Source organism: Opisthocomus hoazin, chromosome 29 (assembly GCF_030867145.1).
Source record: "Opisthocomus hoazin isolate bOpiHoa1 chromosome 29, bOpiHoa1.hap1, whole genome shotgun sequence".
Lineage (NCBI taxonomy): Eukaryota > Metazoa > Chordata > Aves > Opisthocomiformes > Opisthocomidae > Opisthocomus > Opisthocomus hoazin.
Window position 1 is genome coordinate 1158878 of NC_134442.1, and position 56675 is coordinate 1215552.

A 56675-nucleotide genomic window follows, 5' to 3' on the forward strand; every position below is an offset into this window, starting at 1 on the left:
GGGCAGCCCTTGTGGGCTTCACTGGCGGGTGCTCGCTTTTCCCCCTGGCCACACCAAAGCTTCCCAAACGCCATGTGGGAGCCTCAGTTCCTTGCCAGCAGCCAGGCCGCTGGCACAACTCGCCTACGGGGCTCAAGCACAAACAGGGGTAGATGGACGCATGCCCCACAGGGTTCCGCGGTCCTGCTGTCCATGCAGCGCCTGGTGGGGGGGAAGGGGGCTGACCTGCAGCCTCAACAGCAGCAAGCCACCGAGCAGGACATTCATCAGTTTCTGCTTACAGAGGGACCTGCGGGCACCGGCCCATGGATTCTTACTACGGCATGTCACGCGTCGTGGGTGGCACCGATGCCCAGCTAGGGGCCTGGCCCTGGATCGTCAGCATCCAGAAGCCCATCATAGGAGGCATAGCGCATGTCTGCGGAGGGTCGCTCATCAGCCCACAGTGGGTGCTGACAGCAGCCCACTGCTCCATCACGCCCGGGTAAGGAGGACCAGGGAACAGCCCCACAGCACTAGCACGTGCCCGCTCCACAGCAGCACGTGCTAGCGCCATCTCGCTTCCTTGCAGCACGCCCAGTGCCTGGGCACTGCCAAGCCCAGCTGAGAGACTGCTCGCGAGAGGGCTGGGCTCACGCCACGGCTTCCTAGCAGCCTCCCGCCCGACACTCCTTGTGCCCAAGGCGTGCTAGGGCAGTCGCACCCTCCGTAGCGCTGCCTTCCTCTCTGCCCTGTGCAGCAGAAGGCAGGCAACTGCTGGGCTGCTTGCAGCACGTGGCTGCGCTCCCTCTGACCCCTCTCTCCACCTGCCTTGCAGGCACATCATCATGTGGCACGTGGTGATCGGGGCCAGCCACTTGACTCAGCTGGGCCCTGAGACCCAAGTGCGCACTATTAAGCGGCTACTGGTTCACGAGCACTACAACAACATCACGCAGAGGAACGACATTGCCTTGCTGGAATTGGACCAGCCTGTCCTGTGCGGCTACTACGTGCAGCTTGCCTGTGTGCCCGACGCCTGGCTGAGAGTGTCGCAGCTGAGAAGCTGCTACGTCAGTGGCTGGGGTTCCACGACTGCAAGAGGTGAGTTCCCAAAAGGGAGTGGTGTCCTGAGCGCAGGCTGGGCACACTGGGGAGGCGGGGTGGGCTTCCTGACAGCAGAGGCGAAAGCCAGAGTCGGGCTGCGGGGTGCATGCCGATGGAGAGGTGGGCCTGGCCCATTACCCCAAGCAAGACAGAAGGGAGACAGCAGCGGCACAGTGCCTCTGGAGACGCAAAGCCCAGCCCTAGGGCAGGGCTTCAGCCAGACACCGGGGGGGTGGGGGGGAGGAGAGGAGAACTGGCAGCGAGCTGCTGGCTGTTAACTCCTTTCTGTGCTGACAGCTGGGGGACCAAGTTATGTCCTGCAGGAGGCCAAGGTCCGCCTCATCGATATCAAGCTCTGCAACAGCAGCCGCTGGTACGGAGGGGCCATCCACAGCCACAACTTGTGTGCTGGCTATCCGCAGGGCGGCATCGACACCTGCCAGGTAGGAGCGTGCTACAAGTCCACCCCCAACAGCACAGGCAGCCCTGTGGCAACGGCCCAAACCTGCCCCAGCGCGTGCTTTGCCTGGCAAGTCAGCCTGCCACTGCTGGGTCCCCTCCACTCTTGGGGTTCACCTCCCCTTGCCCAGATGCAGGTCCTTGCCCAGGGCCGCCCTTGTCCCAGAGGCCTGGCTCTCTGCCCACAAAGCCCATCTAGTGCTCTGGGCAGCCCACAGCTCCAGAGCCCAGTCCTGCAACATCCCCCTTCCGCACATCCAGGATCACTGTGCAAAGAGGACAGAGAGAGAGCCCTGCCTGACCGGCCCACCACCCCCTGCCAGACAAGCTTCTGTAGGCTCCAGCACCTGAGCAGAGCCTTTGTGTGCAGTCAGGACAGCTCTGGCAGCTGCTGCGGGAGAGAAGCAGCCATCCAGAGTGCTGACCGGGGCCACCCCACACCACCTTAACCCTCTCTCCTCCGCTGCAGGGTGACAGCGGTGGTCCTCTGGTCTGCAAAGATAACACCAACGACTACTTCTGGCTTGTTGGAGTGACCAGCTGGGGGAGAGGCTGTGCCAGACCAAACCAGCCTGGAGTCTACATCTCCACGCAGCACTTCTACGACTGGATCCTGCTACAGATGGGACTGCGCTCAGCAAGAAGAGATAGTCCAACAGCACAGCCATGGAGTCATTTTCTCTCCACCTCAAGCCCCTCTCAGAGGCCAAGGCCAACACCAGCACCAACACAGTCGGGCAGCATTAGCTCCTGTCCATTTCCACGCCAGAAGCTGGTGGAATTCTTTACTCTTCTGAAGGAGCTCCTGCAGTTCCTCAGGGGAAAAAAGGCTTGAGGAGCAGGATCAACAGGAACCAGCGCAGGCTGCACTGGACCATGATCATTTCCTTCTGGGGCAATGCCTGCTGCTCCAAAGGCAGCCTCAGCATCAAAGGCCTGCTCTGTGCTGCCCGCTCTCCTCCCTGTGGAGGATGAAGCATTAAAGGACTGGGGACATGTGAGCAATCCAGCATTTCTCTAGAAGGCCATGAAGCCTTAGCCTAAGGCCGCAGAGCCTTAGCATAAGGCCGCAAGAGCATCCAGAGGACAAACTGCGGTTGGAATGAGGAAGTAAGAATGCAGAGACAAACAACTCCCAGATGCCGAAGAGGAACTTGCCGCCTGCAAGAAGGCCACGAGCACTGCGCGTGAGCTAGTGACGCACACCAATCATAATCGAGTTACTATGTGAGTTAAATTGATTATCACCAATGGGGAATCGCCGTGTATGTAGTGGGGAATATAAAAGTGAGCTATCTGAGGCTAATAAACGGCTTGTACGTGATCACATTGATCATCGTGTCGAGTCCGGTTCTTCCTCCGCAACACTTCCCAGTGCACACAAATGCTGAAGCGGACTTAGTTCTTGGAATAAAGTTGCCAGGTTTCACAGTTAACCGTGCCTGAGTCCAATTCACTCTCGTGCGCAAGGCAAGGATTTCCACGCCCGGCAAAATGGGGCTGCAGGCAGTCAAGGAGGGCACAAAGGGCAAGAGTCGCTCAGCAGGGCTGACACCAAGGCTGGTCAGACAGGAGCGTGCTCAGAGCCACCATGGCATGAAGAAGACTGGCACATTGAGGCTAGCAAGAGGATGCAAAATAATGATGCGACATGCAGACAACTCTGGGGATGATGATTAGGACCTGGTTGAAGCCTTTGCTAAATGGAAAGATGAAAGAAAGCTGGCAGGAGTTACAGTGCCATGAGGAAGAGCCAGATGTCACCAGAAGTTAAGGGGGAATGGTGTGAGAGGTGGCCAGACTTCAGCAATATCTGAAGGAAGAGCCGGGGTCATTCTGGGGAGAGGACTCTGGCAGGGACAGCTGTAGCCAGGAAACCACTGCAGTAATGCCACGCAAGGCCAAGATGACCTAGCTAACAGCCCCTGAAAGACCCAATCTGTTCCCAGATGTGACAGACCTGGGAGCAAGGGGGACTAGTAGGCGGGGCTAGGTCCCTTGATTGGGAGGAGACAAGGGCAGAGAAAGTGAGGAGCCAAGGAAGTCGAGGGGGATGAATAAGTGTGGAAAATGGAGAGAAGGGGGGCTCAAGAAGCTCGTCCTTGAGCATAAGCAAAGTGCCGGTTGCTTAGCTTGTTTGGCTGAACCCTGTCCCTACTCCCCACAGCCTGTCCGACCTTCTTCTTGAGAGCCATTCCACATCCTTTTCTGTGTGGCCCCGCTCTGTACCTGCTAGAGGGGTGGGTCTAGCGGCCTGGCTGCTGGCGATGGCAGAAGGGAACACAGGTCATAGGGATCCCGCAGTTGGAAAGACCGAGTGTCTCGCGCCAGCTCCTGGTGGGAGCGCTGTGTGCGTGCGCAGTGCACTAGCGAACCTGAAGCTGGCCTAGCTCTCGAGCAAGAGGACAGAGACCTTTTCAGTCCCGTGGGTGGCATGTGGCTGCAGCCTACCTGACTGATCAGCCCCAGCATTCACAGACCTTACAAGAGGACCAGGCCTGCCAACCACCGGCCACATCTCCACCTGCTGGAGTCAGGAAGGACTTGGAGGTGCTTGACCACGCATACCCCGAGCTGCTTCCTACCTAGGCACGTCCCTTCTGCACTACCTGTTTGGGGGCTGTGGTGATTAGGGACAGGGCTCAGCCAAACAAGCAAAGCTGTCTCTGCCAGAGTGCTCTCCCCAGAATGACCCCAGCTCTTCCTTCACATATTGCTGAAGTGTGCCCACCTCTCACACCATTCCCTCTTAACCACCTGCAAAAATCTGCTGCTGGCATCACAGAGTATCCACAGAAGACAAGTGACGTTCTCCAAGGCCACCTTCTGCCTGCTCTAAGCAGATATCGAGCACCACCTTCAGGTCAATTTTTGAAAACCAAAGCAGCGTGGAGTGCGGTTTGTTTGGGGACGTCTTCTAGTGCCTATGAAGCCATGCTGCTTCCAATTGCACGTCTGTGGCCACGCATAGCAGGCAGTGCGACTGCCCGCACCAGTGTTGGCCCAGAAGAGCAATGTAGCTGGTAGACCCTCAGTCTCAACCTGCCATCTGGTTCACCTCCGTTTCTGTCTTGTCTCCTGTCTCTCAGTGCTCTTCCCTCTGCCAGGCACTCTTCCCAGTCACTCCATCACCTGCCAGTGCCTTTCGCTGTTCTTGTGTTTCGATGGCAGGTGGTACCTTGAAAGCACTGTCCCAGCCATGGGACCTGCACCTATTTCTCTCCTTTCGCCTCTTTGTGCTCTGGCTGCGTGACACTTTCTTTGACCTCAGAGGCCCTTTGTGCCTGGCTCTCTCCTGCTGCTAAAGCCTGTTCCTGCAAGAGAAGAGGCAATTAGTTGGTGTCTCCTCCCTGCTATCTCACCTGCATCTCCCTGGCCTGGGCAGCTGGTGGGAACTGTCACCATCAGCCCCAGCTGTCCTAGAAGTCCTCTCCTGGCTCTGGGTGTGCTTGGCATCGAACGTGGTTCCTGAAGGAGAAGAGCAAAACTCCATGTAACTCCTGGGCACCAACCTGCTGGGAGAGCTCATTTGAAGGCAGGTTGGCAGCAAGCCCCAAGGCTGCTCCAGGGGTGCTCCCTGTCCCGAGCTCAGCCACAGGTCCCACACCCGGCTCTCTTGTTACCAAGAGGGATTTGCTTGCATTTTCCTTTTCTTGTAATTCGTGCGTGGGTGCTGGGAAAAGAGGCAGCAGAAGGACGCACTGGCTAAAACCCCCTCTTACTGCCAGCCATAAAGGTGCCTCTCGCCTGGGAGCACGAGAAGGACCCCATGTTACCACTCTCCATTCCTTACAGGCAGTCTGAAGACTATTCACATATTCATTTTCATACACCACCAAAGTTTTAGCCTCATGTCCCAGCAGTTTGTTTAGAAAAACGTACAATTTAAAAACGTTTTAGAATATCAAGACACCATCTGAAGTCTCCAGCGATGTCTGAAATGTTTTGAGTTGGCTTTGTCCTGTTTCCTTAGATGCTGAAATATAAGTTATAACAGCACCACACTCGATCACTTCTCTTTTTTTCACATGTCACACAGTGGAATAGAGATGAGAGATCTCCCAGGGAAGTGACAAAAAAGCGGGCCCTGAGCTGGAAGCCACGTGTAGCTGTGTCAGCATGGCACTGTGCTCAGAGCTAAAATCAGTACAATACATAGGCAACCAAGCAGCTCTTTCTGCAAGGTACAATTCCATGTCATACTGACAGAAGTAGATCGTGAGAGTGCCTTGCAATTCTTAAAATGCACAATATTGCATGGCATAGACATGTCTGTTGTCTTTGCCTGCAGCAGAAGGCTGGAGTGGAAGGAAGACACAGAGGAGACTCCTCACAGAGTCAACATGGAATGAGTAAGAAGAGGGGAAAAAAAGTCCCAGAAGCAAAGGTCAAACACATCACCAAGGCATTAAGCTTATTAGCTTGCGGTGCGGTACAGACTGCTTGTTTTCTTTAATAACACTTGATTTTGATTGTGATAAACCACAATACAAACCAAAACACCATACAGCAGTCAATGCAATAAAAAATACAGTACGTACAATAAACGCAACGCCAGGCCCTGCAATACATACCATGCAACTCAACACATACGATACGTACAATACAACACATGCATTGCAATAATGCCGTAGCATGACATACAACACAATATAGGATACAACACCAGCACCACAACACAACACGCACAGCACATACAATAGAAAATACAACACACGCATCACATACAACACATGCTACAGCATACACTGTGTACTGCATACAGTCAAATGCATACAGTACTAAAGACAATACAAACCAAAATACAATGCCTACAACACAAACACAGGATATAGACAAGGCAATCTACGCCACACCATACAACACCGTATCATCCAATACCATACAACACACAGTAGGCACCACATGATAAACAATACAATACCGACACAGCATGCAGTACATACAATGCCTGCATACAGTACAGTGCATACCCTAACCTTCATCAAATAGAATACAATAGATACAGTGCAGAACATAAAATACAATACACCATATACCATACGTGACAGACAATGCAATGCATACTAGACAATACAAATCCCAGTAGTCGAGAAAATACAGTACAAGAAACACCATTCCATATATTCTGTACAAAATAATACATAAAATACCTACAATAACATCAATGCCTTACTGTACAATACATTAAAGAGAACACGTAAAATACATTATGACACATAAAATACATAAAATGCAATACAAAATGCAGTGTAACATTATACCATACAATACCATACCATACAATAGATAACATACAGTACAATATAATACAAACTACAATACAAAGAATACAATAAAAACCAGCAGACCATACCATAGAATACAATAAACCCCATACTGTATATACCATACAGCACATGCAATACTTACGAAAAATAAATACCATGCCATGCAATAGAATACATACAGAAAATGCCATACCATAAAATAAAGCGCAAAATTCACTCAGCCTTCTCTCCCTAGACTCAGCTTTGTGCCTGTGGATGGAGGCTGCCCATGCTTCACAGACTCCCATGCCCCATGGGCCAAGTGCCCACCCCTCCTCTGCCACTCCTTGGTACACTTCATGCTTCACACTTCTGATCTTCAGAGCACTACACCAATATTAACTAATCTTCTCTCAAATTTCTTTTACCTTCTTCCACATACGCTTCCTGTGTTGTTGCCTCATGAAGATGTCTTTGGCCTGCTCTTGTCCCTGAATTGTTATTTTTTTACTTTGAATTTGATATGTTATATAATCTGTGGGGTTGATCCCGGGGTTTGATTTATCTTGAAGATCTCAAAATGCAATCCAGCCTTACAATCGATCTATAACAAATGAAGGACTATCTTGACATTGCAATAATAGATAAAACAGACTGTCTGAAAGAGGCTTGTGTGCAGCTTGGGTATTTGAGAGGACTAGACTGAAGAAATTCAGAACTGTCATAACATGACTGCACTAACTTTTCTGGTAATTGTCTGAACCAGTATCAACTAAATTTTGAAAAAACAAAGCATGTTGGAGGTTGATCATAGAATCACAGAATCACAGATGGTAGAGGTTGGAAGGGACCTCTGTGGGTCATCTAGTCCAACCCCCCTGCCCAAGCAGGGTCACCTACTATAGGCTGTAGAGGACCTTGTTCAGGCGGGTCTTGAATATATCCAAGAAGGAGACTCCACAACCTCCCTGGGCAGCCTGTTCCAGTGCTCTGTCACCCTCAGAGGGAAGAAGTTCTTCCTCATGTTCAGACGGAACTTCCTGTGCTTCAGTTTGTGCCCGTTGCCCCTTGTCCTGTCACTGGGCACTACTGAAAAGAGCTTGGCCCCATCCTACTGACACCCACCCTGCAGATATTTGTAAGTATATATTAGGTGCCCTCGCAGCCTTCTCTCTTCAGGCTGAACAAGCCCAGCTCCCTTAGCCTCTCCTTATAGGAGAGATGTTCCAGTCCCCTCACCATCCTCGTAGCCCTTCGCTGGACTCTCTCCAGTAGCTCTTCATCTTACTTGAACTGGGGAGCCCAGAACTGAACACAGTTCCAGATGGGGCCTCACCAGGGCAGTGTGAAGGGGAAGAAAATCCTCCCTCGACCTGCTGGCCACACTCCTCCTAATGCATCCCAGGATCCCATTAGCTTTCTTGGCAGCCATGGCATACTGCTTGCTCATGGTTAACCTGTCGTTCACCAGGACAACCAGATCCCTCTCCGCACAGCTGCTCTCCAGCAGATCCACTCCAAGCCTGTACTGATGCATGGGGTTGTTCCTCCCCAGGAGCAGGACTCTGCATTTGCCTTTGTTGAACCGCATCAGGTTCCTCTCTGCCCAACTTTCCAGCCTATCCAGGTCACGCTGAACGGCAGCACAGCCTTCTGGTGTATATACCACACCTCCCAGTTTGGTGTCATCAGCAAATATGCTGAGGGTACATTCAAACTCTTCATCCAGGTCGTTGATGAAGAAGTGAAACAAGACTGGGCCTAGTACTGACCCCTGAGGGACACCACTAGTTACCGGTCTCCAACTAGACTCAGCGCCGCTGACTACAACCCTCTGAGTTCTGCCATTCAGACAGTTCTCAATCCACTTCACCAACCACTCATCTAGCCCACACTTCCTGAGCTTCCCTAGGAGGATATTATGGGAGACTGTGTCGAAAGCCTTGCTGAAGTCAAGGTAGAAAACATCCACGGCTCTAACTTCATCTAGCCAGCCAGTCATGCCATCGTAGAAAGCTATCAGATTAGTCAGGCATGATTTCCCCTTGGTGAAGCCATGCTGACTACTCCTGATAACCTTCTTTTCCTCCACTTGCTTGATGATGGCCTCCAGGATAAGCTGCTCCATCACCTTTCCCGGGATGGAGGTGAGGCTGACCGGCCTGTAGTTCCCTGGGTCCTGCTTCTTGTCCTTTTAGAAGATTGGAGTGACATTGGCCTTTCTCCAGTCCTCGGGCACCTCTCCTGTCCTCCAGGACCTCTCAAAGATGATGGAGAGTGGCTCAGCAATGACATCTGCCAGCTCCCTCAGCACTTGTGGGTGCATTCCATTGGGGCCCATGGATTTGTGGGTATCCAGATTGTTTAATCGATCCCTCACACAGTCCTCCTCAACCAAGGGAAAGTCGTCCTCTCTCTAGGTTTCTTCTCTTACCTCCAGGGCCTGGGATTCTTGAGGGCCTGCCTTGACACTGAAGACTGAAGCAAAGAAGGCATTCAGTAGCTCTGCCTTCTCTGCATCCTCTGTCACCAGGACACCCACCTCATTCAGCAGCGGCCCCACATTGTCCCTAGCCTTTCTTTTGCTGCTGATGTACTTGAAGAAGCCCTTCTTGTTGTTTTTGACATCCCTTGCCAGCTCCAATTCCAAGTGGGTCTTGGCCTTCCTCGTCACATCCCTGCACGCTCTCACCACGTTTTTGTACTCTTCCCAAGTGGCCTGCCCCTCTTTCCACATTCCACGGACCTTTCTCTTCCACCTGATCTCCACTAGAATCTCCTTGTTCAACCATGCAGGTCTCCTTCCTCCTTTGTTATACTTCTTTCTCAGGGGGATACACCGCTCCTGAGCATGGAGGAAGTGACATTTAAACAGCGACCAGCACTCTTGGACCTTCCTGCCTTCGAAAGCCCTGGCCCATGCGATTCTTCCCAGTAGCTCCCTGAAGACGCCAAAGTTCGCCCTTCTGAGGTCCAAGGTTTTGATCCTGCTTATCGCCCTGCTTCCTCCATGCAGGATTCTGAACTCGACCATTCCATGGTCACTGCAGCTGAGTCTACCTCCGACCTTCACAGCCTCCACCAGTCCCTCCTTGTTTGTTAATACAAGGTCCAGCAGAGTGCCTTTCCTTGTGGGTTCCTTCACCACTTGCGTCAGAAAGTTATCGTCGATGCTCTGTAGGAACCGCCTGGATTGTGCCTGCCTAGCTGTATGGTCTTCCCAGCTGATGTCAGGGTGGTTGAAGTCCCCATGAGAACCAGGGCCTGTGATTTTGAGGCTGCTTGTAGCTGCCTGTAGAAAGCCTCATCAATTTCCTTCTCCTGGTCAGGTGGCACTGTAATGTCACCCGTGTGAGACTGTCCCTTAATTCTTACCCACAAGCTCTCAACTCGTTCCTCATTTGCCCCCAGGCCAACCTCAATGCATTCCAGTTGCTCCCTCACATATAGAGCAACTCCACCACCTCTCCTTGTTGGCCTGTCTTTCCTAAAGAGTCTGTAGCCATCCATGACAGCATGCCAGTCATGCGAGTTGTCCGACCACATTTCTGTGATGGCGACCAAGTCATAGCCGTCCTGCTGTATAATGGCTTCCAGCTCCTCCTGTTTTTGCCCATGCTAAGTGCGTTGGTATAGACACACTTGAGCTGGGCAGCAAATCTCACCCCTGACCCTGGCACGCCAAACCTGGGCTCTTCCCTAGTGAGCTGGGTGATGTCCCCTTCCCCCTTTGAACCTCGTTTAAAGCCCTCTCAATGAGCCCCACCAGCTCTGTTTAAAGCCCTCTCAATAATCCCCACAGCCTGTCCGACCTTCTTCTTGAGAGCCATTCCACATCCTTTTCTGTGTGGCCCCGCTCTGTACCTGCTAGAGGGGTGGGTCTAGCGGCCTGGCTGCTGGCGATGGCAGAAGGGAACACAGGTCATAGGGACCCCGCAGTTGGAAAGACCGAGTGTCTCGGGCCAGCTCCTGGTGGGAGCGCTGTGTGCGTGCGCAGTGCACTAGCGAACCTGAAGCTGGCCTAGCTCTCGAGCAAGAGGACAGAGACCTTTTCAGTCCCGTGGGTGGCATGTGGCTGCAGCCTACCTGACTGATCAGCCCCAGCATTCACAGACCTTACAAGAGGACCAGGCCTGCCAACCACCGGCCACATCTCCACCTGCTGGAGTCAGGAAGGACTTGGAGGTGCTTGACCACGCATACCCCGAGCTGCTTCCCCCTAGGCACGTCCCCTCTGCACTACCTGTTTGGGGGCTGTGGTGATTAGGGACAGGGCTCAGCCAAACAAGCAAAGCTGTCTCTGCCAGAGTGCTCTCCCCAGAATGACCCCAGCTCTTCCTTCACATATTGCTGAAGTGTGCCCACCTCTCACACCATTCCCTCTTAACCACCTGCAAAAATCTGCTGCTGGCATCACAGAGTATCCACAGAAGACAAGTGACGTTCTCCAAGGCCACCTTCTGCCTGCTCTAAGCAGATATCGGGCACCACCTTCAGGTCAATTTTTGAAAACCAAAGCAGCGTGGAGTGCGGTTTGTTTGGGGATGTCTTCTAGTGCCTATGAAGCCATGCTGCTTCCAATTGCACGTCTATGGCCACGCATAGCAGGCAGTGCGACTGCCCGCACCAGTGTTGGCCCAGAAGAGCAATGTAGCTGGTAGACAGCAAGGACACGGAGCCTGTCAGAGGGCGTTGCGGTGGCAGACAGAGCCAGCGTGGAGCGTGCTCCATCTGTGTTTCGCTGTGCTTTGTGCAGGACAGGATGGCAGTGCTTGGCTATACTTGGTTGATTTGGCTTGCACATCCCTGCTTGCCTGCCGCGGCTGTAAGCAGATTGGCTCTTCAGCCCCCAACCAGGTGCCTACTGCCTGTAGTAGTTCCGTTCTGCGGTGTCAGTTTCTTTGGGAAGGACCTGGTGGCAAGCGGCTGCACAGAGCGGGGTGGCAGTGAACTTCCCAAAGAGGCTATGGTGCCACACTTGGTTTTCCCGGCTAGCTGTTAGCAGGCAGCACTGGGAGGCAGGCGCTGCTGCCTGCCACGAGGTCTGCAGAGCCTCGTCCCGCAAGCAGAGCATTCAGCGGGGTTCTGCTGGGGGTGTCCGAGCCCAGCTTCTGCCTCCCCTCCTACTCGGAACCCTCCATGTTGCCCGCCCCCCCCTAGAATCCACAGTGCCCAGCACCCGGAACCAGCCACTCTGTGACATCAGCCACGGGGCCAAGGGTTCCCTGGGCAACGGGACTGCTGCAGGCACTACGTCGGCTGCTGCACTGCTGGCCACCAGCTCTCGCTTCTTGCAGCTGCCACGTGCCGCTGGCAGCCATGAATTTTCTCCCCGTCCTGGTCCTGCTGGCCGTGTGCTGGCCGGCGTACGGCATGTGGGACAACTGTGGGTAAGTGGCCCGAGGCTCTGGGAGGGAGCTGGGGCAGCCCTTGTGGGCTTCACTGGCGGGTGCTCGCTTTTCCCCCTGGCCACACCAAAGCTTCCCAAACGCCATGTGGGAGCCTCAGTTCCTTGCCAGCAGCCAGGCCGCTGGCACAACTCGCCTACGGGGCTCAAGCACAAACAGGGGTAGATGGACGCATGCCCCACAGGGTTCCGCGGTCCTGCTGTCCATGCAGCGCCTGGTGGGGGGGAAGGGGGCTGACCTGCAGCCTCAACAGCAGCAAGCCACCGAGCAGGACATTCATCAGTTTCTGCTTACAGAGGGACCTGCGGGCACCGGCCCATGGATTCTTACTACGGCATGTCACGCGTCGTGGGTGGCACCGATGCTCAGCTAGGGGCCTGGCCCTGGATCGTCAGCATCCAGAAGCCCATCATAGGAGGCATAGCGCATGTCTGCGGAGGGTCGCTCATCAGCCCACAGTGGGTGCTGACAGCAGCCCACTGCTTCATCACGCCCGGGTAAGGAGGACCAGGGAACAGCCCCACAGCACTAGCACGTGCCCGCTCCACAGCAGCACGTGCTAGCGCCATCTCGCTTCCTTGCAGCACGCCCAGTGCCTGGGCACTGCCAAGCCCAGCTGAGAGACTGCTCGCGAGAGGGCTGGGCTCACGCCACGGCTTCCTAGCAGCCTCCCGCCCGACACTCCTTGTGCCCAAGGCGTGCTAGGGCAGTCGCACCCTCCGTAGCGCTGCCTTCCTCTCTACCCTGTGCAGCAGAAGACAGGCAACTGCTGGGCTGCTTGCAGCACGTGGCTGCGCTCCCTCTGACCCCTCTCTCCACCTGCCTTGCAGGCACATCACCATGTGGCACGTGGTGATCGGGGCCAGCCACTTGACTCAGCTGGGCCCTGAGACCCAAGTGCGCACTATTAAGCGGCTACTGGTTCACGAGCACTACAACAACATCACGCAGAGGAACGACATTGCCTTGCTGGAATTGGACCAGCCTGTCCTGTGCGGCTACTACGTGCAGCTTGCCTGTGTGCCCGACGCCTGGCTGAGAGTGTCGCAGCTGAGAAGCTGCTACGTCAGTGGCTGGGGTTCCACGACTGCAAGAGGTGAGTTCCCAAAAGGGAGTGGTGTCCTGAGCGCAGGCTGGGCACACTGGGGAGGCGGGGTGGGCTTCCTGACAGCAGAGGCGAAAGCCAGAGTCGGGCTGCGGGGTGCATGCCGATGGAGAGGTGGGCCTGGCCCATTACCCCAAGCAAGACAGAAGGGAGACAGCAGCGGCACAGTGCCTCTGGAGACGCAAAGCCCAGCCCTAGGGCAGGGCTTCAGCCAGACGCCGGGGAGGGGGTGTGGGGAGGAGAGGAGAACTGGCAGCGAGCTGCTGGCTGTTAACTCCTTTCTGTGCTGACAGCTGGGGGACCAAGTTATGTCCTGCAGGAGGCCAAGGTCCGCCTCATCGATATCAAGCTCTGCAACAGCAGCCGCTGGTACGGAGGGGCCATCCACAGCCACAACTTGTGTGCTGGCTATCCGCAGGGCGGCATCGACACCTGCCAGGTAGGAGCGTGCTACAAGTCCACCCCCAACAGCACAGGCAGCCCTGTGGCAACCGCCCAAACCTGCCCCAGCGCGTGCTTTGCCTGGCAAGTCAGCCTGCCACTGCTGGGTCCCCTCCACTCTTGGGGTTCACCTCCCCTTGCCCAGATGCAGGTCCTTGCCCAGGGCCGCCCTTGTCCCAGAGGCCTGGCTCTCTGCCCACAAAGCCCATCTAGTGCTCTGGGCAGCCCACAGCTCCAGAGCCCAGTCCTGCAACATCCCCCTTCCACACATCCAGGATCACTGTGCAAAGAGGACAGAGAGAGAGCCCTGCCTGACTGGCCCACCACCCCCTGCCAGACAAGCTTCTGTAGGCTCCAGCACCTGAGCAGAGCCTTTGTGTGCAGTCAGGACAGCTCTGGCAGCTGCTGCGGGAGAGAAGGAGCCAGCCAGAGTGCTGACCGGGGCCACCCAACACCACCTTAACCCTCTCTCCTCCGCTGCAGGGTGACAGCGGTGGTCCTCTGGTCTGCAAAGATAACACCAACGACTACTTCTGGCTTGTTGGAGTGACCAGCTGGGGGAGAGGCTGTGCCAGACCAAACCAGCCTGGAGTCTACACCTCCACGCAGCACTTCTACGACTGGATCCTGCTACAGATGGGACTGCGCTCAGCAAGAAGAGATAGTCCAACAGCACAGCCATGGAGTCATTTTCTCTCCACCTCAAGCCCCTCTCAGAGGCCAAGGCCAACACCAGCACCAACACAGTCGGGCAGCATTAGCTCCTGTCCATTTCCACGCCAGAAGCTGGTGGAATTCTTTACTCTTCTGAAGGAGCTCCTGCAGTTCCTCAGGGGAAAAAAGGCTTGAGGAGCAGGATCAACAGGAACCAGCGCAGGCTGCACTGGACCATGATCATTTCCTTCTGGGGCAATGCCTGCTGCTCCAAAGGCAGCCTCAGCATCAAAGGCCTGCTCTGTGCTGCCCGCTCTCCTCCCTGTGGAGGATGAAGCATTAAAGGACTGGGGACATGTGAGCAATCCAGCATTTCTCTAGAAGGCCATGAAGCCTTAGCCTAAGGCCGCAGAGCCTTAGCATAAGGCCGCAAGAGCATCCAGAGGACAAACTGCGGTTGGAATGAGGAAGTAAGAATGCAGAGACAAACAACTCCCAGATGCCGAAGAGGAACTTGCCGCCTGCAAGAAGGCCACGAGCACTGCGCGTGAGCTAGTGACGCACACCAATCATAATCGAGTTACTATGTGAGTTAAATTGATTATCACCAATGGGGAATCGCCGCGTATGTAGTGGGGAATATAAAAGTGAGCTATCTGAGGCTAATAAACGGCTTGTACGTGATCACATTGATCATCGTGTCGAGTCCGGTTCTTCCTCCGCAACACTTCCCAGTGCACACAAATGCTGAAGCTGACTTAGTTCTTTGAGTAAAGTTGCCAGGTTTCACAGTTAACCGTGCCTGAGTCCAATTCACTCTCGTGCGCAAGGCAAGCATTTCCACGCCCGGCAAAATGGGGCTGCAGGCAGTCAAGGAGGGCACAAAGGGCAAGAGTCTCTCAGCAGGGCTGACACCATGGCTGGTCAGACAGGAGCGTGCTCAGAGCCACCATGGCATGAAGAAGACTGGCACATTGAGGCTAGCAAGAGGATGCAAAATAATGATGCGACATGCAGACAACTCTGGGGATGATGATTAGGACCTGGTTGAAGCCTTTGCTAAATGGAAAGATGAAAGAAAGCTGGCAGGAGTTACAGTGCCATGAGGAAGAGCCAGATGTCACCAGAAGTTAAGGGGGAATGGTGTGAGAGGTGGCCAGACTTCAGCAATATCTGAAGGAAGAGCCGGGGTCATTCTGGGGAGAGGACTCTGGCAGGGACAGCTGTAGCCAGGAAACCACTGCAGTAATGCCACGCAAGGCCAAGATGACCTAGCTAACAGCCCCTGAAAGACCCAATCTGTTCCCAGATGTGACAGACCTGGGAGCAAGGGGGACTAGTAGGCGGGGCTAGGTCCCTTGATTGGGAGGAGACAAGGGCAGAGAAAGTGAGGAGCCAAGGAAGTCGAGGGGGATGAATAAGTGTGGAAAATGGAGAGAAGGGGGGCTCAAGAAGCTCGTCCTTGAGCATAAGCAAAGTGCCGGTTGCTTAGCTTGTTTGGCTGAACCCTGTCCCTACTCCCCACAGCCTGTCCGACCTTCTTCTTGAGAGCCATTCCACATCCTTTTCTGTGTGGCCCCGCTCTGTACCTGCTAGAGGGGTGGGTCTAGCGGCCTGGCTGCTGGCGATGGCAGAAGGGAACACAGGTCATAGGGATCCCGCAGTTGGAAAGACCGAGTGTCTCGCGCCAGCTCCTGGTGGGAGCGCTGTGTGCGTGCGCAGTGCACTAGCGAACCTGAAGCTGGCCTAGCTCTCGAGCAAGAGGACAGAGACCTTTTCAGTCCCGTGGGTGGCATGTGGCTGCAACCTACCTGACTGATCAGCCCCAGCATTCACAGACCTTACAAGAGGACCAGGCCTGCCAACCACCGGCCACATCTCCACCTGCTGGAGTCAGGAAGGACTTGGAGGTGCTTGACCACGCATACCCCGAGCTGCTTCCCACCTAGGCACGTCCCTTCTGCACTACATGTTTGGGGGCTGTGGTGATTAGGGACAGGGCTCAGCCAAACAAGCAAAGCTGTCTCTGCCAGAGTGCTCTCCCCAGAATGACCCCAGCTCTTCCTTCACATATTGCTGAAGTGTGCCCACCTCTCACACCATTCCCTCTTAACCACCTGCAAAAATCTGCTGCTGGCATCACAGAGTATCCACAGAAGACAAGTGACGTTCTCCAAGGCCACCTTCTGCCTGCTCTAAGCAGATATCGGGCACCACCTTCAGGTCAATTTTTGAAAACCAAAGCAGCGTGGAGTGCGGTTTGTTTGGGGACGTCTTCTAGTGCCTATGAAGCCATGCTGCTTCCAATTGCACGTCTGTGGCCACGCATAGCAGGCAGTGCGACTGCCCGCACCAGTGTTGGCCCAGAAGAGCAATGTAGCTGGTAGACAGCAAGGACACGGAGCCTGTCAGAGGGCGTTGCGGTGGCAGACAGAGCCAGCGTGGAGCGTGCTCCATCTGTGTTTCGCTGTGCTTTGTGCAGGACAGGATGGCAGTGCTTGGCTATACTTGGTTGATTTGGCTTGCACATCCCTGCTTGCCTGCCGCGGCTGTAAGCAGATTGGCTCTTCAGCCCCCAACCAGGTGCCTACTGCCTGTAGTAGTTCCGTTCTGCGGTGTCAGTTTCTTTGGGAAGGACCTGGTGGCAAGCGGCTGCGCAGAGCGGGGTGGCAGTGAACTTCCCAAAGAGGCTATGGTGCCACACTTGGTTTTCCCGGCTAGCTGTTAGCAGGCAGCACTGGGAGGCAGGCGCTGCTGCCTGCCACGAGGTCTGCAGAGCCTCGTCCCGCAAGCAGAGCATTCAGCGGGGGTCTGCTGGGGGTGTCCGAGCCCAGCTTCTGCCTCCCCTCCTGCTCGGAACCCTCCATGTTGCCCGCCCCCCCCTAGAATCCACCGTGCCCAGCACCCGGAACCAGCCACTCTGTGACATCAGCCACGGGGCCAAGGGTTCCCTGGGCAGCGGGACTGCTGCAGGCACTACGTCGGCTGCTGCACTGCTGGCCACCAGCTCTCGCTTCTTGCAGCTGCCACGTGCCGCTGGCAGCCATGAATTTTCTCCCCGTCCTGGTCCTGCTGGCCGTGTGCTGGCCGGCGTACGGCATGTGGGACAACTGTGGGTAAGTGGCCCGAGGCTCTGGGAGGGAGCTGGGGCAGCCCTTGTGGGCTTCACTGGCGGGTGCTCGCTTTTCCCCCTGGCCACACCAAAGCTTCCCAAACGCCATGTGGGAGCCTCAGTTCCTTGCCAGCAGCCAGGCCGCTGGCACAACTCGCCTACGGGGCTCAAGCACAAACAGGGGTAGATGGACGCATGCCCCACAGGGTTCCGCGGTCCTGCTGTCCATGCAGCGCCTGGTGGGGGGAAGGGGGCTGACCTGCAGCCTCAACAGCAGCAAGCCACCGAGCAGGACATTCATCAGTTTCTGCTTACAGAGGGACCTGCGGGCACCGGCCCATGGATTCTTACTACGGCATGTCACGCGTCGTGGGTGGCACCGATGCTCAGCTAGGGGCCTGGCCCTGGATCGTCAGCATCCAGAAGCCCATCATAGGAGGCATAGCGCATGTCTGCGGAGGGTCGCTCATCAGCCCACAGTGGGTGCTGACAGCAGCCCACTGCTTCATCACGCCCGGGTAAGGAGGACCAGGGAACAGCCCCACAGCACTAGCACGTGCCCGCTCCACAGCAGCACGTGCTAGCGCCATCTCGCTTCCTTGCAGCACGCCCAGTGCCTGGGCACTACCAAGCCCAGCTGAGAGACTGCTCGCGAGAGGGCTGGGCTCACGCCACGGCTTCCTAGCAGCCTCCCGCCCGACACTCCTTGTGCCCAAGGCGTGCTAGGGCAGTCGCACCCTCCGTAGCGCTGCCTTCCTCTCTGCCCTGTGCAGCAGAAGGCAGGCAACTGCTGGGCTGCTTGCAGCACGTGGCTGCGCTCCCTCTGACCCCTCTCTCCACCTGCCTTGCAGGCACATCATCATGTGGCACGTGGTGATCGGGGCCAGCCACTTGACTCAGCTGGGCCCTGAGACCCAAGTGCGCACTATTAAGCGGCTACTGGTTCACGAGCACTACAACAACATCACGCAGAGGAACGACATTGCCTTGCTGGAATTGGACCAGCCTGTCCTGTGCGGCTACTACGTGCAGCTTGCCTGTGTGCCCGACGCCTGGCTGAGAGTGTCGCAGCTGAGAAGCTGCTACGTCAGTGGCTGGGGTTCCACGACTGCAAGAGGTGAGTTCCCAAAAGGGAGTGGTGTCCTGAGCGCAGGCTGGGCACACTGGGGAGGCGGGGTGGGCTTCCTGACAGCAGAGGCGAAAGCCAGAGTCGGGCTGCGGGGTGCATGCCGATGGAGAGGTGGGCCTGGCCCATTACCCCAAGCAAGACAGAAGGGAGACAGCAGCGGCACAGTGCCTCTGGAGACGCAAAGCCCAGCCCTAGGGCAGGGCTTCAGCCAGACACCGGGGGGGTGGGGGGGAGGAGAGGAGAACTGGCAGCGAGCTGCTGGCTGTTAACTCCTTTCTGTGCTGACAGCTGGGGGACCAAGTTATGTCCTGCAGGAGGCCAAGGTCCGCCTCATCGATATCAAGCTCTGCAACAGCAGCCGCTGGTACGGAGGGGCCATCCACAGCCACAACTTGTGTGCTGGCTATCCGCAGGGCGGCATCGACACCTGCCAGGTAGGAGCGTGCTACAAGTCCACCCCCAACAGCACAGGCAGCCCTGTGGCAACCGCCCAAACCTGCCCCAGCGCGTGCTTTGCCTGGCAAGTCAGCCTGCCACTGCTGGGTCCCCTCCACTCTTGGGGTTCACCTCCCCTTGCCCAGATGCAGGTCCTTGCCCAGGGCCGCCCTTGTCCCAGAGGCCTGGCTCTCTGCCCACAAAGCCCATCTAGTGCTCTGGGCAGCCCACAGCTCCAGAGCCCAGTCCTGCAACATCCCCCTTCCACTCATCCAGGATCACTGTGCAAAGAGGACAGAGAGAGAGCCCTGCCTGACTGGCCCACCACCCCCTGCCAGACAAGCTTCTGTAGGCTCCAGCACCTGAGCAGAGCCTTTGTGTGCAGTCAGGACAGCTCTGGCAGCTGCTGCGGGAGAGAAGGAGCCAGCCAGAGTGCTGACCGGGGCCACCCAACACCACCTTAACCCTCTCTCCTCCGCTGCAGGGTGACAGCGGTGGTCCTCTGGTCTGCAAAGATAACACCAACGACTACTTCTGGCTTGTTGGAGTGACCAGCTGGGGGAGAGGCTGTGCCAGACCAAACCAGCCTGGAGTCTACACCTCCACGCAGCACTTCTACGACTGGATCCTGCTACAGATGGGACTGCGCTCAGCAAGAAGAGATAGTCCAACAGCACAGCCATGGAGTCATTTTCTCTCCACCTCAAGCCCCTCTCAGAGGCCAAGGCCAACACCAGCACCAACACAGTCGGGCAGCATTAGCTCCTGTCCATTTCCACGCCAGAAGCTGGTGGAATTCTTTACTCTTCTGAAGGAGCTCCTGCAATTCCTCAGGGGAAAAAAGGCTTGAGGAGCAGGATCAACAGGAACCAGCGCAGGCTGCACTGGACCATGATCATTTCCTTCTGGGGCAATGCCTGCTGCTCCAAAGGCAGCCTCAGCATCAAACGCCTGCTCTGTGCTGCCCGCTCTCCTCCCTGTGGAGGATGAAGCATTAAAGGACTGGGGACATGTGAGCAATCCAGCATTTCTCTAGAAGGCCATGAAGCCTTAGCCTAAGGCCGCAGAGCCTTAGCATAAGGCCGCAAGAGCATCCAGAGGACAAACTGCGGTTGGAATGAGGAAGTAAGAATGCAGAGACAAACAACTCCCAGATGCCGAAGAGGAACTTGCCGCCTGCAAGAAGGCCACGAGCACTGCGCGTGAGCTAGTGACGCACACCAATCATAATCGAGTTACTATGTGAGTTAAATTGATTATCACCAATGGGGAATCGCCGCGTATGTAGTGGGGAATATAAAAGTGAGCTATCTGAGGCTAATAAACGGCTTGTACGTGATCACATTGATCATCGTGTCGAGTCCGGTTCTTCCTCCGCAACACTTCCCAGTGCACACAAATGCTGAAGCTGACTTAGTTCTTGGAATAAAGTTGCCAGGTTTCACAGTTAACCGTGCCTGAGTCCAATTCACTCTCGTGCGCAAGGCAAGGATTTCCACGCCCGGCAAAATGGGGCTGCAGGCAGTCAAGGAGGGCACAAAGGGCAAGAGTCTCTCAGCAGGGCTGACACCATGGCTGGTCAGACAGGAGCGTGCTCAGAGCCACCATGGCATGAAGAAGACTGGCACATTGAGGCTAGCAAGAGGATGCAAAATAATGATGCGACATGCAGACAACTCTGGGGATGATGATTAGGACCTGGTTGAAGCCTTTGCTAAATGGAAAGATGAAAGAAAGCTGGCAGGAGTTACAGTGCCATGAGGAAGAGCCAGATGTCACCAGAAGTTAAGGGGGAATGGTGTGAGAGGTGGCCAGACTTCAGCAATATCTGAAGGAAGAGCCGGGGTCATTCTGGGGAGAGGACTCTGGCAGGGACAGCTGTAGCCAGGAAACCACTGCAGTAATGCCACGCAAGGCCAAGATGACCTAGCTAACAGCCCCTGAAAGACCCAATCTGTTCCCAGATGTGACAGACCTGGGAGCAAGGGGGACTAGTAGGCGGGGCTAGGTCCCTTGATTGGGAGGAGACAAGGGCAGAGAAAGTGAGGAGCCAAGGAAGTCGAGGGGGATGAATAAGTGTGGAAAATGGAGAGAAGGGGGGCTCAAGAAGCTCGTCCTTGAGCATAAGCAAAGTGCCGGTTGCTTAGCTTGTTTGGCTGAACCCTGTCCCTACTCCCCACAGCCTGTCCGACCTTCTTCTTGAGAGCCATTCCACATCCTTTTCTGTGTGGCCCCGCTCTGTACCTGCTAGAGGGGTGGGTCTAGCGGCCTGGCTGCTGGCGATGGCAGAAGGGAACACAGGTCATAGGGATCCCGCAGTTGGAAAGACCGAGTGTCTCGCGCCAGCTCCTGGTGGGAGCGCTGTGTGCGTGCGCAGTGCACTAGCGAACCTGAAGCTGGCCTAGCTCTCGAGCAAGAGGACAGAGACCTTTTCAGTCCCGTGGGTGGCATGTGGCTGCAACCTACCTGACTGATCAGCCCCAGCATTCACAGACCTTACAAGAGGACCAGGCCTGCCAACCACCGGCCACATCTCCACCTGCTGGAGTCAGGAAGGACTTGGAGGTGCTTGACCACGCATACCCCGAGCTGCTTCCCACCTAGGCACGTCCCTTCTGCACTACATGTTTGGGGGCTGTGGTGATTAGGGACAGGGCTCAGCCAAACAAGCAAAGCTGTCTCTGCCAGAGTGCTCTCCCCAGAATGACCCCAGCTCTTCCTTCACATATTGCTGAAGTGTGCCCACCTCTCACACCATTCCCTCTTAACCACCTGCAAAAATCTGCTGCTGGCATCACAGAGTATCCACAGAAGACAAGTGACGTTCTCCAAGGCCACCTTCTGCCTGCTCTAAGCAGATATCGGGCACCACCTTCAGGTCAATTTTTGAAAACCAAAGCAGCGTGGAGTGCGGTTTGTTTGGGGACGTCTTCTAGTGCCTATGAAGCCATGCTGCTTCCAATTGCACGTCTGTGGCCACGCATAGCAGGCAGTGCGACTGCCCGCACCAGTGTTGGCCCAGAAGAGCAATGTAGCTGGTAGACAGCAAGGACACGGAGCCTGTCAGAGGGCGTTGCGGTGGCAGACAGAGCCAGCGTGGAGCGTGCTCCATCTGTGTTTCGCTGTGCTTTGTGCAGGACAGGATGGCAGTGCTTGGCTATACTTGGTTGATTTGGCTTGCACATCCCTGCTTGCCTGCCGCGGCTGTAAGCAGATTGGCTCTTCAGCCCCCAACCAGGTGCCTACTGCCTGTAGTAGTTCCGTTCTGCGGTGTCAGTTTCTTTGGGAAGGACCTGGTGGCAAGCGGCTGCGCAGAGCGGGGTGGCAGTGAACTTCCCAAAGAGGCTATGGTGCCACACTTGGTTTTCCCGGCTAGCTGTTAGCAGGCAGCACTGGGAGGCAGGCGCTGCTGCCTGCCACGAGGTCTGCAGAGCCTCGTCCCGCAAGCAGAGCATTCAGCGGGGGTCTGCTGGGGGTGTCCGAGCCCAGCTTCTGCCTCCCCTCCTGCTCGGAACCCTCCATGTTGCCCGCCCCCCCCTAGAATCCACCGTGCCCAGCACCCGGAACCAGCCACTCTGTGACATCAGCCACGGGGCCAAGGGTTCCCTGGGCAGCGGGACTGCTGCAGGCACTACGTCGGCTGCTGCACTGCTGGCCACCAGCTCTCGCTTCTTGCAGCTGCCACGTGCCGCTGGCAGCCATGAATTTTCTCCCCGTCCTGGTCCTGCTGGCCGTGTGCTGGCCGGCGTACGGCATGTGGGACAACTGTGGGTAAGTGGCCCGAGGCTCTGGGAGGGAGCTGGGGCAGCCCTTGTGGGCTTCACTGGCGGGTGCTCGCTTTTCCCCCTGGCCACACCAAAGCTTCCCAAACGCCATGTGGGAGCCTCAGTTCCTTGCCAGCAGCCAGGCCGCTGGCACAACTCGCCTACGGGGCTCAAGCACAAACAGGGGTAGATGGACGCATGCCCCACAGGGTTCCGCGGTCCTGCTGTCCATGCAGCGCCTGGTGGGGGGAAGGGGGCTGACCTGCAGCCTCAACAGCAGCAAGCCACCGAGCAGGACATTCATCAGTTTCTGCTTACAGAGGGACCTGCGGGCACCGGCCCATGGATTCTTACTACGGCATGTCACGCGTCGTGGGTGGCACCGATGCCCAGCTAGGGGCCTGGCCCTGGATCGTCAGCATCCAGAAGCCCATCATAGGAGGCATAGCGCATGTCTGCGGAGGGTCGCTCATCAGCCCACAGTGGGTGCTGACAGCAGCCCACTGCTTCATCACGCCCGGGTAAGGAGGACCAGGGAACAGCCCCACAGCACTAGCACGTGCCCGCTCCACAGCAGCACGTGCTAGCGCCATCTCGCTTCCTTGCAGCACGCCCAGTGCCTGGGCACTACCAAGCCCAGCTGAGAGACTGCTCGCGAGAGGGCTGGGCTCACGCCACGGCTTCCTAGCAGCCTCCCGCCCGACACTCCTTGTGCCCAAGGCGTGCTAGGGCAGTCGCACCCTCCGTAGCGCTGCCTTCCTCTCTGCCCTGTGCAGCAGAAGGCAGGCAACTGCTGGGCTGCTTGCAGCACGTGGCTGCGCTCCCTCTGACCCCTCTCTCCACCTGCCTTGCAGGCACATCATCATGTGGCACGTGGTGATCGGGGCCAGCCACTTGACTCAGCTGGGCCCTGAGACCCAAGTGCGCACTATTAAGCGGCTACTGGTTCACGAGCACTACAACAACATCACGCAGAGGAACGACATTGCCTTGCTGGAATTGGACCAGCCTGTCCTGTGCGGCTACTACGTGCAGCTTGCCTGTGTGCCCGACGCCTGGCTGAGAGTGTCGCAGCTGAGAAGCTGCTACGTCAGTGGCTGGGGTTCCACGACTGCAAGAGGTGAGTTCCCAAAAGGGAGTGGTGTCCTGAGCGCAGGCTGGGCACACTGGGGAGGCGGGGTGGGCTTCCTGACAGCAGAGGCGAAAGCCAGAGTCGGGCTGCGGGGTGCATGCCGATGGAGAGGTGGGCCTGGCCCATTACCCCAAGCAAGACAGAAGGGAGACAGCAGCGGCACAGTGCCTCTGGAGACGCAAAGCCCAGCCCTAGGGCAGGGCTTCAGCCAGACACCGGGGGGGTGGGGGGGAGGAGAGGAGAACTGGCAGCGAGCTGCTGGCTGTTAACTCCTTTCTGTGCTGACAGCTGGGGGACCAAGTTATGTCCTGCAGGAGGCCAAGGTCCGCCTCATCGATATCAAGCTCTGCAACAGCAGCCGCTGGTACGGAGGGGCCATCCACAGCCACAACTTGTGTGCTGGCTATCCGCAGGGCGGCATCGACACCTGCCAGGTAGGAGCGTGCTACAAGTCCACCCCCAACAGCACAGGCAGCCCTGTGGCAACCGCCCAAACCTGCCCCAGCGCGTGCTTTGCCTGGCAAGTCAGCCTGCCACTGCTGGGTCCCCTCCACTCTTGGGGTTCACCTCCCCTTGCCCAGATGCAGGTCCTTGCCCAGGGCCGCCCTTGTCCCAGAGGCCTGGCTCTCTGCCCACAAAGCCCATCTAGTGCTCTGGGCAGCCCACAGCTCCAGAGCCCAGTCCTGCAACATCCCCCTTCCACTCATCCAGGATCACTGTGCAAAGAGGACAGAGAGAGAGCCCTGCCTGACTGGCCCACCACCCCCTGCCAGACAAGCTTCTGTAGGCTCCAGCACCTGAGCAGAGCCTTTGTGTGCAGTCAGGACAGCTCTGGCAGCTGCTGCGGGAGAGAAGGAGCCAGCCAGAGTGCTGACCGGGGCCACCCAACACCACCTTAACCCTCTCTCCTCCGCTGCAGGGTGACAGCGGTGGTCCTCTGGTCTGCAAAGATAACACCAACGACTACTTCTGGCTTGTTGGAGTGACCAGCTGGGGGAGAGGCTGTGCCAGACCAAACCAGCCTGGAGTCTACACCTCCACGCAGCACTTCTACGACTGGATCCTGCTACAGATGGGACTGCGCTCAGCAAGAAGAGATAGTCCAACAGCACAGCCATGGAGTCATTTTCTCTCCACCTCAAGCCCCTCTCAGAGGCCAAGGCCAACACCAGCACCAACACAGTCGGGCAGCATTAGCTCCTGTCCATTTCCACGCCAGAAGCTGGTGGAATTCTTTACTCTTCTGAAGGAGCTCCTGCAATTCCTCAGGGGAAAAAAGGCTTGAGGAGCAGGATCAACAGGAACCAGCGCAGGCTGCACTGGACCATGATCATTTCCTTCTGGGGCAATGCCTGCTGCTCCAAAGGCAGCCTCAGCATCAAACGCCTGCTCTGTGCTGCCCGCTCTCCTCCCTGTGGAGGATGAAGCATTAAAGGACTGGGGACATGTGAGCAATCCAGCATTTCTCTAGAAGGCCATGAAGCCTTAGCCTAAGGCCGCAGAGCCTTAGCATAAGGCCGCAAGAGCATCCAGAGGACAAACTGCGGTTGGAATGAGGAAGTAAGAATGCAGAGACAAACAACTCCCAGATGCCGAAGAGGAACTTGCCGCCTGCAAGAAGGCCACGAGCACTGCGCGTGAGCTAGTGACGCACACCAATCATAATCGAGTTACTATGTGAGTTAAATTGATTATCACCAATGGGGAATCGCCGCGTATGTAGTGGGGAATATAAAAGTGAGCTATCTGAGGCTAATAAACGGCTTGTACGTGATCACATTGATCATCGTGTCGAGTCCAGTTCTTCCTCCGCAACACTTCCCAGTGCACACAAATGCTGAAGCTGACTTAGTTCTTGGAATAAAGTTGCCAGGTTTCACAGTTAACCGTGCCTGAGTCCAATTCACTCTCGTGCGCAAGGCAAGGATTTCCACGCCCGGCAAAATGGGGCTGCAGGCAGTCAAGGAGGGCGCAAAGGGCAAGAGTCGCTCAGCAGGGCTGACACCATGGCTGGTCAGACAGGAGCGTGCTCAGAGCCACCATGGCATGAATAAGACTGGCACATTGAGGCTAGCAAGAGGATGCAAAATAATGATGCGACCTGCAGACAACTCTGGGGATGATGATTAGGACCTGGTTGAAGCCTTTGCTAAATGGAAAGATGAAAGAAAGCTGGCAGGAGTTACAGTGCCATGAGGAAGAGCCAGATGTCACCAGAAGTTAAGGGGGAATGGTGTGAGAGGTGGCCAGACTTCAGCAATATCTGAAGGAAGAGCCGGGGTCATTCTGGGGAGAGGACTCTGGCAGGGACAGCTGTAGCCAGGAAACCACTGCAGTAATGCCACGCAAGGCCAAGATGACCTAGCTAACAGCCCCTGAAAGACCTAATCTGTTCCCAGATGTGACAGACCTGGGAGCAAGGGGGACTAGTAGGCGGGGCTAGGTCCCTTGATTGGGAGGAGACAAGGGCAGAGAAAGTGAGGAGCCAAGGAAGTCGAGGGGGATGAATAAGTGTGGAAAATGGAGAGAAGAGGGGCTCAAGAAGCTCGTCCTTGAGCATAAGCAAAGTGCCGGTTGCTTAGCTTGTTTGGCTGAACCCTGTCCCTACTCCCCACAGCCTGTCCGACCTTCTTCTTGAGAGCCATTCCACATCCTTTTCTGTGTGGCCCCGCTCTGTACCTGCTAGAGGGGTGGGTCTAGCGGCCTGGCTGCTGGCGATGGCAGAAGGGAACACAGGTCATAGGGACCCCGCAGTTGGAAAGACCGAGTGTCTCGGGCCAGCTCCTGGTGGGAGCGCTGTGTGCGTGCGCAGTGCACTAGCGAACCTGAAGCTGGCCTAGCTCTCGAGCAAGAGGACAGAGACCTTTTCAGTCCCGTGGGTGGCATGTGGCTGCAACCTACCTGACTGATCAGCCCCAGCATTCACAGACCTTACAAGAGGACCAGGCCTGCCAACCACCGGCCACATCTCCACCTGCTGGAGTCAGGAAGGACTTGGAGGTGCTTGACCACGCATACCCCGAGCTGCTTCCCACCTAGGCACGTCCCCTCTGCACTACCTGTTTGGGGGCTGTGGTGATTAGGGACAGGGCTCAGCCAAACAAGCAAAGCTGTCTCTGCCAGAGTGCTCTCCCCAGAATGACCCCAGCTCTTCCTTCACATATTGCTGAAGTGTGCCCACCTCTCACACCATTCCCTCTTAACCACCTGCAAAAATCTGCTGCTGGCATCACAGAGTATCCACAGAAGACAAGTGACGTTCTCCAAGGCCACCTTCTGCCTGCTCTAAGCAGATATCGGGCACCAGCTTCAGGTCAATTTTTGAAAACCAAAGCAGCGTGGAGTGCGGTTTGTTTGGGGACGTCTTCTAGTGCCTATGAAGCCATGCTGCTTCCAATTGCACGTCTGTGGCCACGCATAGCAGGCAGTGCGACTGCCCGCACCAGTGTTGGCCCAGAAGAGCAATGTAGCTGGTAGACAGCAAGGACACGGAGCCTGTCAGAGGGCGTTGCGGTGGCAGACAGAGCCAGCGTGGAGCGTGCTCCATCTGTGTTTCGCTGTGCTTTGTGCAGGACAGGATGGCAGTGCTTGGCTATACTTGGTTGATTTGGCTTGCACATCCCTGCTTGCCTGCCGCGGCTGTAAGCAGATTGGCTCTTCAGCCCCCAACCAGGTGCCTACTGCCTGTAGTAGTTCCGTTCTGCGGTGTCAGTTTCTTTGGGAAGGACCTGGTGGCAAGCGGCTGCGCAGAGCGGGGTGGCAGTGAACTTCCCAAAGAGGCTATGGTGCCACACTTGGTTTTCCCGGCTAGCTGTTAGCAGGCAGCACTGGGAGGCAGGCGCTGCTGCCTGCCACGAGGTCTGCAGAGCCTCGTCCCGCAAGCAGAGCATTCAGCGGGGGTCTGCTGGGGGTGTCCGAGCCCAGCTTCTGCCTCCCCTCCTGCTCGGAACCCTCCATGTTGCCCGCCCCCCCCTAGAATCCACCGTGCCCAGCACCCGGAACCAGCCACTCTGTGACATCAGCCACGGGGCCAAGGGTTCCCTGGGCAGCGGGACTGCTGCAGGCACTACGTCGGCTGCTGCCCTACTGGCCACCAGCTCTCGCTTCTTGCAGCTGCCACGTGCCGCTGGCAGCCATGAATTTTCTCCCCGTCCTGGTCCTGCTGGCCGTGTGCTGGCCGGCGTACGGCATGTGGGACAACTGTGGGTAAGTGGCCCGAGGCTCTGGGAGGGAGCTGGGGCAGCCCTTGTGGGCTTCACTGGCGGGTGCTCGCTTTTCCCCCTGGCCACACCAAAGCTTCCCAAACGCCATGTGGGAGCCTCAGTTCCTTGCCAGCAGCCAGGCCGCTGGCACAACTCGCCTACGGGGCTCAAGCACAAACAGGGGTAGATGGACGCATGCCCCACAGGGTTCCGCGGTCCTGCTGTCCATGCAGCGCCTGGTGGGGGGGAAGGGGGCTGACCTGCAGCCTCAACAGCAGCAAGCCACCGAGCAGGACATTCATCAGTTTCTGCTTACAGAGGGACCTGCGGGCACCGGCCCATGGATTCTTACTACGGCATGTCACGCGTCGTGGGTGGCACCGATGCCCAGCTAGGGGCCTGGCCCTGGATCGTCAGCATCCAGAAGCCCATCATAGGAGGCATAGCGCATGTCTGCGGAGGGTCGCTCATCAGCCCACAGTGGGTGCTGACAGCAGCCCACTGCTTCATCACACCCGGGTAAGGAGGACCAGGGAACAGCCCCACAGCACTAGCACGTGCCCGCTCCACAGCAGCACGTGCTAGCGCCATCTCGCTTCCTTGCAGCACGCCCAGTGCCTGGGCACTGCCAAGCCCAGCTGAGAGACTGCTCGCGAGAGGGCTGGGCTCACGCCACGGCTTCCTAGCAGCCTCCCGCCCGACACTCCTTGTGCCCAAGGCGTGCTAGGGCAGTCGCACCCTCCGTAGCGCTGCCTTCCTCTCTGCCCTGTGCAGCAGAAGGCAGGCAACTGCTGGGCTGCTTGCAGCACGTGGCTGCGCTCCCTCTGACCCCTCTCTCCACCTGCCTTGCAGGCACATCATCATGTGGCACGTGGTGATCGGGGCCAGCCACTTGACTCAGCTGGGCCCTGAGACCCAAGTGCGCACTATTAAGCGGCTACTGGTTCACGAGCACTACAACAACATCACGCAGAGGAACGACATTGCCTTGCTGGAATTGGACCAGCCTGTCCTGTGCGGCTACTACGTGCAGCTTGCCTGTGTGCCCGACGCCTGGCTGAGAGTGTCGCAGCTGAGAAGCTGCTACGTCAGTGGCTGGGGTTCCACGACTGCAAGAGGTGAGTTCCCAAAAGGGAGTGGTGTCCTGAGCGCAGGCTGGGCACACTGGGGAGGCGGGGTGGGCTTCCTGACAGCAGAGGCGAAAGCCAGAGTCGGGCTGCGGGGTGCATGCCGATGGAGAGGTGGGCCTGGCCCATTACCCCAAGCAAGACAGAAGGGAGACAGCAGCGGCACAGTGCCTCTGGAGACGCAAAGCCCAGCCCTAGGGCAGGGCTTCAGCCAGACACCGGGGGGGTGGGGGGGAGGAGAGGAGAACTGGCAGCGAGCTGCTGGCTGTTAACTCCTTTCTGTGCTGACAGCTGGGGGACCAAGTTATGTCCTGCAGGAGGCCAAGGTCCGCCTCATCGATATCAAGCTCTGCAACAGCAGCCGCTGGTACGGAGGGGCCATCCACAGCCACAACTTGTGTGCTGGCTATCCGCAGGGCGGCATCGACACCTGCCAGGTAGGAGCGTGCTACAAGTCCACCCCCAACAGCACAGGCAGCCCTGTGGCAACCGCCCAAACCTGCCCCAGCGCGTGCTTTGCCTGGCAAGTCAGCCTGCCACTGCTGGGTCCCCTCCACTCTTGGGGTTCACCTCCCCTTGCCCAGATGCAGGTCCTTGCCCAGGGCCGCCCTTGTCCCAGAGGCCTGGCTCTCTGCCCACAAAGCCCATCTAGTGCTCTGGGCAGCCCACAGCTCCAGAGCCCAGTCCTGCAACATCCCCCTTCCACTCATCCAGGATCACTGTGCAAAGAGGACAGAGAGAGAGCCCTGCCTGACTGGCCCACCACCCCCTGCCAGACAAGCTTCTGTAGGCTCCAGCACCTGAGCAGAGCCTTTGTGTGCAGTCAGGACAGCTCTGGCAGCTGCTGCGGGAGAGAAGGAGCCAGCCAGAGTGCTGACCGGGGCCACCCAACACCACCTTAACCCTCTCTCCTCCGCTGCAGGGTGACAGCGGTGGTCCTCTGGTCTGCAAAGATAACACCAACGACTACTTCTGGCTTGTTGGAGTGACCAGCTGGGGGAGAGGCTGTGCCAGACCAAACCAGCCTGGAGTCTACACCTCCACGCAGCACTTCTACGACTGGATCCTGCTACAGATGGGACTGCGCTCAGCAAGAAGAGATAGTCCAACAGCACAGCCATGGAGTCATTTTCTCTCCACCTCAAGCCCCTCTCAGAGGCCAAGGCCAACACCAGCACCAACACAGTCGGGCAGCATTAGCTCCTGTCCATTTCCACGCCAGAAGCTGGTGGAATTCTTTACTCTTCTGAAGGAGCTCCTGCAATTCCTCAGGGGAAAAAAGGCTTGAGGAGCAGGATCAACAGGAACCAGCGCAGGCTGCACTGGACCATGATCATTTCCTTCTGGGGCAATGCCTGCTGCTCCAAAGGCAGCCTCAGCATCAAAGGCCTGCTCTGTGCTGCCCGCTCTCCTCCCTGTGGAGGATGAAGCATTAAAGGACTGGGGACATGTGAGCAATCCAGCATTTCTCTAGAAGGCCATGAAGCCTTAGCCTAAGGCCGCAGAGCCTTAGCATAAGGCCGCAAGAGCATCCAGAGGACAAACTGCGGTTGGAATGAGGAAGTAAGAATGCAGAGACAAACAACTCCCAGATGCCGAAGAGGAACTTGCCGCCTGCAAGAAGGCCACGAGCACTGCGCATGAGCTAGTGACGCACACCAATCATAATCGAGTTACTATGTGAGTTAAATTGATTATCACCAATGGGGAATCGCCGCGTATGTAGTGGGGAATATAAAAGTGAGCTATCTGAGGCTAATAAACGGCTTGTACGTGATCACATTGATCATCGTGTCGAGTCCAGTTCTTCCTCCGCAACACTTCCCAGTGCACACAAATGCTGAAGCGGACTTAGTTCTTGGAATAAAGTTGCCAGGTTTCACAGTTAACCGTGCCTGAGTCCAATTCACTCTCGTGCGCAAGGCAAGGATTTCCACGCCCGGCAAAATGGGGCTGCAGGCAGTCAAGGAGGGCACAAAGGGCAAGAGTCGCTCAGCAGGGCTGACACCAAGGCTGGTCAGACAGGAGCGTGCTCAGAGCCACCATGGCATGAAGAAGACTGGCACATTGAGGCTAGCAAGAGGATGCAAAATAATGATGCGACCTGCAGACAACTCTGGGGATGATGATTAGGACCTGGTTGAAGCCTTTGCTAAATGGAAAGATGAAAGAAAGCTGGCAGGAGTTACAGTGCCATGAGGAAGAGCCAGATGTCACCAGAAGTTAAGGGGGAATGGTGTGAGAGGTGGGCAGACTTCAGCAATATCTGAAGGAAGAGCCGGGGTCATTCTGGGGAGAGGACTCTGGCAGGGACAGCTGTAGCCAGGAAACCACTGCAGTAATGCCACGCAAGGCCAAGATGACCTAGCTAACAGCCCCTGAAAGACCTAATCTGTTCCCAGATGTGACAGACCTGGGAGCAAGGGGGACTAGTAGGCGGGGCTAGGTCCCTTGATTGGGAGGAGACAAGGGCAGAGAAAGTGAGGAGCCAAGGAAGTCGAGGGGGATGAATAAGTGTGGAAAATGGAGAGAAGGGGGGCTCAAGAAGCTCGTCCTTGAGCATAAGCAAAGTGCCGGTTGCTTAGCTTGTTTGGCTGAACCCTGTCCCTACTCCCCACAGCCTGTCCGACCTTCTTCTTGAGAGCCATTCCACATCCTTTTCTGTGTGGCCCCGCTCTGTACCTGCTAGAGGGGTGGGTCTAGCGGCCTGGCTGCTGGCGATGGCAGAAGGGAACACAGGTCATAGGGATCCCGCAGTTGGAAAGACCGAGTGTCTCGCGCCAGCTCCTGGTGGGAGCGCTGTGTGCGTGCGCAGTGCACTAGCGAACCTGAAGCTGGCCTAGCTCTCGAGCAAGAGGACAGAGACCTTTTCAGTCCCGTGGGTGGCATGTGGCTGCAGCCTACCTGACTGATCAGCCCCAGCATTCACAGACCTTACAAGAGGACCAGGCCTGCCAACCACCGGCCACATCTCCACCTGCTGGAGTCAGGAAGGACTTGGAGGTGCTTGACCACGCATACCCCGAGCTGCTTCCCACCTAGGCACGTCCCCTCTGCACTACCTGTTTGGGGGCTGTGGTGATTAGGGACAGGGCTCAGCCAAACAAGCAAAGCTGTCTCTGCCAGAGTGCTCTCCCCAGAATGACCCCAGCTCTTCCTTCACATATTGCTGAAGTGTGCCCACCTCTCACACCATTCCCTCTTAACCACCTGCAAAAATCTGCTGCTGGCATCACAGAGTATCCACAGAAGACAAGTGACGTTCTCCAAGGCCACCTTCTGCCTGCTCTAAGCAGATATCGGGCACCACCTTCAGGTCAATTTTTGAAAACCAAAGCAGCGTGGAGTGCGGTTTGTTTGGGGACGTCTTCTAGTGCCTATGAAGCCATGCTGCTTCCAATTGCACGTCTGTGGCCACGCATAGCAGGCAGTGCGACTGCCCGCACCAGTGTTGGCCCAGAAGAGCAATGTAGCTGGTAGACAGCAAGGACACGGAGCCTGTCAGAGGGCGTTGCGGTGGCAGACAGAGCCAGCGTGGAGCGTGCTCCATCTGTGTTTCGCTGTGCTTTGTGCAGGACAGGATGGCAGTGCTTGGCTATACTTGGTTGATTTGGCTTGCACATCCCTGCTTGCCTGCCGCGGCTGTAAGCAGATTGGCTCTTCAGCCCCCAACCAGGTGCCTACTGCCTGTAGTAGTTCCGTTCTGCGGTGTCAGTTTCTTTGGGAAGGACCTGGTGGCAAGCAGCTGCGCAGAGCGGGGTGGCAGTGAACTTCCCAAAGAGGCTATGGTGCCACACTTGGTTTTCCCGGCTAGCTGTTAGCAGGCAGCACTGGGAGGCAGGCGCTGCTGCCTGCCACGAGGTCTGCAGAGCCTCGTCCCGCAAGCAGAGCATTCAGCGGGGGTCTGCTGGGGGTGTCTGAGCCCAGCTTCTGCCTCCCCTCCTGCTCGGAACCCTCCATGTTGCCCGCCCCCCCCTAGAATCCACCGTGCCCAGCACCCGGAACCAGCCACTCTGTGACATCAGCCACGGGGCCAAGGGTTCCCTGGGCAGCGGGACTGCTGCAGGCACTACGTCGGCTGCTGCCCTGCTGGCCACCAGCTCTCGCTTCTTGCAGCTGCCACGTGCCGCTGGCAGCCATGAATTTTCTCCCCGTCCTGGTCCTGCTGGCCGTGTGCTGGCCGGCGTACGGCATGTGGGACAACTGTGGGTAAGTGGCCCGAGGCTCTGGGAGGGAGCTGGGGCAGCCCTTGTGGGCTTCACTGGCAGGTGCTCGCTTTTCCCCCTGGCCACACCAAAGCTTCCCAAACGCCATGTGGGAGCCTCAGTTCCTTGCCAGCAGCCAGGCCGCTGGCACAACTCGCCTACGGGGCTCAAGCACAAACAGGGGTAGATGGACGCATGCCCCACAGGGTTCCGCGGTCCTGCTGTCCATGCAGCGCCTGGTGGGGGGGAAGGGGGCTGACCTGCAGCCTCAACAGCAGCAAGCCACCGAGCAGGACATTCATCAGTTTCTGCTTACAGAGGGACCTGCGGGCACCGGCCCATGGATTCTTACTACGGCATGTCACGCGTCGTGGGTGGCACCGATGCCCAGCTAGGGGCCTGGCCCTGGATCGTCAGCATCCAGAAGCCCATCATAGGAGGCATAGCGCATGTCTGCGGAGGGTCACTCATCAGCCCACAGTGGGTGCTGACAGCAGCCCACTGCTTCATCACGCCCGGGTAAGGAGGACCAGGGAACAGCCCCACAGCACTAGCACGTGCCCGCTCCACAGCAGCACGTGCTAGCGCCATCTCGCTTCCTTGCAGCACGCCCAGTGCCTGGGCACTGCCAAGCCCAGCTGAGAGACTGCTCGCGAGAGGGCTGGGCTCACGCCACGGCTTCCTAGCAGCCTCCCGCCCGACACTCCTTGTGCCCAAGGCGTGCTAGGGCAGTCGCACCCTCCGTAGCGCTGCCTTCCTCTCTGCCCTGTGCAGCAGAAGGCAGGCAACTGCTGGGCTGCTTGCAGCACGTGGCTGCGCTCCCTCTGACCCCTCTCTCCACCTGCCTTGCAGGCACATCACCATGTGGCACGTGGTGATCGGGGCCAGCCACTTGACTCAGCTGGGCCCTGAGACCCAAGTGCGCACTATTAAGCGGCTACTGGTTCACGAGCACTACAACAACATCACGCAGAGGAACGACATTGCCTTGCTGGAATTGGACCAGCCTGTCCTGTGCGGCTACTACGTGCAGCTTGCCTGTGTGCCCGACGCCTGGCTGAGAGTGTCGCAGCTGAGAAGCTGCTACGTCAGTGGCTGGGGTTCCACGACTGCAAGAGGTGAGTTCCCAAAAGGGAGTGGTGTCCTGAGCGCAGGCTGGGCACACTGGGGAGGCGGGGTGGGCTTCCTGACAGCAGAGGCGAAAGCCAGAGTCGGGCTGCGGGGTGCATGCCGATGGAGAGGTGGGCCTGGCCCATTACCCCAAGCAAGACAGAAGGGAGACAGCAGCGGCACAGTGCCTCTGGAGACGCAAAGCCCAGCCCTAGGGCAGGGCTTCAGCCAGACACCGGGGAGGGGGTGGGGGGGAGGAGAGGAGAACTGGCAGCGAGCTGCTGGCTGTTAACTCCTTTCTGTGCTGACAGCTGGGGGACCAAGTTATGTCCTGCAGGAGGCCAAGGTCCGCCTCATCGATATCAAGCTCTGCAACAGCAGCCGCTGGTACGGAGGGGCCATCCACAGCCACAACTTGTGTGCTGGCTATCCGCAGGGCGGCATCGACACCTGCCAGGTAGGAGCGTGCTACAAGTCCACCCCCAACAGCACAGGCAGCCCTGTGGCAACCGCCCAAACCTGCCCCAGCGCGTGCTTTGCCTGGCAAGTCAGCCTGCCACTGCTGGGTCCCCTCCACTCTTGGGGTTCACCTCCCCTTGCCCAGATGCAGGTCCTTGCCCAGGGCCGCCCTTGTCCCAGAGGCCTGGCTCTCTGCCCACAAAGCCCATCTAGTGCTCTGGGCAGCCCACAGCTCCAGAGCCCAGTCCTGCAACATCCCCCTTCCGCACATCCAGGATCACTGTGCAAAGAGGACAGAGAGAGAGCCCTGCCTGACCGGCCCACCACCCCCTGCCAGACAAGCTTCTGTAGGCTCCAGCACCTGAGCAGAGCCTTTGTGTGCAGTCAGGACAGCTCTGGCAGCTGCTGCGGGAGAGAAGGAGCCAGCCAGAGTGCTGACCGGGGCCACCCCACACCACCTTAACCCTCTCTCCTCCGCTGCAGGGTGACAGCGGTGGTCCTCTGGTCTGCAAAGATAACACCAACGACTACTTCTGGCTTGTTGGAGTGACCAGCTGGGGGAGAGGCTGTGCCAGACCAAACCAGCCTGGAGTCTACACCTCCACGCAGCACTTCTACGACTGGATCCTGCTACAGATGGGACTGCGCTCAGCAAGAAGAGATAGTCCAACAGCACAGCCATGGAGTCATTTTCTCTCCACCTCAAGCCCCTCTCAGAGGCCAAGGCCAACACCAGCACCAACACAGTCGGGCAGCATTAGCTCCTGTCCATTTCCACGCCAGAAGCTGGTGGAATTCTTTACTCTTCTGAAGGAGCTCCTGCAGTTCCTCAGGGGAAAAAAGGCTTGAGGAGCAGGATCAACAGGAACCAGCGCAGGCTGCACTGGACCATGATCATTTCCTTCTGGGGCAATGCCTGCTGCTCCAAAGGCAGCCTCAGCATCAAAGGCCTGCTCTGTGCTGCCCGCTCTCCTCCCTGTGGAGGATGAAGCATTAAAGGACTGGGGACATGTGAGCAATCCAGCATTTCTCTAGAAGGCCATGAAGCCTTAGCCTAAGGCCGCAGAGCCTTAGCATAAGGCCGCAAGAGCATCCAGAGGACAAACTGCGGTTGGAATGAGGAAGTAAGAATGCAGAGACAAACAACTCCCAGATGCCGAAGAGGAACTTGCCGCCTGCAAGAAGGCCACGAGCACTGCGCGTGAGCTAGTGACGCACACCAATCATAATCGAGTTACTATGTGAGTTAAATTGATTATCACCAATGGGGAATCGCCGTGTATGTAGTGGGGAATATAAAAGTGAGCTATCTGAGGCTAATAAACGGCTTGTACGTGATCACATTGATCATCGTGTCGAGTCCGGTTCTTCCTCCGCAACACTTCCCAGTGCACACAAATGCTGAAGCGGACTTAGTTCTTGGAATAAAGTTGCCAGGTTTCACAGTTAACCGTGCCTGAGTCCAATTCACTCTCGTGCGCAAGGCAAGGATTTCCACGCCCGGCAAAATGGGGCTGCAGGCAGTCAAGGAGGGCACAAAGGGCAAGAGTCGCTCAGCAGGGCTGACACCAAGGCTGGTCAGACAGGAGCGTGCTCAGAGCCACCATGGCATGAAGAAGACTGGCACATTGAGGCTAGCAAGAGGATGCAAAATAATGATGCGACCTGCAGACAACTCTGGGGATGATGATTAGGACCTGGTTGAAGCCTTTGCTAAATGGAAAGATGAAAGAAAGCTGGCAGGAGTTACAGTGCCATGAGGAAGAGCCAGATGTCACCAGAAGTTAAGGGGGAATGGTGTGAGAGGTGGCCAGACTTCAGCAATATCTGAAGGAAGAGCCGGGGTCATTCTGGGGAGAGGACTCTGGCAGGGACAGCTGTAGCCAGGAAACCACTGCAGTAATGCCACGCAAGGCCAAGATGACCTAGCTAACAGCCCCTGAAAGACCCAATCTGTTCCCAGATGTGACAGACCTGGGAGCAAGGGGGACTAGTAGGCGGGGCTAGGTCCCTTGATTGGGAGGAGACAAGGGCAGAGAAAGTGAGGAGCCAAGGAAGTCGAGGGGGATGAATAAGTGTGGAAAATGGAGAGAAGGGGGGCTCAAGAAGCTCGTCCTTGAGCATAAGCAAAGTGCCGGTTGCTTAGCTTGTTTGGCTGAACCCTGTCCCTACTCCCCACAGCCTGTCCGACCTTCTTCTTGAGAGCCATTCCACATCCTTTTCTGTGTGGCCCCGCTCTGTACCTGCTAGAGGGGTGGGTCTAGCGGCCTGGCTGCTGGCGATGGCAGAAGGGAACACAGGTCATAGGGATCCCGCAGTTGGAAAGACCGAGTGTCTCGCGCCAGCTCCTGGTGGGAGCGCTGTGTGCGTGCGCAGTGCACTAGCGAACCTGAAGCTGGCCTAGCTCTCGAGCAAGAGGACAGAGACCTTTTCAGTCCCGTGGGTGGCATGTGGCTGCAGCCTACCTGACTGATCAGCCCCAGCATTCACAGACCTTACAAGAGGACCAGGCCTGCCAACCACCGGCCACATCTCCACCTGCTGGAGTCAGGAAGGACTTGGAGGTGCTTGACCACGCATACCCCGAGCTGCTTCCCACCTAGGCACGTCCCCTCTGCACTACCTGTTTGGGGGCTGTGGTGATTAGGGACAGGGCTCAGCCAAACAAGCAAAGCTGTCTCTGCCAGAGTGCTCTCCCCAGAATGACCCCAGCTCTTCCTTCACATATTGCTGAAGTGTGCCCACCTCTCACACCATTCCCTCTTAACCACCTGCAAAAATCTGCTGCTGGCATCACAGAGTATCCACAGAAGACAAGTGACGTTCTCCAAGGCCACCTTCTGCCTGCTCTAAGCAGATATCGGGCACCACCTTCAGGTCAATTTTTGAAAACCAAAGCAGCGTGCAGTGCGGTTTGTTTGGGGACGTCTTCTAGTGCCTATGAAGCCATGCTGCTTCCAATTGCACGTCTGTGGCCACGCATAGCAGGCAGTGCGACTGCCCGCACCAGTGTTGGCCCAGAAGAGCAATGTAGCTGGTAGACAGCAAGGACACGGAGCCTGTCAGAGGGCGTTGCGGTGGCAGACAGAGCCAGCGTGGAGCGTGCTCCATCTGTGTTTCGCTGTGCTTTGTGCAGGACAGGATGGCAGTGCTTGGCTATACTTGGTTGATTTGGCTTGCACATCCCTGCTTGCCTGCCGCGGCTGTAAGCAGATTGGCTCTTCAGCCCCCAACCAGGTGCCTACTGCCTGTAGTAGTTCCGTTCTGCGGTGTCAGTTTCTTTGGGAAGGACCTGGTGGCAAGCAGCTGCGCAGAGCGGGGTGGCAGTGAACTTCCCAAAGAGGCTATGGTGCCACACTTGGTTTTCCCGGCTAGCTGTTAGCAGGCAGCACTGGGAGGCAGGCGCTGCTGCCTGCCACGAGGTCTGCAGAGCCTCGTCCCGCAAGCAGAGCATTCAGCGGGGGTCTGCTGGGGGTGTCTGAGCCCAGCTTCTGCCTCCCCTCCTGCTCGGAACCCTCCATGTTGCCCGCCCCCCCCTAGAATCCACCGTGCCCAGCACCCGGAACCAGCCACTCTGTGACATCAGCCACGGGGCCAAGGGTTCCCTGGGCAGCGGGACTGCTGCAGGCACTACGTCGGCTGCTGCCCTGCTGGCCACCAGCTCTCGCTTCTTGCAGCTGCCACGTGCCGCTGGCAGCCATGAATTTTCTCCCCGTCCTGGTCCTGCTGGCCGTGTGCTGGCCGGCGTACGGCATGTGGGACAACTGTGGGTAAGTGGCCCGAGGCTCTGGGAGGGAGCTGGGGCAGCCCTTGTGGGCTTCACTGGCGGGTGCTCGCTTTTCCCCCTGGCCACACCAAAGCTTCCCAAACGCCATGTGGGAGCCTCAGTTCCTTGCCAGCAGCCAGGCCGCTGGCACAACTCGCCTACGGGGCTCAAGCACAAACAGGGGTAGATGGACGCATGCCCCACAGGGTTCCGCGGTCCTGCTGTCCATGCAGCGCCTGGTGGGGGGGAAGGGGGCTGACCTGCAGCCTCAACAGCAGCAAGCCACCGAGCAGGACATTCATCAGTTTCTGCTTACAGAGGGACCTGCGGGCACCGGCCCATGGATTCTTACTACGGCATGTCACGCGTCGTGGGTGGCACCGATGCCCAGCTAGGGGCCTGGCCCTGGATCGTCAGCATCCAGAAGCCCATCATAGGAGGCATAGCGCATGTCTGCGGAGGGTCACTCATCAGCCCACAGTGGGTGCTGACAGCAGCCCACTGCTTCATCACGCCCGGGTAAGGAGGACCAGGGAACAGCCCCACAGCACTAGCACGTGCCCGCTCCACAGCAGCACGTGCTAGCGCCATCTCGCTTCCTTGCAGCACGCCCAGTGCCTGGGCACTGCCAAGCCCAGCTGAGAGACTGCTCGCGAGAGGGCTGGGCTCACGCCACGGCTTCCTAGCAGCCTCCCGCCCGACACTCCTTGTGCCCAAGGCGTGCTAGGGCAGTCGCACCCTCCGTAGCGCTGCCTTCCTCTCTGCCCTGTGCAGCAGAAGACAGGCAACTGCTGGGCTGCTTGCAGCACGTGGCTGCGCTCCCTCTGACCCCTCTCTCCACCTGCCTTGCAGGCACATCACCATGTGGCACGTGGTGATCGGGGCCAGCCACTTGACTCAGCTGGGCCCTGAGACCCAAGTGCGCACTATTAAGCGGCTACTGGTTCACGAGCACTACAACAACATCACGCAGAGGAACGACATTGCCTTGCTGGAATTGGACCAGCCTGTCCTGTGCGGCTACTACGTGCAGCTTGCCTGTGTGCCCGACGCCTGGCTGAGAGTGTCGCAGCTGAGAAGCTGCTACGTCAGTGGCTGGGGTTCCACGACTGCAAGAGGTGAGTTCCCAAAAGGGAGTGGTGTCCTGAGCGCAGGCTGGGCACACTGGGGAGGCGGGGTGGGCTTCCTGACAGCAGAGGCGAAAGCCAGAGTCGGGCTGCGGGGTGCATGCCGATGGAGAGGTGGGCCTGGCCCATTACCCCAAGCAAGACAGAAGGGAGACAGCAGCGGCACAGTGCCTCTGGAGACGCAAAGCCCAGCCCTAGGGCAGGGCTTCAGCCAGACACCGGGGAGGGGGTGGGGGGGAGGAGAGGAGAACTGGCAGCGAGCTGCTGGCTGTTAACTCCTTTCTGTGCTGACAGCTGGGGGACCAAGTTATGTCCTGCAGGAGGCCAAGGTCCGCCTCATCGATATCAAGCTCTGCAACAGCAGCCGCTGGTACGGAGGGGCCATCCACAGCCACAACTTGTGTGCTGGCTATCCGCAGGGCGGCATCGACACCTGCCAGGTAGGAGCGTGCTACAAGTCCACCCCCAACAGCACAGGCAGCCCTGTGGCAACCGCCCAAACCTGCCCCAGCGCGTGCTTTGCCTGGCAAGTCAGCCTGCCACTGCTGGGTCCCCTCCACTCTTGGGGTTCACCTCCCCTTGCCCAGATGCAGGTCCTTGCCCAGGGCCGCCCTTGTCCCAGAGGCCTGGCTCTCTGCCCACAAAGCCCATCTAGTGCTCTGGGCAGCCCACAGCTCCAGAGCCCAGTCCTGCAACATCCCCCTTCCGCACATCCAGGATCACTGTGCAAAGAGGACAGAGAGAGAGCCCTGCCTGACCGGCCCACCACCCCCTGCCAGACAAGCTTCTGTAGGCTCCAGCACCTGAGCAGAGCCTTTGTGTGCAGTCAGGACAGCTCTGGCAGCTGCTGCGGGAGAGAAGGAGCCAGCCAGAGTGCTGACCGGGGCCACCCAACACCACCTTAACCCTCTCTCCTCCGCTGCAGGGTGACAGCGGTGGTCCTCTGGTCTGCAAAGATAACACCAACGACTACTTCTGGCTTGTTGGAGTGACCAGCTGGGGGAGAGGCTGTGCCAGACCAAACCAGCCTGGAGTCTACACCTCCACGCAGCACTTCTACGACTGGATCCTGCTACAGATGGGACTGCGCTCAGCAAGAACAGATAGTCCAACAGCACAGCCATGGAGTCATTTTCTCTCCACCTCAAGCCCCTCTCAGAGGCCAAGGCCAACACCAGCACCAACACAGTCGGGCAGCATTAGCTCCTGTCCATTTCCACGCCAGAAGCTGGTGGAATTCTTTACTCTTCTGAAGGAGCTCCTGCAGTTCCTCAGGGGAAAAAAGGCTTGAGGAGCAGGATCAACAGGAACCAGCGCAGGCTGCACTGGACCATGATCATTTCCTTCTGGGGCAATGCCTGCTGCTCCAAAGGCAGCCTCAGCATCAAAGGCCTGCTCTGTGCTGCCCGCTCTCCTCCCTGTGGAGGATGAAGCATTAAAGGACTGGGGACATGTGAGCAATCCAGCATTTCTCTAGAAGGCCATGAAGCCTTAGCCTAAGGCCGCAGAGCCTTAGCATAAGGCCGCAAGAGCATCCAGAGGACAAACTGCGGTTGGAATGAGGAAGTAAGAATGCAGAGACAAACAACTCCCAGATGCCGAAGAGGAACTTGCCGCCTGCAAGAAGGCCACGAGCACTGCGCGTGAGCTAGTGACGCACACCAATCATAATCGAGTTACTATGTGAGTTAAATTGATTATCACCAATGGGGAATCGCCGTGTATGTAGTGGGGAATATAAAAGTGAGCTATCTGAGGCTAATAAACGGCTTGTACGTGATCACATTGATCATCGTGTCGAGTCCGGTTCTTCCTCCGCAACACTTCCCAGTGCACACAAATGCTGAAGCGGACTTAGTTCTTGGAATAAAGTTGCCAGGTTTCACAGTTAACCGTGCCTGAGTCCAATTCACTCTCGTGCGCAAGGCAAGGATTTCCACGCCCGGCAAAATGGGGCTGCAGGCAGTCAAGGAGGGCACAAAGGGCAAGAGTCGCTCAGCAGGGCTGACACCAAGGCTGGTCAGACAGGAGCGTGCTCAGAGCCACCATGGCATGAAGAAGACTGGCACATTGAGGCTAGCAAGAGGATGCAAAATAATGATGCGACCTGCAGACAACTCTGGGGATGATGATTAGGACCTGGTTGAAGCCTTTGCTAAATGGAAAGATGAAAGAAAGCTGGCAGGAGTTACAGTGCCATGAGGAAGAGCCAGATGTCACCAGAAGTTAAGGGGGAATGGTGTGAGAGGTGGCCAGACTTCAGCAATATCTGAAGGAAGAGCCGGGGTCATTCTGGGGAGAGGACTCTGGCAGGGACAGCTGTAGCCAGGAAACCACTGCAGTAATGCCACGCAAGGCCAAGATGACCTAGCTAACAGCCCCTGAAAGACCCAATCTGTTCCCAGATGTGACAGACCTGGGAGCAAGGGGGACTAGTAGGCGGGGCTAGGTCCCTTGATTGGGAGGAGACAAGGGCAGAGAAAGTGAGGAGCCAAGGAAGTCGAGGGGGATGAATAAGTGTGGAAAATGGAGAGAAGGGGGGCTCAAGAAGCTCGTCCTTGAGCATAAGCAAAGTGCCGGTTGCTTAGCTTGTTTGGCTGAACCCTGTCCCTACTCCCCACAGCCTGTCCGACCTTCTTCTTGAGAGCCATTCCACATCCTTTTCTGTGTGGCCCCGCTCTGTACCTGCTAGAGGGGTGGGTCTAGCGGCCTGGCTGCTGGCGATGGCAGAAGGGAACACAGGTCATAGGGATCCCGCAGTTGGAAAGACCGAGTGTCTCGCGCCAGCTCCTGGTGGGAGCGCTGTGTGCGTGCGCAGTGCACTAGCGAACCTGAAGCTGGCCTAGCTCTCGAGCAAGAGGACAGAGACCTTTTCAGTCCCGTGGGTGGCATGTGGCTGCAGCCTACCTGACTGATCAGCCCCAGCATTCACAGACCTTACAAGAGGACCAGGCCTGCCAACCACCGGCCACATCTCCACCTGCTGGAGTCAGGAAGGACTTGGAGGTGCTTGACCACGCATACCCCGAGCTGCTTCCCACCTAGGCACGTCCCCTCTGCACTACCTGTTTGGGGGCTGTGGTGATTAGGGACAGGGCTCAGCCAAACAAGCAAAGCTGTCTCTGCCAGAGTGCTCTCCCCAGAATGACCCCAGCTCTTCCTTCACATATTGCTGAAGTGTGCCCACCTCTCACACCATTCCCTCTTAACCACCTGCAAAAATCTGCTGCTGGCATCACAGAGTATCCACAGAAGACAAGTGACGTTCTCCAAGGCCACCTTCTGCCTGCTCTAAGCAGATATCGGGCACCACCTTCAGGTCAATTTTTGAAAACCAAAGCAGCGTGCAGTGCGGTTTGTTTGGGGATGTCTTCTAGTGCCTATGAAGCCATGCTGCTTCCAATTGCACGTCTGTGGCCACGCATAGCAGGCAGTGCGACTGCCCGCACCAGTGTTGGCCCAGAAGAGCAATGTAGCTGGTAGACAGCAAGGACACGGAGCCTGTCAGAGGGCGTTGCGGTGGCAGACAGAGCCAGCGTGGAGCGTGCTCCATCTGTGTTTCGCTGTGCTTTGTGCAGGACAGGATGGCAGTGCTTGGCTATACTTGGTTGATTTGGCTTGCACATCCCTGCTTGCCTGCCGCGGCTGTAAGCAGATTGGCTCTTCAGCCCCCAACCAGGTGCCTACTGCCTGTAGTAGTTCCGTTCTGCGGTGTCAGTTTCTTTGGGAAGGACCTGGTGGCAAGCAGCTGCGCAGAGCGGGGTGGCAGTGAACTTCCCAAAGAGGCTATGGTGCCACACTTGGTTTTCCCGGCTAGCTGTTAGCAGGCAGCACTGGGAGGCAGGCGCTGCTGCCTGCCACGAGGTCTGCAGAGCCTCGTCCCGCAAGCAGAGCATTCAGCGGGGGTCTGCTGGGGGTGTCTGAGCCCAGCTTCTGCCTCCCCTCCTGCTCGGAACCCTCCATGTTGCCCGCCCCCCCCTAGAATCCACCGTGCCCAGCACCCGGAACCAGCCACTCTGTGACATCAGCCACGGGGCCAAGGGTTCCCTGGGCAGCGGGACTGCTGCAGGCACTACGTCGGCTGCTGCCCTGCTGGCCACCAGCTCTCGCTTCTTGCAGCTGCCACGTGCCGCTGGCAGCCATGAATTTTCTCCCCGTCCTGGTCCTGCTGGCCGTGTGCTGGCCGGCGTACGGCATGTGGGACAACTGTGGGTAAGTGGCCCGAGGCTCTGGGAGGGAGCTGGGGCAGCCCTTGTGGGCTTCACTGGCGGGTGCTCGCTTTTCCCCCTGGCCACACCAAAGCTTCCCAAACGCCATGTGGGAGCCTCAGTTCCTTGCCAGCAGCCAGGCCGCTGGCACAACTCGCCTACGGGGCTCAAGCACAAACAGGGGTAGATGGACGCATGCCCCACAGGGTTCCGCGGTCCTGCTGTCCATGCAGCGCCTGGTGGGGGGGAAGGGGGCTGACCTGCAGCCTCAACAGCAGCAAGCCACCGAGCAGGACATTCATCAGTTTCTGCTTACAGAGGGACCTGCGGGCACCGGCCCATGGATTCTTACTACGGCATGTCACGCGTCGTGGGTGGCACCGATGCCCAGCTAGGGGCCTGGCCCTGGATCGTCAGCATCCAGAAGCCCATCATAGGAGGCATAGCGCATGTCTGCGGAGGGTCACTCATCAGCCCACAGTGGGTGCTGACAGCAGCCCACTGCTTCATCACGCCCGGGTAAGGAGGACCAGGGAACAGCCCCACAGCACTAGCACGTGCCCGCTCCACAGCAGCACGTGCTAGCGCCATCTCGCTTCCTTGCAGCACGCCCAGTGCCTGGGCACTGCCAAGCCCAGCTGAGAGACTGCTCGCGAGAGGGCTGGGCTCACGCCACGGCTTCCTAGCAGCCTCCCGCCCGACACTCCTTGTGCCCAAGGCGTGCTAGGGCAGTCGCACCCTCCGTAGCGCTGCCTTCCTCTCTGCCCTGTGCAGCAGAAGACAGGCAACTGCTGGGCTGCTTGCAGCACGTGGCTGCGCTCCCTCTGACCCCTCTCTCCACCTGCCTTGCAGGCACATCACCATGTGGCACGTGGTGATCGGGGCCAGCCACTTGACTCAGCTGAGCCCTGAGACCCAAGTGCGCACTATTAAGCGGCTACTGGTTCACGAGCACTACAACAACATCACGCAGAGGAACGACATTGCCTTGCTGGAATTGGACCAGCCTGTCCTGTGCGGCTACTACGTGCAGCTTGCCTGTGTGCCCGACGCCTGGCTGAGAGTGTCGCAGCTGAGAAGCTGCTACGTCAGTGGCTGGGGTTCCACGACTGCAAGAGGTGAGTTCCCAAAAGGGAGTGGTGTCCTGAGCGCAGGCTGGGCACACTGGGGAGGCGGGGTGGGCTTCCTGACAGCAGAGGCGAAAGCCAGAGTCGGGCTGCGGGGTGCATGCCGATGGAGAGGTGGGCCTGGCCCATTACCCCAAGCAAGACAGAAGGGAGACAGCAGCGGCACAGTGCCTCTGGAGACGCAAAGCCCAGCCCTAGGGCAGGGCTTCAGCCAGACACCGGGGAGGGGGTGGGGGGGAGGAGAGGAGAACTGGCAGCGAGCTGCTGGCTGTTAACTCCTTTCTGTGCTGACAGCTGGGGGACCAAGTTATGTCCTGCAGGAGGCCAAGGTCCGCCTCATCGATATCAAGCTCTGCAACAGCAGCCGCTGGTACGGAGGGGCCATCCACAGCCACAACTTGTGTGCTGGCTATCCGCAGGGCGGCATCGACACCTGCCAGGTAGGAGCGTGCTACAAGTCCACCCCCAACAGCACAGGCAGCCCTGTGGCAACCGCCCAAACCTGCCCCAGCGCGTGCTTTGCCTGGCAAGTCAGCCTGCCACTGCTGGGTCCCCTCCACTCTTGGGGTTCACCTCCCCTTGCCCAGATGCAGGTCCTTGCCCAGGGCCGCCCTTGTCCCAGAGGCCTGGCTCTCTGCCCACAAAGCCCATCTAGTGCTCTGGGCAGCCCACAGCTCCAGAGCCCAGTCCTGCAACATCCCCCTTCCACACATCCAGGATCACTGTGCAAAGAGGACAGAGAGAGAGCCCTGCCTGACCGGCCCACCACCCCCTGCCAGACAAGCTTCTGTAGGCTCCAGCACCTGAGCAGAGCCTTTGTGTGCAGTCAGGACAGCTCTGGCAGCTGCTGCGGGAGAGAAGCAGCCAGCCAGAGTGCTGACCGGGGCCACCCCACACCACCTTAACCCTCTCTCCTCCGCTGCAGGGTGACAGCGGTGGTCCTCTGGTCTGCAAAGATAACACCAACGACTACTTCTGGCTTGTTGGAGTGACCAGCTGGGGGAGAGGCTGTGCCAGACCAAACCAGCCTGGAGTCTACACCTCCACGCAGCACTTCTACGACTGGATCCTGCTACAGATGGGACTGCGCTCAGCAAGAAGAGATAGTCCAACAGCACAGCCATGGAGTCATTTTCTCTCCACCTCAAGCCCCTCTCAGAGGCCAAGGCCAACACCAGCACCAACACAGTCGGGCAGCATTAGCTCCTGTCCATTTCCACGCCAGAAGCTGGTGGAATTCTTTACTCTTCTGAAGGAGCTCCTGCAGTTCCTCAGGGGAAAAAAGGCTTGAGGAGCAGGATCAACAGGAACCAGCGCAGGCTGCACTGGACCATGATCATTTCCTTCTGGGGCAATGCCTGCTGCTCCAAAGGCAGCCTCAGCATCAAAGGCCTGCTCTGTGCTGCCCGCTCTCCTCCCTGTGGAGGATGAAGCATTAAAGGACTGGGGACATGTGAGCAATCCAGCATTTCTCTAGAAGGCCATGAAGCCTTAGCCTAAGGCCGCAGAGCCTTAGCATAAGGCCGCAAGAGCATCCAGAGGACAAACTGCGGTTGGAATGAGGAAGTAAGAATGCAGAGACAAACAACTCCCAGATGCCGAAGAGGAACTTGCCGCCTGCAAGAAGGCCACGAGCACTGCGCGTGAGCTAGTGACGCACACCAATCATAATCGAGTTACTATGTGAGTTAAATTGATTATCACCAATGGGGAATCGCCGCGTATGTAGTGGGGAATATAAAAGTGAGCTATCTGAGGCTAATAAACGGCTTGTACGTGATCACATTGATCATCGTGTCGAGTCCGGTTCTTCCTCCGCAACACTTCCCAGTGCACACAAATGCTGAAGCTGACTTAGTTCTTGGAATAAAGTTGCCAGGTTTCACAGTTAACCGTGCCTGAGTCCAATTCACTCTCGTGCGCAAGGCAAGGATTTCCACGCCCGGCAAAATGGGGCTGCAGGCAGTCAAGGAGGGCACAAAGGGCAAGAGTCGCTCAGCAGGGCTGACACCAAGGCTGGTCAGACAGGAGCGTGCTCAGAGCCACCATGGCATGAAGAAGACTGGCACATTGAGGCTAGCAAGAGGATGCAAAATAATGATGCGACATGCAGACAACTCTGGGGATGATGATTAGGACCTGGTTGAAGCCTTTGCTAAATGGAAAGATGAAAGAAAGCTGGCAGGAGTTACAGTGCCATGAGGAAGAGCCAGATGTCACCAGAAGTTAAGGGGGAATGGTGTGAGAGGTGGCCAGACTTCAGCAATATCTGAAGGAAGAGCCGGGGTCATTCTGGGGAGAGGACTCTGGCAGGGACAGCTGTAGCCAGGAAACCACTGCAGTAATGCCACGCAAGGCCAAGATGACCTAGCTAACAGCCCCTGAAAGACCCAATCTGTTCCCAGATGTGACAGACCTGGGAGCAAGGGGGACTAGTAGGCGGGGCTAGGTCCCTTGATTGGGAGGAGACAAGGGCAGAGAAAGTGAGGAGCCAAGGAAGTCGAGGGGGATGAATAAGTGTGGAAAATGGAGAGAAGGGGGGCTCAAGAAGCTCGTCCTTGAGCATAAGCAAAGTGCCGGTTGCTTAGCTTGTTTGGCTGAACCCTGTCCCTACTCCCCACAGCCTGTCCGACCTTCTTCTTGAGAGCCATTCCACATCCTTTTCTGTGTGGCCCCGCTCTGTACCTGCTAGAGGGGTGGGTCTAGCGGCCTGGCTGCTGGCGATGGCAGAAGGGAACACAGGTCATAGGGATCCCGCAGTTGGAAAGACCGAGTGTCTCGCGCCAGCTCCTGGTGGGAGCGCTGTGTGCGTGCGCAGTGCACTAGCGAACCTGAAGCTGGCCTAGCTCTCGAGCAAGAGGACAGAGACCTTTTCAGTCCCGTGGGTGGCATGTGGCTGCAGCCTACCTGACTGATCAGCCCCAGCATTCACAGACCTTACAAGAGGACCAGGCCTGCCAACCACCGGCCACATCTCCACCTGCTGGAGTCAGGAAGGACTTGGAGGTGCTTGACCACGCATACCCCGAGCTGCTTCCCACCTAGGCACGTCCCCTCTGCACTACCTGTTTGGGGGCTGTGGTGATTAGGGACAGGGCTCAGCCAAACAAGCAAAGCTGTCTCTGCCAGAGTGCTCTCCCCAGAATGACCCCAGCTCTTCCTTCACATATTGCTGAAGTGTGCCCACCTCTCACACCATTCCCTCTTAACCACCTGCAAAAATCTGCTGCTGGCATCACAGAGTATCCACAGAAGACAAGTGACGTTCTCCAAGGCCACCTTCTGCCTGCTCTAAGCAGATATCGGGCACCACCTTCAGGTCAATTTTTGAAAACCAAAGCAGCGTGGAGTGCGGTTTGTTTGGGGACGTCTTCTAGTGCCTATGAAGCCATGCTGCTTCCAATTGCACGTCTGTGGCCACGCATAGCAGGCAGTGCGACTGCCCGCACCAGTGTTGGCCCAGAAGAGCAATGTAGCTGGTAGACAGCAAGGACACGGAGCCTGTCAGAGGGCGTTGCGGTGGCAGACAGAGCCAGCGTGGAGCGTGCTCCATCTGTGTTTCGCTGTGCTTTGTGCAGGACAGGATGGCAGTGCTTGGCTATACTTGGTTGATTTGGCTTGCACATCCCTGCTTGCCTGCCGCGGCTGTAAGCAGATTGGCTCTTCAGCCCCCAACCAGGTGCCTACTGCCTGTAGTAGTTCCGTTCTGCGGTGTCAGTTTCTTTGGGAAGGACCTGGTGGCAAGCGGCTGCGCAGAGCGGGGTGGCAGTGAACTTCCCAAAGAGGCTATGGTGCCACACTTGGTTTTCCCGGCTAGCTGTTAGCAGGCAGCACTGGGAGGCAGGCGCTGCTGCCTGCCACGAGGTCTGCAGAGCCTCGTCCCGCAAGCAGAGCATTCAGCGGGGGTCTGCTGGGGGCGTCCGAGCCCAGCTTCTGCCTCCCCTCCTGCTCGGAACCCTCCATGTTGCCCGCCCCCCCCTAGAATCCACCGTGCCCAGCACCCGGAACCAGCCACTCTGTGACATCAGCCACGGGGCCAAGGGTTCCCTGGGCAGCGGGACTGCTGCAGGCACTACGTCGGCTGCTGCCCTGCTGGCCACCAGCTCTCGCTTCTTGCAGCTGCCACGTGCCGCTGGCAGCCATGAATTTTCTCCCCGTCCTGGTCCTGCTGGCCGTGTGCTGGCCGGCGTACGGCATGTGGGACAACTGTGGGTAAGTGGCCCGAGGCTCTGGGAGGGAGCTGGGGCAGCCCTTGTGGGCTTCACTGGCGGGTGCTCGCTTTTCCCCCTGGCCACACCAAAGCTTCCCAAACGCCATGTGGGAGCCTCAGTTCCTTGCCAGCAGCCAGGTCGCTGGCACAACTCGCCTACGGGGCTCAAGCACAAACAGGGGTAGATGGACGCATGCCCCACAGGGTTCCGCGGTCCTGCTGTCCATGCAGCGCCTGGTGGGTGGGAAGGGGGCTGACCTGCAGCCTCAACAGCAGCAAGCCACCGAGCAGGACATTCATCAGTTTCTGCTTACAGAGGGACCTGCGGGCACCGGCCCATGGATTCTTACTACGGCATGTCACGCGTCGTGGGTGGCACCGATGCTCAGCTAGGGGCCTGGCCCTGGATCGTCAGCATCCAGAAGCCCATCATAGGAGGCATAGCGCATGTCTGCGGAGGGTCGCTCATCAGCCCACAGTGGGTGCTGACAGCAGCCCACTGCTTCATCACGCCCGGGTAAAGAGGACCAGGGAACAGCCCCACAGCACTAGCACGTGCCCGCTCCACAGCAGCACGTGCTAGCGCCATCTCGCTTCCTTGCAGCACGCCCAGTGCCTGGGCACTGCCAAGCCCAGCTGAGAGACTGCTCGCGAGAGGGCTGGGCTCACGCCACAGCTTCCTAGCAGCCTCCCGCCCGACACTCCTTGTGCCCAAGGCGTGCTAGGGCAGTCGCACCCTCCGTAGCGCTGCCTTCCTCTCTGCCCTGTGCAGCAGAAGGCAGGCAACTGCTGGGCTGCTTGCAGCACGTGGCTGCGCTCCCTCTGACCCCTCTCTCCTCCTGCCTTGCAGGCACATCACCATGTGGCACGTGGTGATCGGGGCCAGCCACTTGACTCAGCTGGGCCCTGAGACCCAAGTGCGCACTATTAAGCGGCTACTGGTTCACGAGCACTACAACAACATCACGCAGAGGAACGACATTGCCTTGCTGGAATTGGACCAGCCTGTCCAGTGCGGCTACTACGTGCAGCTTGCCTGTGTGCCCGACGCCTGGCTGAGAGTGTCGCAGCTGAGAAGCTGCTACGTCAGTGGCTGGGGTTCCACGACTGCAAGAGGTGAGTTCCCAAAAGGGAGTGGTGTCCTGAGCGCAGGCTGGGCACACTGGGGAGGCGGGGTGGGCTTCCTGACAGCAGAGGCGAAAGCCAGAGTCGGGCTGCGGGGTGCATGCCGATGGAGAGGTGGGCCTGGCCCATTACCCCAAGCAAGACAGAAGGGAGACAGCAGCGGCACAGTGCCTCTGGAGACGCAAAGCCCAGCCCTAGGGCAGGGCTTCAGCCAGACACCGGGGGGGTGGGGGGGAGGAGAGGAGAACTGGCAGCGAGCTGCTGGCTGTTAACTCCTTTCTGTGCTGACAGCTGGGGGACCAAGTTATGTCCTGCAGGAGGCCAAGGTCCGCCTCATCGATATCAAGCTCTGCAACAGCAGCCGCTGGTACGGAGGGGCCATCCACAGCCACAACTTGTGTGCTGGCTATCCGCAGGGCGGCATCGACACCTGCCAGGTAGGAGCGTGCTACAAGTCCACCCCCAACAGCACAGGCAGCCCTGTGGCAACCGCCCAAACCTGCCCCAGCGCGTGCTTTGCCTGGCAAGTCAGCCTGCCACTGCTGGGTCCCCTCCACTCTTGGGGTTCACCTCCCTTTGCCCAGATGCAGGTCCTTGCCCAGGGCCGCCCTTGTCCCAGAGGCCTGGCTCTCTGCCCACAAAGCCCATCTAGTGCTCTGGGCAGCCCACAGCTCCAGAGCCCAGTCCTGCAACATCCCCCTTCCACACATCCAGGATCACTGTGCAAAGAGGACAGAGAGAGAGCCCTGCCTGACTGGCCCACCACCCCCTGCCAGACAAGCTTCTGTAGGCTCCAGCACCTGAGCAGAGCCTTTGTGTGCAGTCAGGACAGCTCTGGCAGCTGCTGCGGGAGAGAAGGAGCCAGCCAGAGTGCTGACCGGGGCCACCCAACACCACCTTAACCCTCTCTCCTCCGCTGCAGGGTGACAGCGGTGGTCCTCTGGTCTGCAAAGATAACACCAACGACTACTTCTGGTTTGTTGGAGTGACCAGCTGGGGGAGAGGCTGTGCCAGACCAAACCAGCCTGGAGTCTACACCTCCACGCAGCACTTCTACGACTGGATCCTGCTACAGATGGGACTGCGCTCAGCAAGAAGAGATAGTCCAACAGCACAGCCATGGAGTCATTTTCTCTCCACCTCAAGCCCCTCTCAGAGGCCAAGGCCAACACCAGCACCAACACAGTCGGGCAGCATTAGCTCCTGTCCATTTCCACGCCAGAAGCTGGTGGAATTCTTTACTCTTCTGAAGGAGCTCCTGCAATTCCTCAGGGGAAAAAAGGCTTGAGGAGCAGGATCAACAGGAACCAGCGCAGGCTGCACTGGACCATGATCATTTCCTTCTGGGGCAATGCCTGCTGCTCCAAAGGCAGCCTCAGCATCAAAGGCCTGCTCTGTGCTGCCCGCTCTCCTCCCTGTGGAGGATGAAGCATTAAAGGACTGGGGACATGTGAGCAATCCAGCATTTCTCTAGAAGGCCATGAAGCCTTAGCCTAAGGCCGCAGAGCCTTAGCATAAGGCCGCAAGAGCATCCAGAGGACAAACTGCGGTTGGAATGAGGAAGTAAGAATGCAGAGACAAACAACTCCCAGATGCCGAAGAGGAACTTGCCGCCTGCAAGAAGGCCACGAGCACTGCGCGTGAGCTAGTGACGCACACCAATCATAATCGAGTTACTATGTGAGTTAAATTGATTATCACCAATGGGGAATCGCCGCGTATGTAGTGGGGAATATAAAAGTGAGCTATCTGAGGCTAATAAACGGCTTGTAAGTGATCACATTGATCATCGTGTCGAGTCCGGTTCTTCCTCCGCAACACTTCCCAGTGCACACAAATGCTGAAGCTGACTTAGTTCTTGGAATAAAGTTGCCAGGTTTCACAGTTAACCGTGCCTGAGTCCAATTCACTCTCGTGCGCAAGGCAAGGATTTCCACGCCCGGCAAAATGGGGCTGCAGGCAGTCAAGGAGGGCACAAAGGGCAAGAGTCGCTCAGCAGGGCTGACACCATGGCTGGTCAGACAGGAGCGTGCTCAGAGCCACCATGGCATGAAGAAGACTGGCACATTGAGGCTAGCAAGAGGATGCAAAATAATGATGTGACATGCAGACAACTCTGGGGATGATGATTAGGACCTGGTTGAAGCCTTTGCTAAATGGAAAGATGAAAGAAAGCTGGCAGGAGTTACAGTGCCATGAGGAAGAGCCAGATGTCACCAGAAGTTAAGGGGGAATGGTGTGAGAGGTGGCCAGACTTCAGCAATATCTGAAGGAAGAGCCGGGGTCATTCTGGGGAGAGGACTCTGGCAGGGACAGCTGTAGCCAGGAAACCACTGCAGTAATGCCACGCAAGGCCAAGATGACCTAGCTAACAGCCCCTGAAAGACCCAATCTGTTCCCAGATGTGACAGACCTGGGAGCAAGGGGGACTAGTAGGCGGGGCTAGGTCCCTTGATTGGGAGGAGACAAGGGCAGAGAAAGTGAGGAGCCAAGGAAGTCGAGGGGGATGAATAAGCGTGGGAAATGGAGAGCAGGGGGGCTCAAGAATCTCGTCCTTGAGCGTAAGCAAAGTGCCGGTTGCTTAGCTTGTTTGGCTGAACCCTGTCCCTACTCCCCACAGCCTGTCCGACCTTCTTCTTGAGAGCCATTCCACATCCTTTTCTGTGTGGCCCCGCTCTGTACCTGCTAGAGGGGTGGGTCTAGCGGCCTGGCTGCTGGCGATGGCAGAAGGGAACACAGGTCATAGGGACCCCGCAGTTGGAAAGACCGAGTGTCTCGGGCCAGCTCCTGGTGGGAGAGCTGTGTGCGTGCGCAGTGCACTAGCGAACCTGAAGCTGGCCTAGCTCTCGAGCAAGAGGACAGAGACCTTTTCAGTCCCGTGGGTGGCATGTGGCTGCAGCCTACCTGACTGATCAGCCCCAGCATTCACAGACCTTACAAGAGGACCAGGCCTGCCAACCACCGGCCACATCTCCACCTGCTGGAGTCAGGAAGGACTTGGAGGTGCTTGACCACGCATACCCCGAGCTGCTTCCCACCTAGGCACGTCCCCTCTGCACTACCTGTTTGGGGGCTGTGGTGATTAGGGACAGGGCTCAGCCAAACAAGCAAAGCTGTCTCTGCCAGAGTGCTCTCCCCAGAATGACCCCAGCTCTTCCTTCACATATTGCTGAAGTGTGCCCACCTCTCACACCATTCCCTCTTAACCACCTGCAAAAATCTGCTGCTGGCATCACAGAGTATCCACAGAAGACAAGTGACGTTCTCCAAGGCCACCTTCTGCCTGCTCTAAGCAGATATCGGGCACCACCTTCAGGTCAATTTTTGAAAACCAAAGCAGCGTGGAGTGCGGTTTGTTTGGGGACGTCTTCTAGTGCCTATGAAGCCATGCTGCTTCCAATTGCACGTCTGTGGCCACGCATAGCAGGCAGTGCGACTGCCCGCACCAGTGTTGGCCCAGAAGAGCAATGTAGCTGGTAGACCCTCAGTCTCAACCTGCCATCTGGTTCACCTCCGTTTCTGTCTTGTCTCCTGTCTCTCAGTGCTCTTCCCTCTGCCAGGCACTCTTCCCAGTCACTCCATCACCTGCCAGTGCCTTTCGCTGTTCTCGTGTTTCGATGGCAGGTGGTACCTTGAAAGCACTGTCCCAGCCATGGGACCTGCACCTATTTCTCTCCTTTCGCCTCTTTGTGCTCTGGCTGCGTGACACTTTCTTTGACCTCAGAGGCCCTTTGTGCCTGGCTCTCTCCTGCTGCTAAAGCCTGTTCCTGCAAGAGAAGAGGCAATTAGTTGGTGTCTCCTCCCTGCTATCTCACCTGCATCTCCCTGGCCTGGGCAGCTGGTGGGAACTGTCACCATCAGCCCCAGCTGTCCTAGAAGTCCTCTCCTGGCTCTGGGTGTGCTTGGCATCGAACGTGGTTCCTGAAGGAGAAGAGCAAAACTCCAAGTAACTCCTGGGCACCAACCTGCTGGGAGAGCTCATTTGAAGGCAGGTTGGCAGCAAGCCCCAAGGCTGCTCCAGGGGTGCTCCCTGTCCCGAGCTCAGCCACAGGTCCCACACCCGGCTCTCTTGTTACCAAGAGGGATTTGCTTGCATTTTCCTTTTCTTGTAATTCGTGCGTGGGTGCTGGGAAAAGAGGCAGCAGAAGGACGCACTGGCTAAAACCCCTTCTTACTGCCAGCCATAAAGGTGCCTCTCGCCTGGGAGCACGAGAAGGACCCCGTGTTACCACTCTCCATTCCTTACAGGCAGTCTGAAGACTATTCACATATTCATTTTCATACACCACCAAAGTTTTAGCCTCATGTCCCAGCAGTTTGTTTAGAAAAACGTACAATTTAAAAACGTTTTAGAATATCAAGACACCATCTGAAGTCTCCAGCGATGTCTGAAATGTTTTGAGTTGGCTTTGTCCTGTTTCCTTAGATGCTGAAATATAAGTTAGAACAGCACCACACTCGATCACTTCTCTTTTTTTCACATGTCACACAGTGGAATAGAGATGAGAGATCTCCCAGGGAAGTGACAAAAAAGCGGGCCCTGAGCTGGAAGCCACGTGTAGCTGTGTCAGCATGGCACTGTGCTCAGAGCTAAAATCAGTACAATACATAGGCAACCAAGCAGCTCTTTCTGCAAGGTACAATTCCATGTCATACTGACAGAAGTAGATCGTGAGAGTGCCTTGCAATTCTTAAAATGCACAATATTGCATGGCATAGACATGTCTGTTGTCTTTGCCTGCAGCAGAAGGCTGGAGTGGAAGGAAGACACAGAGGAGACTCCTCACAGAGTCAACATGGAATGAGTAAGAAGAGGGGAAAAAAAGTCCCAGAAGCAAAGGTCAAACACATCACCAAGGCATTAAGCTTATTAGCTTGCGGTGCGGTACAGACTGCTTGTTTTCTTTAATAACACTTGATTTTGATTGTGATAAACCACAATACAAACCAAAACACCATACAGCAGTCAATGCAATAAAAAATACAGTACGTACAATAAACGCAACGCCAGGCCCTGCAATACATACCATGCAACTCAACACATACGATACGTACAATACAACACATGCATTGCAATAATGCCGTAGCATGACATACAACACAATATAGGATACAACACCAGCACCACAACACAACACGCACAGCACATACAATAGAAAATACAACACACGCATCACATACAACACATGCTACAGCATACACTGTGTACTGCATACAGTCAAATGCATACAGTACTAAAGACAATACAAACCAAAATACAATGCCTACAACACAAACACAGGATATAGACAAGGCAATCTACGCCACACCATACAACACCGTATCATCCAATACCATACAACACACAGTAGGCACCACACGATAAACAATACAATACCGACACAGCATGCAGTACATACAATGCCTGCATACAGTACAGTGCATACCCTAACCTTCAACAAATAGAATACAATAGATACAGTGCAGAACATAAAATACAATACACCATATACCATACGTGACAGACAATGCAATGCATACTAGACAATACAAATCCCAGTAGTCGAGAAAATACAGTACAAGAAACACCATTCCATATATTCTGTACAAAATAATACATAAAATACCTACAATAAAATCAATGCCTTACTGTACAATACATTAAAGAGAACACGTAAAATACATTATGACACATAAAATACATAAAATGCAATACAAAATGCAGTGTAACATTATACCATACAATACCATACCATACAATAGATAACATACAGTACAATATAATACAAACTACAATACAAAGAATACAATAAAAACCAGCAGACCATACCATAGAATACAATAAACCCCATACTGTATATACCATACAGCACATGCAATACTTACGAAAAATAAATACCATGCCATGCAATAGAATACATACAGAAAATGCCATACCATAAAATAAAGCGCAAAATTCACTCAGCCTTCTCTCCCTAGACTCAGCTTTGTGCCTGTGGATGGAGGCTGCCCATGCTTCACAGACTCCCATGCCCCATGGGCCAAGTGCCCACCCC

At 57.0% G+C, this 56675-nt stretch overlaps 7 protein-coding genes across 7 annotated transcripts; all 7 read left to right on the plus strand.

The window, feature by feature from the left end:
* Positions 1–12505: 12505 nt before the first annotated feature.
* Positions 12506–14597, plus strand: LOC142364761 (acrosin-like; the record flags this gene model as incomplete). Its single annotated transcript, XM_075444887.1, has 4 exons — positions 12506–12699; positions 13033–13298; positions 13601–13746; positions 14232–14597. Coding segments are annotated over 4 exons (972 nt in total), but the record flags the coding sequence as incomplete, so codon positions are not given.
* A 1774-nt stretch (positions 14598–16371) lies between these two features.
* Positions 16372–19928, plus strand: LOC142364762 (acrosin-like). The gene is made up of 5 exons (XM_075444888.1): positions 16372–16387; positions 17834–18032; positions 18366–18631; positions 18932–19077; positions 19563–19928. Exons 1-5 carry the CDS (start codon positions 16372–16374, stop codon positions 19926–19928), a joined length of 993 nt encoding a protein of 330 aa, XP_075301003.1.
* Positions 19929–21702: 1774 nt separating this feature from the next.
* On the plus strand, positions 21703–25259 carry LOC142364763 (acrosin-like). Its single transcript, XM_075444889.1, has 5 exons — positions 21703–21718; positions 23165–23363; positions 23697–23962; positions 24263–24408; positions 24894–25259. The coding sequence occupies exons 1-5, from the start codon at positions 21703–21705 to the stop codon at positions 25257–25259; spliced, it is 993 nt and encodes a 330-aa protein (XP_075301004.1).
* Positions 25260–28501: 3242 nt separating this feature from the next.
* Positions 28502–30591, plus strand: LOC142364764 (acrosin-like; the record flags this gene model as incomplete). Its single annotated transcript, XM_075444890.1, has 4 exons — positions 28502–28695; positions 29029–29294; positions 29595–29740; positions 30226–30591. Coding segments are annotated over 4 exons (972 nt in total), but the record flags the coding sequence as incomplete, so codon positions are not given.
* A 3242-nt stretch (positions 30592–33833) lies between these two features.
* LOC142364765 (acrosin-like) lies at positions 33834–35926 on the plus strand (the record flags this gene model as incomplete). The annotated part of the gene is made up of 4 exons (XM_075444893.1): positions 33834–34027; positions 34361–34626; positions 34930–35075; positions 35561–35926. Coding segments are annotated over 4 exons (972 nt in total), but the record flags the coding sequence as incomplete, so codon positions are not given.
* Positions 35927–39183: 3257 nt separating this feature from the next.
* Positions 39184–41261, plus strand: LOC142364766 (acrosin-like). The gene is made up of 4 exons (XM_075444894.1): positions 39184–39362; positions 39696–39961; positions 40265–40410; positions 40896–41261. Exons 1-4 carry the CDS (start codon positions 39184–39186, stop codon positions 41259–41261), a joined length of 957 nt encoding a protein of 318 aa, XP_075301009.1.
* A 3779-nt stretch (positions 41262–45040) lies between these two features.
* LOC142364767 (acrosin-like) lies at positions 45041–51928 on the plus strand. Its single transcript, XM_075444895.1, has 7 exons — positions 45041–45296; positions 45600–45745; positions 46231–46391; positions 49832–50032; positions 50366–50631; positions 50932–51077; positions 51563–51928. The coding sequence occupies exons 1-7, from the start codon at positions 45041–45043 to the stop codon at positions 51926–51928; spliced, it is 1542 nt and encodes a 513-aa protein (XP_075301010.1).
* The last annotated feature ends 4747 nt before the right edge of the window (positions 51929–56675 follow it).

Coding starts and splice junctions, on each gene's coding strand:
- LOC142364762 (XM_075444888.1), top strand. Junction 18,632..18,931: donor GGGTTCCACGACTGCAAGAG/GTGAGTTCCCAA, acceptor CTGTGCTGACAG/CTGGGGGACCAAGTTATGTC. Junction 19,078..19,562: donor GCGGCATCGACACCTGCCAG/GTAGGAGCGTGC, acceptor CCTCCGCTGCAG/GGTGACAGCGGTGGTCCTCT.
- LOC142364763 (XM_075444889.1), top strand. Junction 23,364..23,696: donor CACTGCTTCATCACGCCCGG/GTAAGGAGGACC, acceptor CCTGCCTTGCAG/GCACATCATCATGTGGCACG. Junction 24,409..24,893: donor GCGGCATCGACACCTGCCAG/GTAGGAGCGTGC, acceptor CCTCCGCTGCAG/GGTGACAGCGGTGGTCCTCT.
- LOC142364766 (XM_075444894.1), top strand. CDS start 39,184: ATGGATTCTTACTACGGCATGTCACGCGTCGTGGGTGGCACCGATGCC. Junction 39,962..40,264: donor GGGTTCCACGACTGCAAGAG/GTGAGTTCCCAA, acceptor CTGTGCTGACAG/CTGGGGGACCAAGTTATGTC. Junction 40,411..40,895: donor GCGGCATCGACACCTGCCAG/GTAGGAGCGTGC, acceptor CCTCCGCTGCAG/GGTGACAGCGGTGGTCCTCT.
- LOC142364767 (XM_075444895.1), top strand. CDS start 45,041: ATGTGGCACGTGGTGATCGGGGCCAGCCACTTGACTCAGCTGAGCCCT. Junction 45,297..45,599: donor GGGTTCCACGACTGCAAGAG/GTGAGTTCCCAA, acceptor CTGTGCTGACAG/CTGGGGGACCAAGTTATGTC. Junction 51,078..51,562: donor GCGGCATCGACACCTGCCAG/GTAGGAGCGTGC, acceptor CCTCCGCTGCAG/GGTGACAGCGGTGGTCCTCT.